Consider the following 72,089-nt stretch of genomic DNA (forward strand, 5'->3'; position numbering starts at 1 on the left):
TCACATCGGAAAAAAATTATCATGTATGCTCAAACACAGTGCTCTCATCTATTGTAACAAAGATGTGGTAGTTCTTTTCTCTAATGGTTCTCTATGATTTCTGCACAAGAGTGGTCTGATCGGTGCACCTCCCCCACTACAGCACCATTAAGTTCTTGGGAGTGTCATAAGGGACTGTTCGTTTTTTTATTTAAGGGGCTACCGGAGGAGTTTTGAGATCTATAGTCAAAATAGACTTGACCCTCCCTTCGCCAGCAATACATTTTTCTATGACCCTCCAAACTGACTGTGAAAATAGGCATGACCCTCCCCAATAATTTGATTACTTCTGTACTGATTTGCGCTTGGCAAAGATGTCAGATAGCCATTGTTTTTTTACAACTATGACAAACGACTAACGCCCGTTTCACACATACTCCGTTTGCAGTGCATATGCGGTGTGTCTTTTTTTCTGTACCCATGTTAGAGCTTTCACACTGCATGCGGATGCGGTCCGGCAATGCGTTCCAGGTGTATGCAGCAGTGCAACTTATGGATTTGAAATAAAAATACTGAGTATGTGTTTGTGGTACAGCAGTTGTTGCACACTGCAAACGCAGCATATGTGAAAGCACTATAGCGTGTGCTGCTCCTGCACATACGCACTCCACACGGAGTATGTGTGAAACAGGCGTTAAAGGTATAATCTGCAAGATTTTTTTGCCAATAGAGGGCGCTACATTCCAAACAACAACAACGGCGTAGCTTGATGACGATGTGAAGGAGCGTGGAATGATGGGAACTGTTGTTTTAAACTCCACCGTGGATGTAAATCAGTCAGACGGGAATTGAAATATCATGTTCATGGATGAGGCTAAGTTATATTTTTATAATGACATGCTTTTTGTGGTGAGGGGGGCATGGTTCAGCGCGGTCTGTAATGGGAGAGAGAAGAGACGAGCGGGACGCAAGTATGTCAAGTGCAAATGACGAACACTTATTGCTGTGATCCGCGTGGAGAGACCGCTTATGAGCCGCGCACTGGAACGAGAGAGAGACTGAAGAGAAAATTGGACGCAGAGAAAGAAAACCGGTGGATCCGAGCTCTCATTTTTGAACTGTTTTGTGCAGCCGCGGTTGCCACGGTGAATGTGCGTTGTGCACGACTTTGTTTTGCTTTGCTTTATTTTAATAAAGTACGAGTCCCAGTCACGCCGACCCCTGTCTTCTTCCTTCCTGACTCTTGAACCTCATCACACTTTTATTTCATTAAAATGAATTAACCGCAAGAAAAGTAAGGTTTAATACTAAATTGGTTATCATAGATGTTACTGTATGTCGAATTCATTGTTGTGATAACGCTGCGCAGTTTTACGTGTTCTAAACAATTGTTGTAAAAGTACATTCGAACATATCCACATCATTTGCCAAAATACTGATTAATCTTTATGTATAACAGCTATATTTATTTACATGGCCATAAACACCAGACGTGATAAACAATGTCAATAAACTAAACACAAACCTAAAGCAATAATACTTCCCTTACATAAACATAACTATTACCAAATGCTACATTTGGAAAATATAAAATTAAGCATGCTTTGTCGACATAACCAGCTGCAATCGGTAAAGAATAATTGTGTTCCATAACGACTGCAATAAACAAGCTAACGTTTGTTGCTTGATAGACGCTACAACTTCCACATTTGTCCAGGACTCCACGCAGTACGAGCGGAAACCGAGGGTAACGCGGATATGACGCAATTGACTGGTGACTCCCAGCTCCCCCCTGTTCTAACGCCCCGTTTCCTTGGTTAAAATCGCAATTTTCTCATGATTAAAAAATAGTTGGAAACATTTGGGATATTGTAAGTAATCAACTTAACAAAATATATAACACTGGCCTTGAGATTATGGGATATTTTAATGCAAAAATCTTACATATTGTACCTTTAACCTCTGCTTTCTCATCTTACACATCACACTCCACTGTTATGGTGGCCATTTCAGTAGATTTACTCACTAACATTGTTGTGGAAACATAATAAGCATGGAAACTAAAATATTGTAGCGCACATTCTATCAGCTGCAGTTCTGGCGCCTCAGTCCCAATACTGTTAAACTCGACGTACATTCACATCACATGTTAATGCAGCGGTAGAGTTACACTTACAGGACACTGCACTTATTCACAGTCACAAAAGTTCATTATTTGCTTGTGCTTTAAAGCTTTGCCAGGTTAACATTTCATTGGCGTTCTGTTCTAACATGATGCACTTTTCCCGAAGGGCGCGCGCACTGTCAAACAGCGCCAAACTGGATTTTTGTTTGGTCAGACCCATCTGCTAGCGATGGAAAAAAATGCACAAAACAAGCCACTTTGAAATTTTGCTGTTTTCATTCATTCAAAAGTTGGGTGACCCTCCCCCTAGACTAAAAAAAACTGGTTGACCCTCCCCTCAACAAAGAATAAAGAGACATGACCCTCCCCTATTTTCCTGCGGTGGTCCATTCCATAAATACAGAACGGTCCCTAAGGGATGGCATCTTTCTGAATGCCAATCTCTCTTTAGCAATTGCATAAGCTGTTCTGAAGGAGCTGGTGGTTTCACAAATTAAATTAGCACTAATTTCCAAAATGTGTCTGGGTAATACATATTTTTCCCTCTGATGTTCAATCTCTATAGCTATATAGTAGATTTTCTTTGCCAGAGTTCTCTTCGAACAGCTCCCAACTAGTCCATTTATCCATTGCTGTGAAAAGTGCATCCCAATATATTTGTCAGACAGGAGTAATGTCTTTGTGTCTCTGCGTTCCAATATAAACACGAATTTCTGTCTTTCCACCCCAGCCACTGTTCTTGTCTCCAGCAGAATGGCGTTATCCCTGTCTCCCTATGGTCAATCCCTATAATAAACTAAAGAAAAAAGGCTATTAGCATGTGGTTTGGTGGCATACTATGCAGATCTCTATGTCTAACAATCTCACCTCTTGGTCATGTTCTGCCTGCTCATTGCTTTGCTTCCTACTTCCTATGTTCACTACTTCCTGCTGCTTGTGTCTGTCCATTACTTCCTCCTGCCTGCTCATTGTCCTGCATCTGTCTGCTACTTCCTGCTCCTGTCTGTTAATTTCTGCTCCCTGCTCCTGTCTGCTCATTGTCCTGCTCCTGTCTGCTACTTCCTGCTCCTTGCTCCTGTCTGCTACTTCCTGTTCCTGTCTGTTAATTCTTGCTCCCTGTTACTGTCTGCTCATTGTCCTGCTCCTGTCTGCTACTTCCTGCTCCCTGCTCCTGTCTGCTCATTGTCCTGCTCCTGTCTGCTACTTCCTGCTCCCTGCTCCTGTCTGCTCATTGTCCTGCTTTTGTCTGCTACTTCCTGCTCCTTGCCCCTGTCTGCTCATTGTCCTGCTCAGAGGTGGACAAAGTACACAACTTCCTTACTTGAGTGAAAGTATAGATACTACTGGTCAAATATTACTCTGCTACAAGTAAAAGTTGTAAAGACCTATTTTTACTTAAGTAAAAGTACAGAAGTACTCGTTTTTAAAAATACTTAAGTATCAAAAGTAAATGTCAATGCATTGTTTTATTATTGTTGCATTGTTGTATGTAATACTTAACGTACCGTATGCCTCTGAATCTACGCCTGCCTACCTACCCTCATATCAATATCACATTTATTTCTAGAACACAGTTCCAGTAGTGGGATTGAATGTGAGATTGAATGTGAGATTAAATAAGTGCACTCAGTAACGTCCACAATGGTTTCGGACACCCAAATGGCTGTTCCCTCAAATATTGCCCTATTTATAGTTTTTTGGCTTTTAGTATGAATATGTTAGCCTTACCGTTATCTATAAGCTAGTGTGCTCCAAAAAAGTGACCAAAGTCACATTTAGAATTCCAAACCCAACGTTGAAAATTAAAATCAGGTTTATGTCAGAATCCAATGTCAGATTGACGTTGATCTCCAATGTTGGACAGACGTTGTATTGTGGTTGAAAATAAAAATCGGGTTGATGTCAGAAACCAACATCAATCGGGTTCTGACATCAACCGACTTTTATTTTCAATCAATATCCAACGTCAATCTGACGTCGGGTTCTGATGTCAATCAGATGCAGGGTTCTGACGTCAACCCGACTTTCATTTCCAACCAAAATGCAACCCCTGCAACCAAAATCATCCACTGATGTTACTTTCTACTCAAGGACCTTGACAGAACTGTAGTGGAGTACAAAGTACGATATTTGTCTTACAAATGTAGTGAAGTTAAAGTAAAAAGTTTCCAGAAAAAATAATACTCAAAGTACAGATACTCAAAAAGTGTACTTAAGTACAGTACTCAAGTAAATGTACTTTGTTACTGTCCACCTCTGCTGCTCCTGTCTGCTACTTCCTGCTCCTTGCTCCTGTCTGCTACTTCCTGCTCCCTGTTACTATATGCTCATTGTCCTGCTCCTGTCTGCTACTTCCTGCTCCCTGCTCCTGTCTGCTACTTCCTGCTCCTGTCTGCTCATTGTCCTGCTCCTGTCTGCTACTTCCTGCTCCTGTCTGCTCATTGTCCTGCTCCTGTCTGCTACGTCCTGCTCCCTGTTACTGTCTGCTTATTGTCCTGCTCCTCTTTGCTACTTCATGCTCCCTGTTACTGTCTGCTCATTGTCCTGCTCCTGTCTGCTTATCCCTGTTATCCCTGTCTCCCTATGGTCAATCCCTATAATAAACTAAAGAAATAAGGCTATTAGCATGTGGTTTGGTGGCATACTATGCAGATCTCTATGTCTAACAATCTCACCTCTTGATCATGTTCTGCCTGCTCATTGCTTTGCTTCTTACTTCCTACGTCCACTACTTCCTGCTGCTTGTGTCTGTCCATTACTTCCTCCTGCCTGCTCATTGTCCTGCATCTGTCTGCTACTTCCTGCTCCTGTCTGTTAATTTCTGCTCCCTGCTCCTGTCTGCTTATTATCCTGCTCATGTCTGCTACTTCCTTCTCCTTGCTCCTGTCTGCTACTTCCTGCTCCTGTCTGTTAATTCTTGCTCCCTGTTACTGTCTGCTCATTGTCCTGCTCCTGTCTGCTACTTCCTGCTCCTTGCTCCTGTCTGCTCATTGTCCTGCTCCTATCTGCTACTTCTTGCTCCCTGCTCCTTTCTGCTACTTCCTGCTCCCTGTTACTATATGCTCATTGTCCTGCTCCTGTCTGCTACTTCCTGCTCCCTGCTCCTGTCTGCTCATTGTCCTGCTCCTGTCTGCTACGTCCTGCTCCCTGTTACTGTCTGCTGTGTCTGTCCACTACTTCCTCCTGCCTGCTCATTGTCCTGCATCTGTCTGCTACTTCCTGCTCCTGTCTGTTAATTTCTGCTCTTGTCTGTTAATTTCTGCTCCCTGCTCCTGTCTGCTTATTATCCTGCTCATGTCTGCTACTTCCTGCTCCTTGCTCCTGTCTGCTACTTCCTGCTCCTGTCTGTTAATTCTTGCTCCCTGTTACTGGCTGCTCATTGTCCTGCTCCTGTCTGCTACTTCCTGCTCCCTGCTCCTGTCTGCTCATTGTCCTGCTCCTGTCTGCTACTTCCTGCTCCTTGCTCCTGTCTGCTACTTCCTGCTCCTGTCTGCTACTTCCTGCTCCCTACTCCTGTCTGCTCATTGTCCTGCTCCTGTCTGCTACTTCCTGCTCCCTGTTACTGTCTGCTCATTGTCCTGCTCCTGTCTGCTACTTCCTGCTCCCTGTTACTGTCTCCTCATTGTCCTACTCCTGTCTGCTACTTCCTGCTCCTGTCTGCTCATTGTCCTGCTCCTGTCTGCTACTTCCTGCTCCCTGTTACTGTCTGCTTATTGTCCTGCTCCTGTCTGCTACTTCCTGCTCCCTGTTACTGTCTGCTTATTGTCCTGCTCCTGTCTGCTACTTCCTGCTCCCTGTTACTGTCTGATCATTGTCCTGCTCCTGTCTGCTACTTCCTGCTCCTATCTGCTCATTGTCCTGCTCCTGTCTGCTACTTCCTGCTCCCTGCTCCTGTCTGCTCATTGTCCTGCTCCTGTCTGCTCCCTATTACTATCTGCTCATTGTCCTGCTCCTGTCTGCTACTTCCTGCTCCCTGGTCCTGTCTGCTCATTGTCCTGCTCCTGTCTGCTCCCTATTACTGTCTGCTCATTGTCCTGCTCCTGTCTGTTAATTCCTGCTCCCTGCTCCTGTCTGCTACTTCCTGCTCCCTGCTCCTGTCTGCTCATTGTCCTGCTCCTGTCTGCTACTTCCTGCTCCTGTCTGCTACTTCCTGCTCCTTGCTCGTCTGCTACTTTCTGCTCCTGTCTGCTACTTCCTTCTCCTTGCTCCTGTCTGCTACTTCCTGCTCCTTGCTCCTGTCTGCTACTTCCTGTTCTCTGCTCATTGTCCTGTTCCTGTCTGCTACTTCCTGCTCCTGTCTGCTACTTCCTGTTCTCTGCTCATTGTCCTGTTCCTGTCTGCTACTTCCTGCTCCTGTCTGCTACTTCCTGCTCCCTGCTCCTGTCTCCTCATTGTCCTATGTCTGCCACTTCCTGCTACCTGTTCATTGTCCTGCTCCTGCAGAGGATCTGTTTTCTTCATATTTTTGTTTTCTGATATATTTAACAAAATATTAATGTGTATGAAGAAAACAGAGGATCTGTTTTCTTCATACACATTAACATTTTGTTAAATATATCAGCACTCATACCTTAATTACCCGTCTCTTAATTGTTTTATGTCCTACTTATTGTTCTTTTACCACCAAAAAAATGCCTGATGTCTGCCACTGTCCCCTTTCTCTTACTCATAGTTGCTCTGTAAATGAAATTAATTTCAAGTTTAAGTAGGTTGTATGTAAGTGAATTGCGTTGATTCATGCGTTAACGTTAAACATTATAATTCATAACAATATTTTAATAATTGTTTCCCTTGCTGTAGGGGTGTATGTTTGAGATTGAAGAAATCCAGCACCACTGTATGTTGTTTGGGATGGAAGTGAAGACCTATCTTGCGCCTAAATACAGATAGACTAGCTTAGGCTAGCCTAGCTAGCTTCTGCAGCAGTACAAACAAACACATTTGAGCACGTTTCCATCCGACAACCTTGTCCATGACATAATAAACAACTGTTTGCATTAATGCAACCATTCTTGGCCAGGGGCGATTCTATGATTTTCATTTTAGGGGGGCTCAGCCCCCTAATGAGTGTATGATTTAAAAAAAATAACACTTAAGTTTAGGATCTAATTCTCACTATTAAGTTGCTTATTTACAAGCATATTACTGGGATATCGGCTGTTTATTAGTATAAACGCAGGGTTTTATAATTACTGAGGTCCCAAATGTGAGGCAGTTAGGGGGATTCGGGGGCTCCCCTGAGTAAATTTAGATTTTTCTGATCTACATACATGCATTTAAGATGTTTTGAAGGTCTCCTCATCAGCATCACACTCTTTTTCTCTTTGTTTTTATCTTGCCCTCCTAAAGCTGAGCTTTATCTGATATAGGCTTTTAATTTTTGTCTGTGTCAGAGAAGAAAGTAAACATAGGGTCTCAGACATGTTAATTTACTTAAGGCTATACAGGAAAGGTGGGTAACTAAATTTATTAAATTTATTCACAATTTATCTTTCAACCATTATAGTCCATGCAAATCACCTCATGAATGGCCTTGCATATTAATATAAATGAGCCAGAGGTTCTTTATGCGTAAAAATGGCAGCAATGGAAAATACGTTTTCACAGACACCGAAATAGAGGTTCTTGTGACGGAGGTGGAGGAAAGGAAAATGATTTTGTTTGGTAGCCATAGCATTGGCGTCACTAACAAAAAAAAAGTGTGGAATGGCAGCATGTGACTGCAGTTGGTTCAGCTAACTGGACGGTTCCCGAGATAAAAAAGATCTGATCTGTCCCCCTTGGAGACCCGACTGGCTTCTATCATTGGAGGAACCAGTGTGTGCCTCATTCTGCCTGACACGAAGGGAGACACAGACATGGTGGAAACAGGTAAATTATTTTATTGCATTAGCAAAATTAAATAAAATATAGCACAATAGGTTATTGTGATATTGTTTTTCCAGAGGATATGGGAGCACAGGGTGGTGAGGAGACTCCCAGCGCGGAGTCTGCAGCAACTGTGGAGTGTCCGGAGGTCCCCAGCAGGAGCGCGTCCAGACCCCAAGGCACGGTTGGAAGTGGCCGGGTGTTAAAGGGATAGTTCACTTTGAAATTAAATTTTGGTATGTTTTAGCTTACCTCAAGGGCATCCAAGATGTAGGTGCCTTTTTTTCTGCAGTAGTTTCAATTTTGATATTTTTAGGTCAAACCGTTCTTGTCTGTCAGTCATATAATGCAGGTCTATGGTCACTGTCGATGACAGTGATATATATACACTAGTCAAGTCAAGTCTATTTGTATAGCGCTTTTCACAATACAGATTGTATCAAAGCAGCTTCACAGTATTAAATTAAAATAATACAACAAGGTTTGTTTCTAGTGGAATTTATTGATTGATAAAATAAAATTAAATATCCCCAAAATATCCCCAACTGAGCAAGCCAAAGGCAACAGTGGCAAGGAACCGAGTACCGAAACTCCATCAAGTGACCTAACGGTGTCCTAAAACTCCATCAGGTGACCTAATGGAGAAAAAAAAAAACCTTGGGAGAACCCAGGCTCAGTCGGGGGCCAGTTCTCCTCTGGCGTTTATGAACTAGAGGCCGAATTGTAGTTTGAACTGTAAGATTAAAAATATTATATGAATTGTTTAATTTGGACGATGGGGAATTGTTTTAATTTGGACTCTGTGCATGCTCTTTGAGACAGTGACCACAGACCTGCATTATATGACTGACAGACAAGAACGGTTTGACCTAAAAATATCAAAATTGAAACTACTGCGGAAAAAAAGACACCTACATCTTGGATGCCCTTGAGGTAAGCTAAAACATACCAAAATTTAATTTCAAAGTGAACTATCCCTTTAACTGAGGCTGTCCTTCAGACACAAAGGGACACTACTGACGCAATTACAGTTATAAGGGTTATGTTGGGCGACATTGCATCTACATGAAAAGATCTTGTTAAAAAATGAACCTTTGTGTTGTTCCTTCAAAAATGCTGCATTACTTCCTCGCGGATCCTTGCTCCCTGATGATGCCGTTGATGTTGGGGAGGGGGGTGTGGGTCAGGCTCCTCATGCTGGAGGTAAGGGAGGTCAGGGGGGAGAACGACACCATTCCTCTGTCCCATGTTGTGTAGAATGGCGCATGCCATGATGATCTGGCAGACTTTTTTTGGTTGATATAAAAGTCTACCATCTTTTAGATCACCCTTAGATCACTTTTTATTTGATTGATATAAAAGTCTACCACCCGAAACATCAAGGCAGCGCCATCTACACTTGAGGAGGCCAATGGCTCTCTCAACTACCGAGCGCGCATGAGTGTGGGCATCATTTTAACGCATTTGCTAGTCTATTCCCTACACGGCTGTGCACTACAATAAACGAGTCATGTGTTGAACAGGCCATCGCGCCACAACGTTTGTAAAAATCATGTTGGCCTCACAAACAACTTGCACATTTATGGAATGCACATGTTTTCTATTCACATAAATTAACTCGTTCTCATGTGGAGCCCTTATAGCAATAAGTGCAGTCAATTGCGCCGATTACATTTGGGAATCCGGACATTGCTGCAAATTGCCTTTTGATATTGGCCTGTTCCCAAATAGTGTAAGGAAACTTTATGTATCGATTTGTCATTGTAATAATCCCTTTCAAAACAGCAGGCATTAAGGAGCTCAGGGATGGCTGTGAAATCCCAGACCTATGTCAAATTAACAGAATTATAAGTTTCCAGATCAAGCTTTGTGCAGAAAAAAAAATAGCATCATCATATTTGTAAACTTGCCTATCGGCTAACTCCCGCTGGTAACTCCTGGTTGCCAAAAATCCTAAAACTGACAGGACTTGGATGGCGCGGTTTCGTAGTTTGCCTTTGTAATGTTGGCCCCAATTCAGCATACAGATCCAAAAGCATGGCTCTAGGGAATCTAAATCGGCTTATTAGCCAGTCATCATCGTGGGCTAGGAAATCTTCGCGGTCTCTAAACACTCTTTCCCTTCTAAGTCTGCCATTGGCATAGTCCTCCAGCAATGCCAGCGCATCCATCATGCCGTACATGCAGAGGTGTCACCGTAGTAGCCTATTTATTTTTACAGCGAACACATTCAATCCTTTACACCTTGTCATACCAATCAGACAATGAGTGGTAAACCGATACGCCCACACTTAGATCATTAGCAAATGAAAGTAAAATAAATTAAATTGATGCACTTTTATTTGATAATTGATTACAACTTATTTATATAAATTGGTAGTGTGGACATGAATGTTTTTATGATTAGGACGCATAATGAGGATTGAAAGTGATTAGTATGTTTATGGTAATATGGATAGGTCTATATGCGCAACTTTTCAAGTTCAATGTGTGTAATTTCATTCATCTACCGTCAATCCCTCAGCTCACCATCGGATGTCGCCAAACTGCTCCGTCTCCAAAATGTTCGTACACATGGGTCAGAGTTTGCGTGCAGGTACGCAAATTTTCCTGTGAAGTTTGTTTTTATAAATCACTACTTATTCGTTGGAAGTGGCGTACGCCTGTTTCAGTGCCTTTTTTGTGCGTACGCAACGGTTATAAATGAGGCCTGTTGGATTACATTTTTATTAAATGTTTAATTTAGTTTTTCCACTGCAATAGTATATAAACTGATAAAGTTTAGTAGACTGATTTCAGATGATTATGAAGTCTCCAGCAAAGAGTCTCCGTTCCCGCCAGACCTGTTTTCTCTATTGTGTTTTAAATGAATCAGATCACTTGATTCTCACCTTTCGGAGCCCAGACGTTGAATCGTTAGGTTGATTGACTTTCACCTTTTGTCTTAAATGGCACTGGGATGGCTCTTGGAATTGGAGTTCCTGGCCAGTATCAGCATGTGAATAGTTATGCTGATTCAATTGGACTCAGAGTAGGGTGTGTTCCTACTTCATTTGCATGCTTTGTTCAGAGTCTCCACCTCTATGTAATCCCTCCCCCTTGGAATGTATATAACTACAATGCATACTGTATTAGACAGATCATGTTGGAAGTTTCTACAGCCGCGTACAGAGGAGTTCTCAATAAAGAATAACTTCCGTTGAACGCGATCCCGACTGTCTCCTGGTCTCTGCTTTGAAGGAAGGAAAACTTTACAACAGATGCCCAACGTCTCCTGGTCTCTTGCTTCGACAAAGAAAAAACTTTACAACAGATGGTGCCGTGACCCGGATGGAGAAAAAGGAAACTCAAAGAACTGCATCTTGAAACTTCAAGCTCAAAGATCTCAACGAAGCTGACTGAGTTCCAGACTGAATCTTCTGAATCCAGATTGAAAACTTCAAGCTCCAAAAAGATCTCAAAGACTGATTTTTTTCCAGACGGAATCTTTCTCTACAAATGAAAGACTCGGTGAGTTTCACTCCATTAAAAGAACCAATGCAGACCAGTACAAATGTTTTCCTCTGCGCCATTCAGAGAAGAAGTTAACAAACAGCTGTAGAGTTTGGTTAACTAAAGATAAGCCTCTAAAAAAGTTTTTCTTTTAGAGATGAAAATTTACCCCCTGTTGTTGGCAGGGAAGATTAACAGTTACATGTTAATATTGTGTGTATGCTCTTGCTAGAGAAGACCTATCTGTAAGCTAGAGAATTAGCTTTAGAATTAGATTTAGCTTCTTGTGCTAATAAGATTGTACCCTATGTTTGCAAGACAGTAGAGAGAAGTTTTTTAGTGTTTGTTTGTGGTAACAAAAAAATTCACAAAATGTTTAGGAAAAGTACTAGACAGATTACACCTTTTTGGACAGATAGTGAATTCAAGTCTTTGTTATCAGAGCACATGGACTCCATCGTGACTAAGCCAGTCAGATTGAATTTAACCAAGAAATTTGGCATTGATCCAGAGAAAGTGTGGTCAATTGAAGATTGCAAGAAAGTGTTGAGTGCATGTATCAGGAAGAAAAATCTGAAAGGCATCATCGGTTGTCACCGAGAATTTAGCTTATCCATTGCACAAGAACAAGCGCAGTGTATTGCTAAGTTGAAAGAACAGATCAAACAATTGCAGACTCAGGTGTCCTGTCTCAAGACAAACGTGGGCCATAACAAAGCCTCAACCAAATGTGATTTAGAAGACCAACAGTCAGAGGAAAGCTATCCTGATTTACAGTCTTTTGATAGTATAGAGGACAATGTCAATACAGATGTAAATGCAGTTGAAGTGTGCGTAGCTAGACAAAAGCCTCAGGGAAAAGGTGTTGATACAGTTCCATTTGCAACCCCCATATTGCAGCCACAAGCAATCAAAACATCTTTAGGTCCTAAAGAGATTGAGAGAATTGCTGAAAGTTTGCCATCAGTGCAAAGAAATTTTTCTGAGTTTAGAAGAGCATTGATCAGCAAAATGCGGCTCTATGATATGACTCTAGCTGAAGTCACCCAGCTAATATCACAGATCTTGACTGAGTCAGAATTCAATGATTTTGAAAGTGCTGTAAATAATTCTGAACTGCAACAGGCCAGTAAAGATGAATTGAGAGAGGAAGTTGTTAAAGTGTTAAAAAACATTGTTGGACCGAAGGTGGACTGGTCAAAGCTCACTAATTGTGTACAGAAGGAGGATGAAACTGTTTGTGAGTACACAGAAAGATTTTGCCAGACCGCTGCCGCTTACAGCGGAATTGCCGACACTTCAGAGAAAGTGTTAGGTCATAATGGTCCTCTAGTTCGTGCATGGTCCGATGGTCTTTTGTCAGAACATAGAAATGCATTGCCTTTCTTAGATCTTACATGGTCAAATAGAACCCTGCAAGACAACTTGGACAGTTTAGCTATTTGGGAAAGAGACTTTGATGTCAAGGCAAGAGTAAAAATTGCAGCAGCATCCTTTAAGGTTAACTCAGAGAAGCCAAAGAAACGCAAAAGTCCTAGAGAAGCCAGTTGTTCTTACTGTGGCAAGCACGGACATTTTGGAAAAGAATGTCGAAAAAATAAAAATAACTTAAGACAAGTTAACAATGTTATGCAGCTCTTGCTACATTTGTTTGCTACTTTGAAGCAACCCCTCCCCTCGTCACTGGACTCGTGGGTAAGCTTTTTGAGGTGTTAACCATTTGGGCTGTGATTGCTTAATCTCCCCAGTAACTTACAACAAAGATGAAAGAGTTATTGACTGTCACAGCCTTTGTTTGGGGGACATTCAGTAAACTCACAGCCATAAATGTTACACTGCAGAACACTACAATCAGACCTCCATGCTCTATATGATGTCTATTAAGACTGATGTTTAACTGGAGAATGAAAATGTGCCAATTTTCTCACACACTGTACAGTGTGTACACAACACAGGGACAGAAAAGGACACGGTTCAGTGAGGGCCCTGGAAAGAACTGACGCAACAGGCATCGGGGGCCAATCCAGGGTGAAGACAACCTCATAGGCCTTTCCCCATTTAGTCCATCCTTACCTCACTGGTCCATAGGTGTCAAATCAATTAAGAAATAGGGAAAGAATGAAACGACAACAGTAGACTCTGAGAACGATAGCACCATAGTGTTTAAACTGCTACAACCGTAGTGTTTTGAAGAAATACTGCTCTCTGTTTTTCTGTTTTCTGTCTTACAGTGTGATGATAAAACTTGATGTCTTTTCCGAGATCCATATGCAACGACCGTCTCATCTGCGTATGAAGCCCCAACCTCAAGAAGACAACCAGACCCACTGCTGAACGAACTATCACAAAAGAAAATGAAAAAAAATACACAACGCAGAGAAATTCACGGACCCTAAATTGCATGTTTGTTTCTGTGTCAGCATGCAATTACAGATGAACAACACAGAGCAAGTTATATGTGCCTGTAACTTACACCAGTTACAAGAATGAACTTTATGTGTCTAAATTTGTATTTTATGTGAGAGTTTTTAAGAACTCTCAAAGGGGGAAGTGTTGGATTACATTTTTATTAAATGTTTAATTTAGTTTTTCCACTGCAATAGTATATAAACTGATAAAGTTTAGTAGACTGATTTCAGATGATTATGAAGTCTCCAGCAAAGAGTCTCCGTTCCCGCCAGACCTGTTTTCTCTATTGTGTTTTAAATGAATCAGATCACTTGATTCTCACCTTTCGGAGCCCAGACGTTGAATCGTTAGGTTGATTGACTTTCACCTTTTGTCTTAAATGGCACTGGGATGGCTCTTGGAATTGGAGTTCCTGGCCAGTATCAGCATGTGAATAGTTATGCTGATTCAATTGGACTCAGAGTAGGGTGTGTTCCTACTTCATTTGCATGCTTTGTTCAGAGTCTCCACCTCTATGTAATCCCTCCCCCTTGGAATGTATATAACTACAATGCATACTGTATTAGACAGATCATGTTGGAAGTTTCTACAGCCACGTACAGAGGAGTTCTCAATAAAGAATAACTTCCGTTGAACGCGATCCCGACTGTCTCCTGGTCTCTGCTTTGAAGAAAGAAAAACTTTACAACAGGCCCCTGCTCTCTCCTTCATCACTCTTTCTTTTTCTCTCAGTATACTTATCTTGCCCTGTCTCTTCCCTTCCTAAAGCTGGTCTTTTATAATTTACTGAAGGCTACAAGTTATATTATGTAACAATTATAGGTAACAATCGTAATTAGGTCATATATGAAATATTAGCTCGAGCAATATTCAAATTTGGGGAAATATTAAAATCATAACTCATAGTCATAATTCATAAATTTCACATATGCTATTACATTACCTGCTAATTATCAAAAATATTTCGTTCTATAACTGGTCTCTCATCAGTCATTCGACCAGCGAATACTTTGATTATACCAGTTAAGAAGAAATATTTATATTATCAAACCTCAGACAAATTCTCTCCTGGCCGTGGATGCAAATTGCTGGGTTTATGAATCAAAATAAAGAGCTAGTAGCCAGATCTTATCGCAATTTCATTGACAATTACATTGGTGGGATTGTAACACAGAGTCAGTCAAAGTATAAAAGATTTATTTAATCAAAAATGACACACAAAGGATTATATGCATATAGGAAGTAATATAGGCTAATCTACGTACGTAAAATTACACAAGACACACGAACGTTTAAACAAACAAACATAAACATGACTTGATCAGAATGAAAAAAGGAAGAAGTGAGGGAGGAAGTATGGTAATTCACAAACAGAACCTTTTAAGAGACAACTGTGAAAGCAGCTTCGAGAGAGATCATTTTATACGTTACTTGCGATTCTGTTCCTTTGTCTGTGTGAAGCTGGGCTTCGGGACCACGTGCGTATCTCGGCTGGACCGTGTCTCATCGATTTGTAGGCTTGCGTTTCGCGTGAAGTTCTTAAAAACTCACTGAATGTAACATTACCGAGGTACGGAAGTCTCTTCCCGGTGCGGGAAGGGCGAGAAAACTTGGTTACAAGACGAGAATGGATTTTTACATTCGCTTTGTTTGGATGAAGGCCCTGTCCCCTCTCTCTCGCTCCGCTGCACGTGGAGCAGGGAGGGGTGAGAGTGCAGAGTTCAGAGTTCGGAGTCACGAGGGTGAGAGCGTGTGAGAGCAGAGAGAGAGAAGCGTCTGCTTGTGTTGTGGTTTTAAAGCAGCGCGGGGTAACGCCCCGTTTGATGACGGGGCCCAATGAAATCTTTCGGTTCTGAGGCGGGAGCGTTTCATTGTTTGTGAAGGAACGCCTCTTCTGAGCGTACACAGAAAAATGCATTAAAACTTTAATACCCCATTATGTCTAGGAATAAACATTTTGTGCGGAATATAGTTTCTATCTCTGTATAAAGAAGCTCAGTACGATCCGTTAGATATCACACCCGACATTAATATCAGTTAATGAAACAGATACATCTCAAATGTATCAACACACGTGTCCATTACATCTGCAGAGGTGCATAAATATCTCAATTTATCCCATCACATCCCATAGACAAGAAAACTACATTAAAACATTTTGATAATGATTCATGCGTGTGTGTAACTTAGGAGTTTTAGGAGTTTCAGAGTGGTTTGGTGTGTGTGTGTGTGTGATTCAGAGCGGGTTTTCTGTTGAGATCGGAATGTCAATAATGTCTTTGAAGCTCACACTGTGGAGAGGGGGAAGTGGGTCGTAAAAGGGATTCAGTTACCTCTTGCCAAGTCTGTGGGACTAAGAAAGTGCTTTCACTTTTAATTAGTATATAAATTAAAAGTCCATTTTTACCCATCGAGCCATAGTTGTTACAATTATAATATTAATTCTCAATCTCAATATGTACACATTCATATTAACATTGTGCCTGATATGATGAAAACGGCTTTGTTAATGTTTTTGTCCCCTCCCCTCACAATGACAGTAATCTAATTATTGCATTACATGAATCACATTACATAGGCCTATTTTCAGTTAAAAATGGCGAAATTAGACAAAAGTTTATTAGTTTGCCTGATTATTTCTGTCAGTCTAACATTTATAACCTAAAACAGCTGTCAAATATGAAATATTTAGTTTAGCTACTTCCCAGCAAACACATTTATGTTGTGGTAACTTCTGTGGCACGTTGCATTTCTGCTATGGCAGCGTCGCTGTCTACGTGCTCGCAACATTGTAACAACATAGAATTGTAAGACGCGACAGGGCTGTAACAACGTTGTTGCACGACATTCAGCAACTGAGAGACGATGTTCTGACATTTTTTTTTAAATGCTAGATAGGCCTACAGATATTCCCCATTTAGCATTTAATTTTTTTTAGGTTAATATTTAATTATTTAGTTGTTAGATAATTCTATACTTTTTAAATATTTTTTAGCATTATTAGTTAAATGGGGCTGTCAGTAAATTAGGTAATGTTAATTCAACTTTTTACGCCGTTAATTTCGCTCTGGATGTGCGAATGGATTCAAAATGTTCAAGCGTCCAACTAGACGCGAATTTGACGCGTAAGTATGTTACATAAGTGATGGAATGTGGACTTTCTCATCCTGAAGTTCAGTAGCCATTCTGTGTCTGTCCAATGGCCACTTATTTCCTCCCACCAAACAGATAGCCGTGGCATGGTTGAATCCACACACTCCTAAAAGTCCTAATTAAAAAAGGTAGAAAAGAGTACAATAAACAATACTTTCTCTCTGTCTGTATAATATATAATATACTGTATATCTACATGAACAATCGTGTTCGGACCGCAGCAAAGAGTGAAAGTCACCTAAGAGGACTCACTGTTATTAGTATTAATAACAAAGTTGGCCAAGCAATTACCGTACAATGATGTCATCAGTGACTTTGCCTCCAGAAAAGCTAGGAAGAACAGATTTTGAGGACAGTCACACTGTATTGAGACAGTTGAGAAATAATAATATTTTCAGTTTTCAACAATAATTGTCATTGTTGAACCCTTGCTGTTATAATGTTTCTGATTTCTCAGTTTTGTCATTATTTTAGCAAATAATTTATTTGATATGTTTTGAGACAGTTTGTTTTTTGGAATTTTCAAAGAGTTAATAAAAGAGTAAAGTAAAAGTTTACTTTAAAAGTTAATTATATTTTATTAAAACATAACCTCACTGTATAAATTTATAATGTAACATTATAGTGTGACATTTGTGTCAATATTCGTCAAGCACAGGTGACTCCGCGTGGTGGGAGGGGGCCCCAAAATCAAATTCTGCCAAGGGCCCCCAAAAGGCTCGGGCCGGCACTGCACTCTCACACACACACACACACACACACACACACACACACACACACACACACACACACACACACACACATATATAATATATATAACAAAAATATAACACATTATGCAAACCGATAAAGGTCACTTAATGTTTCTAAATGTTTTCCCCTATAAAGGCTTTTGTGATGGAACAAGAAAATGATGACATTTCCATTTAACGTGTTTCTTCTTTAACTGAGAAACTCTTTTACTTTTGAAAGAAAAAGATTTATTTAAATGTCAAATAAACTGAACTTAAGGTTGAATCTTACATTTAAGTTGGAATCTTTTTTTTTTTTTTTTGCTAGTTTGCTTAGAGATGGGAAGGTTTGTTGATGATTTCTACACCAAACTATTTTGTGTTATTGATTTAATCTTTTTGTTTAATTGTCAATGTGAACTGTATTATTAACTTACCATTGTGTCATTAAATGTATTTCACCAATACATTCAGCTCTGAGTTGTGTCATCTTTTATATATATTTTTATATTATATCTATTATTTCTATGCACTTTTGTGATTATAATCTGCAGCGTGAACAGGACTTTTAATTTGGTATCCGAGTGTGACGTCATAAGGCGGCGCCGCGCTCCCGCATCTGTTGTGATTCGGCTGAAGAAAGGTTTGTGTTTTAAGGTGTTTAACGCGATAGAAACCGTTTAATCGTCTTCAAGCGATGCCTACTGATTCAGGCATTATTAAGTTTGACAATGCATTGCTTTATCTAATATTTATTAACGCCGTGTGAGTAAAGTAACAATGAAAACTCGTGAATAACAAAAGGTGCGTTTCAATTCGGTCTCTGTGAGTGAATCAATGACTCAGTGATTCGAAGTGTTATATTTATATATCTATTTCTACAAATCATTAAATACTCAAACTACCTAATATATTAAATGTCTTTATAATTTGTAGTGCGAATTTCGAGTGCTATTTTTTGTGTAATCAGGTGATTTAAGTACATTAAATCTGACTGACTCCTTACTAGTTTTCTGAACTAACTTACTGAACTAGAGCAGATTGAGATGCACAGAGATTTAGTTTGCTTCTATTTTTCTTTCTGTTAATTATTCTCATTTTAAACAGGAAAAAACACAGAAAAATTCCTGGTGAAGAACAGAGATCCACATGACACTATAAAGATGGAGTTTATTAAAGAGGAGAGTGAAAACATGAAGACTGAAGAAACATTCAGTGTGAAACAAGAAGAAACCGAGGAACAAACAAAGATTGAGTTTATTAAAGAGGAGAGTGAAGACGTGAAGATTGAAGAAACATTCAGAGTGAAACAAGAAGAAACTGATGAACAAACAGGTTAGTTTCTCAAAGTTGAACTCAGTCATCTGATCCCTATTAAAATCTCCAGCTCTACAGAAATAAATTATATTTTTAGGGGTGCGCCCATTGCTGCTGGAGCCACTTTGGTGACCTAAGCATAATTCCTTTTTGATTCCTTTTTAACTTTTTATTACCAAAACATAAACTCAGATCAATACAAATAACACATTAGCAGCATCACGGCATGTGAACTGCTTGTAGATGGTTGCTCGTCGTCTGTATCTTCCTCTCAGCATTGCCCCTGCATTAATTTAGAAATGCGAAGAAAAATGATCAATATATAAAGAGACAAAATATTCAAACAAAGAATCTTATACCAGAAAAAATTATAAACTTACAAAGTTGACGTTTCTTGGATTGCCGTTTCTGTTTGAGCACTGCAAAAAACAAAAAAAAAAGAGAGCTTTCTAACGGTGTATGTGATGACAGGGTGCAGACAGTGATTGCGGAGCAGCATGTTGATTTAGAACGCCAACTTTTGTTGAATTTATGAGAAATCTACAGAAGCAAACAGACAAAGTGTAGTAAAATAAAGACCTAAATGTGTATTTTGTACTTTTTCTCCCTTGAAAGAGAGAATGAAGACATGTGTTTTGAAGACAGATCTCCCAAAATCTCAAAATTTACCAATGAAAAAAAAACAAAAAAACAATGTTTTTGCCTGCCGTGTCTCGCCTTAACTGTACTCAGGCATCTTTGGCTTCTCCGCGTCTGACTCGATCTCCTCCGCGCTCTCTATATCCGCCTTCACAAACCGCAAGTTATCGATAGGTAATTTTGTTTTCTCGCGTGACAGAAACTACTATTCCCTTTTTTGTGCTAACCTAGCAAAGACAATTTAGGAGGGAAGAAATACGGGACAAAACATGAATTTTTCCTAATAAGTCAGGAAGATAAATATAGAGCTGAAAGACTGTTCTGGGAAATACAGGACTCTCCTTAGTTTATTCCAACGTGACTTTCAAATGAGGCTTAAGGCAACCATTTGTATTTTTTTTAACCCATTAAATCGAGGAATTAAGGCTGTTTCGCAATTTCAGTCTATATATTGTTTAGTCTTGTTTAAATGGATATCATTTGGATGACTCAGAATTCCATTTTACGGTTTCACCACATTTTGAAACTTATAATGAAACAACAATTCCCCACTGAAGAGAAAATGACTGAAATTTCACCATCTTTTTATTAGTAAAAATTATCTTTGTTTGGTGTTTATTTTTCATGGACAAAAAAAAAGATAGCTTGCCTAAATTAAGTCCTGAATGAAACAACCGTTCAGCATGCAGTTGATGTCTAGTTTGCCGTGTTGGATTAGTTGATGACCCACGCATCAGTTTCACGGTCGACGAAAGATTTACGCAATTTTCACGGTTCACAGGAAATTCATATTTCGTAAAGTGGAATTCAAATTTTATCTTCCTGGGGGGTCGCATTTACCAGGGCGGGCAGCCCAGGTAAACCTTATGTGTTATTGTTGTTATACCAGACAAAAGGCACAAAAACATGTTTTCGTACACTTTATATCAAGTTGTCTGAAGCCATTCCATAGTTTAATGTGAGGTACTGATTAATATTTAAGTCATTTCAAGTTCACTTAAAACGCTTATCACCGATACTGGTGTCAGTCATTCTCTATTCAGCGTTCAAACCGCATGTCGCATTCGGTTATCATGATAGTCAACACGATGAAACTCTCTCCAAGAAGATTTCCTATCATTATGCTTTAGATTTGGTTTTGCATAAAAGGACTTCATCTGGCTGTAGTTTCACATGTTACTTTCTCAAAGGGTAACTACCGTTGTGGATTCGGTCTTCCATTAACAAGGCTGATACATGGGAAAATAAAGCGCAAAGAACTTACAACATTCTGTGCCCACAGATAATGTGCGAGTCCCAATTTTCGCCTCGTCTTCCACATTTAAAATTGTTTGACTGTAAATTGACAAGACAAACCACGTCCAAATGATAAATGTTCACTCTGTGATGGTTAAATTAGCAGTTAGTCCGTGAATCACATGCGTGATGAACCGTGGGGCCTGGTCCGTATGGATCAACTGCGACCTGTTACACCCCTAGCAGAGGTTGAACCAACACCAGGGAAAGGCTAAAAGTAGGCTAATGTTAGCGTAATCTATAGATGGTATGTGTGTGACGTCATCGTCGGCTGGTGAGTGTCAAAAAGACTGAGCCTATGATTTTCAGTGTGAATCCTGTGAAAAACACGAAACACATCTAAAACGGGACAGAGCTTTGCAATTGACTACTGTTCAAGGACAGTTTAGGACCCAAAGGCCAGATGTTTGAAAGAAGACCCGGAGTCAGAATTATAATAAATTGAAGAAAAGTTTTACTGAAGATAGTTTGCAGTTTCATCAGAAGAAGTCAGCTTCAAGACTCACACAGGAGTTCGTAGGGCCGCCCCTCTAACAGTTACAAAGATCACAGCAGTTATACCATTTTTCATTGGCCAAGAAATTGATAAACATAGTACAGGGCTTAAAGTATTCCGGCGGGGGGCCGGATTTCCGGCTTGAGCGCAGGTCCGGGCTCCGGCGCAGGCAAAATTTATTTATCAGTCTGCAAATTACAGTCGGAGGCACTTTAATCTGACTTGAATAACACACCGGTCCCCTTCAACCTACCTGTCACCACTATTGCCACCCGCTGGAGAACTCGACTGTTATTTGTCCCCATTTTCCGTGCATTTGTGAAAAAAAAAACTTGCCTTTCCCGCACTTCTTACGGTCCCTGAATGCATCTCACACGCAGCCTCGCTCTAACGTGCTTCTCTCGGAAACCAAAACAGTCCTATAGACTGTGAAAAACTTGCTCTTCTACAGTATATGAGCTCTTCGTATATATGCTCTTTGTGTAACCCGATTTGGCAAACCTCGTCAATAGAGGATGATGTAGCTGCAATTTGCTGTCCAGTACAGCTACAATATGCTAATGAAACTACATGAGAAGTAGGACATATTTATTATTGTATCAATATGTTTAGATGCCCTTCAGACTTGCAGTGTAGAGATGTAGGCCAGGACTATATAAGATTTTATAGAGCTGTGCTTCCAAAACAGTGGACCAAGCCCAAAACATGTAGTTGACATTTATTTAAAAATTTGGTTTGGCTTATTAAAAGTGGTCAAGAACCAACCTCACCCCCTGCCGCCTCAAGTTGCCACCCCACTCTGGGTAGTGCCACCCCTTTAAAAAATGTCTGGCTCCGCCACTGTGCTGCGGACCACTGTATTGTGTGTTTTAGATCATCTTTGCCAATAAAATGTATTCAAATCTGAATTACATAACATTGTATTGGCTGTCAATCACGATGGGAGAGTAGACGAGTTACAGCATGTCCTCCATATCTTGTGGGGGTTTTGCATTAAGCCATTTGTGATGCCCTTACCACATTGTGCCTCATATACTGTAAATGTTAGAGATGCAATTTACAATTTTCGATTTTCCGATACCGATTTTAGCCGATTCCGATTTTTTTTTTTTTTTTATAACCACTATACAGCACACATAAATATTTATTTTCTATCTTTTCTTTAACCCTTTCACACGTAAGTTTAAAATATTCTTACTGACATAACACCCACCCACCCCCCACCCCCAGAGTGAGTTTTTTCAAGGCGAACGTTCCCTTTAATGTTTCCATGGCGACGCGTCACGCGATACACCGCAGCCACAATAATACTATATGACAGATGTGTCGCTTTTATTCCGCTTTTCATTTTTTATTCAAAATATTCACAAACTTGCTTGCCATGTCATCAACTAGCCTATCTGATATTACGATTCTCAAATACGTGTAAGTGAGTGTGTTTGGTCGTTTAAAAACCTTTATAAATAATCTTGATCTGTAACATGAGATGGGCGCCGCAATGTTGTCCTGTCAGTCGGATTTACAGCACGTGAATTCATCAGTTTCTCCCGAAATAAATGCACGAAAGTGGCCGGTGAACTGAGAAGAATAGAGTAAACTTTATAGTTACTTCCACTATATTTGTCTGATATGAATAACATATGCCGGCAAATTATATTTGAATAGATTGTTATTGCTGCTTCCACAGACATCAGTGTGTATTTTACAAACTCCAAATGTACTGTTTTACTCGTGCTTATGTGTATTTAAATATCTGAAACCTAAAATAAACATTATGAGGTTGAAAACACTGCTTAGTTGTGATGTGACAGCGCTGAACGCGTCCGACTCTGGCTCAGCGCCAGCCAACGCGCGAGAGCACAGTTTGAATCTGGCAGTTATGCGACGTCACGTCACTGAACATTCTAAATGTGGCACCGTACTCTCAGGGGCACAGAAATAAAAATCCCAAATGAGACCGTACCGCTCAAAAGGTTAATCATGCGGCGCCCGAGTGCATTTGACTGGCATAAAATCGGCATATGTTAGACTGACCGGCCTGTCACCGGTCATGGCCGATCACGTGAAAATCGGTCACCAGACGATCAAACGGTGCATCTCTAGTAAATGTTATACCCAGTGATAGGCTGACATGAAATTGCTTGCATAATACTAAGTAAGGAGGCCATAATATTTTTGACTCATGGCTGAAGTTAAGTTTCTCCAGCTCTCCCAAGGTTGGCAAAAAAATGCATCTCAAAATGCATCAGATTGGAATTCCAAATATGGAATTTTCAAATTTTTCTTCCCAGGGGATCATGCCCTCGGACCCCCCTAAAGGGGTAATATCCTTCTCACCTTTTTCACCCCTGACCCGTTTTGGTGAACACAACACGATAAGTCCGTTTTAGCGACTCAGCGCGCAGTATTCAGGTCAGATGTCACTTTGAAGAGACGCGCTGGTTAAGAGGAGTTTCGTCAAAGCTGACTAAAAGTGATCGAGGATGGATAATTTCAATGAACTTGATAAACCCGTGATATCTCCTTCGGGGCGTAAAAGGAAAATAAAAGCTGAAACATTTTCACGGAACCTTACTAAAGCAGCTCGTTTAGTGGTGAGGGAAAAGCTCACTGTATTGCGTGTATGTTAATCACAACAACAAAGTTTGTCAGGCGTCTATGTCAGCTGAGGAGATTAACGTTACAAAGGTTAACCAAGTGTTTTATTATTTACCAAGCAATTACTTGGTTTTGTTTGACTCAGAAAGATGAAATGTGAATGTATCTGCTCTTCTAAAAAAAAAGAAAACTTTTAACATATTAAAGCATACTTTCAATTAACTTTCATTTTGTAATTTACCTGTTTTTTTTTAAGTTATTATTATTAATCAAAACAACCCAGCTGCAGCAGTTTGATTTATATTACTTGGAATGCACAATAATAATAAAAAAACATGATTTATGAAAATGAACAAGAACGGAGTACTTGCAAATGACCTCTTCTGTTGTAAATGTCCCAATTGGGAGAGGGTGTGCAATTTTCAAAGAGTTTAATTAAACGTTCATGTTATATATTTTGGTTGCATTTGTGAGTTCATAAAAACGTAACTGGTTGTGTGAACATAATATCTAAATATCGATTTATCGATCGATATAGCCCTGAATCGAATCGTAATCGTATCGCAGAATATTTTGAGGTATCGGCAAATATCGTATCACTGGCTGAGAGAATCGATATCGTATTGTATCGTGATGAACTGTCCGATTTACACCCCTAGTACACACACAGTCCTCCTCCCCTGCTCTTACCGGAGTCGCACGTCCTGTCAGCCCATTGTGTAGCATGGCCTGCTAGCTGGATGGCCTCCTCTGGAATTGTTGCGTTGAGCCACGTCTCCGTGATCACCAGGACACAACAGTCCTGTATATTTTTCTATGCGGACATGGTGAGTTAAAGCTCTTCCATCTTGTTTGGTAGTGATTGTACGTTTTCCACGAAGAGACTCGGCAGTGGTGATCTGTGTGGGTCTCGTGCTAGCCTAGCACATACACTGGCTCTACGGTCTCGCTTCTGCCTTCTGTCTCTACACCGCCTCCATTGTCGCCCAGCGGGAACAGTAATCCACGGAGACCCTGGTGGCCTCGCTATCTCCGTCAGGAAGTCATGGTGGTCAAAGACACCGCTGATGTACATCAAATCAATGTCTATCAGTTCGTGTTGGCTGTATCTTATGTTTACATTAGCATACATAACACTCACTAACGAGTAAACTTACAGAAAACCTATTAACGAGAGCACTGAGCTGCAGCATGTACACGCACCGCCATCGTTACGTTTAATTTTGCATGACGCTGCACGGATGCACACTAGTAGATTTACATTTTTACATTTAGTCATTTAGCAGACGCTTTTATCCAAAGCGACTTACAAATTAGGACTAAATTAAGCGAGTCATCGTGAAGAGGCAAAAACAACGCAAGAAGTGCTCAAAATCCGAAGTTCAGGCATTATTCAGAGTAGCATAAGCCTGATAAGTGAGGTTTTAAAGGGAAAGGGAAGTTTTTTTTTTTTTTTTTTTTGCTCACGGAAGAGATGGGTTTTCAGCTGTCTTTTGAATGTTGTCAGGGATTCTGCGTCCCGGATGAGGGTGGGGAGAGCGTTCCACCAGCATGGAACTGTGAATGAGAATGTTCTGGAAAGTGATTTTGTGGCTCTCTGTGATGGAACCATGAGCCGTCGCTCGTTGACCGATTGTAGGCTTCTGGTAGGGATGTAGACTCGTAGGAGTGAGTGAAAGTAGGAGGGAGCTGAGGCTGTGATAGATCTGTAAGCAAGCGTCAATGCCTTGAACTTGATGCGAGCAGCGAGAGGTAGCCAGTGCAGAGAGATGAACAGAGGAGTGACGTGGGCCCTCTTGGGCTCGTTGAAGACAAGACGAGCTGAAGCATTCTGAATCATTTGTAGAGGTTTAGTTGCACATGATGGAAGTCCAGCCAGAAGAGCATTGTAGTAATCAAGCCTAGATATGACCAGGGCCTGGACGAGAAGTTGTGTTGCATGCTCAGTAAGGAAAGGCCTGATCTTCCTGATGTTGTGCAGTGCAAACCTGCATGATCGAGCTGTCTTTGAAATGTGGTCTGTGAAGGTCAGCTGGTCATCAAACGTTACTCCAAGATTTCTGACCGACCTTGATGGGGTGATTGATGATGAATCTAGCTGGATAGTGAAGTCGTGCTGTAGAGACGGATTGGCAGGGAGGACGAGAAGCTCAGTCTTTGCCAGGTTGAGCTGCAGGTGATGTTCCTTCATCCATGTGGAGATGTCCGCCAGACAGCTTGAGACCCGTGCAGCTACTGTGGGATCATCTGATTGAAATGAGAGGAAGAGCTGTGTGTCATCAGCATAGCAGTGGTAGGAGAAACCATGTGCTTGTATGATGTGTCCCAGTGTTGTGGTGTAGATGGAGAAGAGGAGGCGACCAAGAACTGAACCCTGGGGAACCACTGTGGTCAGTTGATGTGCTCTGGATACCTCGCCTCTCCATGCGACCCTGAAGGACCTACCTGTGAGATAGGACTCAAACCAGTGGAGGGAAGTTCCTTTGATGCCCAGTGAGAAGAGGCTGGACACAAGGATCTGATGATTCACAGTGTCGAAGGCAGCAGACAGATCCAGGAGAATGAGAACTGAGGATTTGGAAGCAGCTTTTGCGTTCCGTAGGGCTTCTGTGACCAACAGTAGTGCAGTCTCAGTTGAATGCCCTTTCTTGAAGCCAGATTGGTTGACATCCAGCTGGTTGTTTAGAGACAAGAAGGATGTTACTTGGTTGAAAACAGCTCTTTCAAGTGTTTTCGCAATGAATGGTAGGAGAGAGATAGGTCTGTAATTTTCTACAAATTATGTGTTTAGTGTAGGTTTTTTTAAGCAGTGGAGTAACCCAAGCCTGCTTGAATGCTGTAGGGAAAGTGCCAGTATGTAGGGATGAGTTGATGATGTTTGTGAGTGCTGGTAGAAGTGTGGGAGAGATGGCTTGTAGAGGTGTGAGGGGATGGGGTCTAGAGGGCAGGTGGTAGGATGACTGGAGAGGAGAAGTGTAGATACTTCTTCCTCGGTTAGCGGAGAAAAGGAGGACAGAGGGATATTGGCTGTGGAAGGGGTCAGACTGGGTTCCTGTGTTTGTGGAGCTGAGAACTGACTGCTGATAGCTGTTGTTTTGTTGAAGAAGTTCGCAAAATCGTCAGCAGTTAAAGAGGAGGCGGGTGGTGGTGGAGGTGGACAGAGGAGAGTAGAGTGGTCTCTTCACGCCAATTACTGAAACAAGACCAAAGGTGTTTGTCATTTGCACTTGACCCACTTAGGCCACGCTTGTCTCCCTATTCGCTTTCCCAGTCACAGACCACCACGCCCCCCTTGCCACACTGAGACTTTAAATATCAAAATACATAAAATCATCCCAAAACAGTTCTTGACAGACTTCTAATCGAACATCGTTCAACTAAATACTTTTATATCATGTCTACAAACTATATGTGACTATTATGCTTAGATCACATAAAAGTCATGCAATTGTTGTAACTATTGAATGGTTCATTTAATTTAATATGCCTTGCTTGGTACCATTGTGTGTGGCTGTTCATATTTCAGAAAATGGCTTGATTGAAATCAGCGTAAAATGTATCATATTCGTATGATAGGAATCATGTCTAGACTATACTCTCTGATAGAGCTGAGACCACAGATAACGCATGATTTACGACTAGAGGGGAAGAAGATGGCACAGCTCAAAAATCCTGCCTAAGAAACGACAGAAGGGTTAAATTAATGATTGATGGTTCGTTCAAGTCATGTCTTATAAGTGCATATATTGCTAGAAATTTCATCATCTCACTATTAAAACTCATTCTTTCCTCACTTTCTTTCCTTCTGCTACTCGTATGAATGTGTGTGTTTGTGTTAGTTTTATGTGTTAGAATAATCAAAAGTCTTGCTTGTATTAAGAGAAGTGTTTTTGTGTTATGTGCTTACAAATTTAACGTTTTAAATTGCTAAGTTCTAAGTTACCTTGCTAATAAATAGTGTTTCCAATTCCACTAAATTGACCTGTTTGACCCTTACACATTATTTTACCTTTATGTTGTCACTTTCCTTTGTCCCTCCTTTGCATATGGATATAAAATGTCTGTCTAGCATTGCAGGTGTTACCAAGGAGTGTCAATGATCTCTTAATGACAATAAGAACTAGATGTACCGCAGGGCGGTACAAAATATGACCGCCGCTCAGGCCTGCACTGGCTTTCCACAAAAATAAATGACGTGGAGCAATTTGGCTGTATTGCGTGTTTATGTATATACCTAAAAAAAGTAGTAGTATGTGCATGTCTGTTTGTGTATGTGTGTGTCTGTGTGTGTGTCTGTGCGTGTATGTGTGCGTGCGTACATGTGTGTGCGCGTGTGTGTTTGTGTGTGTGTGTGTGTCTGTGCATGTGGATTTGTATGTGTGTGTATGGGTGTGTGTCTGTGCGTGTGGATGTCAGTGTGTGTGACAGTATCATCCTAAACCAGCAACCCTTCGCTCAACACCACCATCTACAGGCCGATGAGTGTACAGTCACTAAATGTGCACATAAATTAATTTATTTTATACCCCCCCATGGATGAAATTCTACGAAACTTAGCAGAGGATACCCCCAGAGGATGTCAAGTTAATCATACACATGAAATATGGTGCAGTTCTGAACATCTCAACTAAAGATAGGGGCGATTAAAGTAGAATAATATTGCATTTTCATTTTTTATGGGAGGGGCGTAAATCACAAATGAGTGATTAGGCCTATGGGCTAGGTTGATGTGGGCCCTTAAGACCAACATACCATAAAAATGTCTTCATCCTCGGTGCCACTGTTCAGGTAGTTATGTAGGAAAAACTGCATTTTTGGGGTTTGGGGGGGCCCAGCTCGGGGGGGGAGTGGCCCCCGGGGACCAAACGAAATTTTTCCGTAAAAGTCTAGTGGGGCTACATGCTCACAAAATTTCATGTTCCCCCGTGTTTCGGTGTCCCTGGTATCGTTGACGAAAAATTCAGTAGATGACGAAAAAAAAAAAAAAAAAAACTTTGACAATCCCTATATGACCGCTTTCGCTAGCTACGCTAGCGGCGGTCATAATTACTGAGAGTAAATCCTCACACGTGCGCCCACACCATTCTCTTAAAATGCACGTAAATGCAGATTTTTCCAGTGAACTCCATTATCGTTTCTGCTATCCCAAGTTATCAACCACGTGCATTATGACGTATTAAGATAGGACTGTAAAACAGATTGTAAACTAAGGAAGATGGACAGTAGTGGTGAGTGCTCAGGCTCTTGCATTCTCAGTTCTGTCAATATATAAGTCTGCCACCCCGTCAAAAATTAAAGTCTCACAACAACCAGAGAGGCAGGACTTTTGTAAAGGCATAGGCCTACGTCACTTCTGAGTTCGTTTTGGTGGTGCAAATGCATCCTGGAAACCTTTCAAGAACTGAGTTTGGCACCTTTGGTGTATAGGATCTAATATGCATGTTATTAGTTTATGAATCTAAATGTTTGTGCTTTGTGGCATTAAAATGGGATTAACTTTTCTGTCTTTTTTCGCCTCAGACCTGATGCCGTTGAGAAAGGAGTGTCAAGATCTGAATGAAATGGAAGAGAAAGATCAGTACAAGACACATCATGATATCACAACTGAAGAAAAGTCTTTGAATTGCTCACAGGCTGAAACAACTTCCTCACAAAAAACAGTTCAAAATACACCAAAGACAGGGACTATAGGTAATTTCACCTGCCACCTGTGTGGACTAAGTTTCAAAAAGCAAGGACACCTTGAAGTTCACATGAGAGTTCACACTGGAAGGAAGCTTTACCCCTGCCAAGAGTGTGGAGTAATTTTCAATCAACAAGGAAACCTTAAAGTTCACATGAGAATTCACACTGGAGAAAAGCCTTTCACCTGCTCTCAGTGTGGAAAGACTTTCAGGCAAAAAGGAAACCTTAAAATGCACATGACAGTTCACACTAGAAGGAGGAAGCTTTACCCCTGCCAAGAGTGTGGAGTAATTTTCAATCAACAAGGAAACCTTAAAAAACATATGAGAATTCACAGTGGAGAGAAGCGTTTCACCTGCTCTCAGTGTGGAAAGACTTTCAGGCACAAAGGAAACCTTAAAATGCACATGAGAGTTCACACTGAAGAGGGCCCTTACATCTGCCAACTGTGTGGAGTGAGTTTCAGGCAAAAACAAAAACTAACTTGCCACTTAATAGTTCATAATGCAGAGGAGCCTTACACCTGCCAACAGTGTGGAACAAGTTTCACTAAGAAAGGAAACCTTACAAAACACATGAGAGTTCACAAAGAAAAGAATCCTTTGATATGCCAATGGTGTGGAAATACTTTTAATCAACTTGGAAACCTTAAAGTCCACATGAAAATTCATGCTGGGGAGAAGTAGTAAAGAAAAGTAAAGTTAACATTTGTACGTTAGTGTTTATACAAATGCAAGTATGCCAGACCGACACTTTACGTACTGATACACTCATGAGATCGCGTTACACACTTAATTTGTAACAGCAAGATTTATAAATGATATGAAACATGTTTATGTGTGATGAATAGTTTAGGCTTTAGATTAGGGGATGCAGAAAGCTTTGTATAGTAATGATTTATTCATGCGTTTACTGCAGTGTAAGTGCTGACTGGTGAGGGTACAGACAGTTGTCTTCTCTGATACACATGGACTCTTTAATTGCTGTGAACCTGTTGTGAACTTCAGTGGAATGTAAAACTGGTTCACATTATCACTCATTAACACAAGTCTGCGCTAAAGAGTGAAAGGACTTAACATAACCCACTGCAATCCCCTGACTGTAAATGTTTATTTGCTTGAAAACTAATAAATTACTCTTCTTTAAAACATTGCTTTAACACTTACATGTTTGTGCTTTTGAACACAGACCTGCTTACAACTTCACTTATTGCATCAATAAACTATATTCTGATGATTTACCATTGGTTTGATCATTGTTTTTTCATTATTAACCATTGATTGAGATAATGATGCTAAAACAAGGTTGACATAAATATCAAGTGATTAATAATATATCAATTAGGCCTAGTAACTTAACCATCTACTAATGATCTTATTTTATTTAATTCATGATTTACTTATTTTTTTAAAGATCATTTAAAACATATTTGTAAATCATTAGCATATCACTTAGTAATCATTTTTGAATGTACAGTCATGTTTTGACAGCCCACCGGGCCGATGGAGGACGCTGCTGAGTCGTCATTAAATCAGTATTCTGTTATTTCATAACCACTTGCTTAACCCTCTGGGGTCTGAGGTGTTTTTGGGGTCCTTGAGATGTTCTGACATGCCCTGACATTTGTGCTTTTTTCAGTTGCTTATAAACATATTTATGGAATGATTTTCCGGACATTTTTCAAAAGGAATTGCAAATTGTATTTGCAATTGCGTTTTCAAATTGTGCACGCATAAAATGTGACATAATCCAAACGCAAATCGCGCATTACCATTTGCATTTTCGTTTAAGCGAACGCACAGTGACTGCCAAATTTAAAATGGAAATGCAAAGTCCGTTTGCAACTGTGTTTCCCATATCTTATGAGTCTTGACCCTGTCATATTTAAATAGCAATTTCAATTACCACGTCTGCTTTTTCACTTTCTCAGCGTCGCGTATGTAGCCAGCCAAAACTCAAATGAAATCGCAATTCCCTTAGTATTTCCATTTCCGATGCCTTACACGGAAACCTGTCAATCAGCGTCAAGGGTGGGATTATGCTATGGGGCGTGTTCGTGTTGGGACGTGACGTCACTCACAGTCGACGGTTAAGAGGTGATGCCCTGAACAGACAGACGCCGATTTATTTTAAACAATGGAGGTAGTTGGTGAAATTGTGGAGGACCTTATGATGCTCGCAGCAAGTTGATGACAGTACATCCTCTACAGATGTCCTCTTACTCAGAAGCCATTTCATTTTGGATAAGTTAAATGTTTTCGTGGCCTTGACCAACAGCAACATAAGTAATGTTGTCTTCGCCAACCTCAGTGAAGTAGCTAATAATAGGCTTTTTGTGAAGGACAGGACAACTAAAGAACCTGGACGTCCTTTACTGGACATACCACAAGAGATGAGTGTCGGTGCTAGGTCTCACCCCTTCAAATAAGTGTTCTCAATTTGCGAAATTCAATAAAAATGCTGTCTGTTGCAGTTAAACCTGTGTGTGTGTGTGTGTGTGTGTGTGTGTGTGTGTGTGTCACTAGCGGCGCAGGATTTTGATTGTAGGTGGGCCTCCAGAAAACTGGATGGGCCAGTTAAAATAAGCCAAAAACAAAAAACGGGTTCCCCTTCATCTCCGTTTCAGTGCTTTTCTGCGGCACCGAGGACAGCGACTAACTATACCTGAATTTAATGCGTAGTTAGCATAGGTTTAAAAAAAAAAAAAAAATGATTTTTTTTGCTGCTTTTTTAAGACAATTACAGTTTAATTTAATGTTTAATAAAATTATAGGCCTATTATTTTTTTAGTTTATTAACAGCAACAACAGCTGTAAAGATTAAGTTGACGATCGTCATCTCCATATAGTGAACGCGCCTATAGAGAGAAATGCACATCATGGATTACATAATCAGAGAGTAGCCTTTTTCTTTTCGTTTTAAATTGTTAAAAATACATTTTGGGCTTTCTTAAGATATATTTCATGTCTGTGAGGCATACGTTGAGTTTCGTTAAGTTAGGATGAGATGCGCTCCTGTTCACGAGCAATGCAATGACCGCGCGGGCGCCTCAATGATTTTATTGTCTGCTATATTTCCTTTTTAATTTATTAAATCCAGGCAATAAAAAAATTATTGGTTGATAAAAAAAAATATTAAAATTAAGATACAATTTATACAAAACGAAATTCACTTAAAAAGGCTTTCTACAATACAAAAAGTGGTCAAAATCATGTCTGACCCACATCTCTCGATATATTGCGCATCCTATCTTACTCGTGCGGTTCACTTTTCATAATCAACATAGATGAAAAAATAACATTATAATATTTTAACAAATATGAAACTAAATGAGCTTATTTAATGGCTACAACATGTATAGTATACAGACTCTCTATTTGTACAAATTGCTGCACATTCATTTTATTCTGAATTTTGCATGCATAAGTTGAAAGGCATTTGTTTGCATGCATAGTAAAACATATCTGCAACATTTATCAAGTTCACTGATAATTATGTCACTAATTATTATTATCACTAATTATTATTATCACTTAATGAATAATGTAACAAGGACAAAGCATGTAAACTGCGTTGTTTAGAATTGAATGGATCGCAAATAGATCCGAATGAAGAAACGTACAAAACCATAGTAGAAATGGATGGGCTCGGACCTAAAATGTAGCGCCGCGGCTGGTGTGTGTGTGTGAGAGAGAGAGAATGTTTGTTCCACTTTACATTTATGGTGTAGTCTATTTGTTTAGATTTATGTGGGATTTAATCATTTTAAATTAATCTCAACTGTGAAATGGACAAAAACAAAATTATACATAGGCTACTTTCAGACCAATTAAATCAAACCCAGGTTTTTTTGTGTGTTTAGACAAATAATGTAACAAAAGTCACAAAATTCCATGACACTGAGATAAGGGAGATATGTTTTTTTGAATGGGGGGAAAATATCAAATGAGATCCAAACAGAACCCAAAGACAACATGAGGGTTTAAGAAATATTAATTTTAAACTAAACCAAAACCAAATCTTTATCTCAGTGTCATGGAATTTTGTGACTTTTGTTACATTACCTACATCTGTAGAGGATGTACTGTCATCAACTTGCTGCGCGAGCATCATAAGGTCCTCCACAATTTCACCAACTACCTCCATTGTTTAAAATAAATCGGCGTCTGTCTGTTCAGGGCATCACCTCTTAACCGTCGACTGTGAGTGACGTCACGTCCCAACACGAACACGCCCCATATTAATCCCACCCTTGACGCTGATTGACAGGTTTCTGTGTAAGGCATCGGAAATGGAAATACTAAGGGAATTGCGATTTCATTTGAGTTTTGGCTGGCTACATACACGACGCTGAGAAAGTGAAAAAGCAGACTTGGTAATTGAAATTGCTATTTAAATATGACAGGGTCAAGACTCGTAAGATATGGGAAACACAGTTGCAAATGGACTTTGCATTTCCATTTTAAATTTGGCAGTCACTGTGCGTTCGCTTAAACGAAAATGCAAACGGTAATGCGCGATTTGCATTTGCGTTTGGATTATGTCACATTTTATGCGTCCACAATTTGAAAACGCAATTGCAAATACAATTTGCAATTCCTTTTGAATAATGTCTGGAATATCATTCCATACATATTAATGGCAAAGGTGTAATTACACTCTATTTAGCACAAACAGGGCTACCATAATATGTGAGTAACATGTATGTACATGTTTTCATATTTGAGAGAATAATGTTTATGCGTGGTTATTGAAAAAACTAAAAATGAAAGTTTCTGAAATAAGGCCACAAAACACATACTAAATATGTCAATAAGACTTTGGATGTTGTCGCCTAGAGTTTTTTCTTCAAAATGATGTGAAAATCATCCTGCCTAATCATTCACATAAAACAATACATTGATTTAAATTTTGTGAAACAATTTTAGTTTGGAAAGGCAATATGCGGATGGGCGTAAACGATCCAAAACCATCATGCATATTTAGTGGTTCACACCTGAGAAGTTCACACCCAAAATGAGCCTTTCATTCAGGTGTGTCACTGAGCCACAGAAAAGAATGCAAGGACTATATATATATATACACACTCACCTAAAGGATTATTAGGAACACCATACTAATACTGTGTTTGACCCCCTTTCGCCTTCAGAACTGCCTTAATTCTACGTGGCATTGATTCAACAAGGTGCTGAAAGCATTCTTTAGAAATGTTGGCCCATATTGATAGGATAGCATCTTGCAGTTGATGGAGATTTGTGGGATGCACATCCAGGGCACGAAGCTCCCGTTCCACCACATCCCAAAGATGCTCTATTGGGTTGAGATCTGGTGACTGGGGGGGCCATTTTAGTACAGTGAACTCATTGTCATGTTCAAGAAACCAATTTGAAATGATTCAAGCTTTTTTGACATTTGTGACAGTGCATTATCCTGCTGGAAGTAGACATCAAAGGATGGGTACATGGTGGTCATAAAGGGATGGACATGGTCAGAAACAATGCTAGGCCGTGGCATTTAAACAATGCCCAATTGGCACTAAGGGGCCTAAAGTGTGCCAAGAAAACATCCCCCACACCATTACACCACCACCACCAGCCTGCACAGTGGTAACAAGGCATGATGGATCCATGTTCTCATTCTGTTTACGCCAAATTCTGACTCTACCATCTGAATGTCTCAACAGAAATCGAGACTCATCAGACCAGGCAACATTTTTCCAGTCTTCAACTGTCCAGTTTTGGTGAGCTCATGCAAATTGTAGCCTCTTTTTCCTATTTGTAGTGGAGATGAGTGGTACCCGGTGGGGTCTTCCGCTGTTGTAGCCCATCCGCCTCAAGGTTGTGCGTGTTGTGGCTTCACAAATGCTTTGCTGCATACCTCGGTTGGTTCACAGTTGGAAACACTTTTTTTTTTTTCACAAATTGTGCTTGCAAATTGTATAATATCCAAGGTAAACATTTCTAGTAATTGTGCAGTTAATTCTCATGCTGTATTTTCAGAAAGTTTTGGAATATATTCTCTACCCAAATGTGTCACTAATAAAACACAATAAAAATTTATTTAAAGAGAAGGCTTATATTGACCTTTTAAGTTTTTGTTTACATCTATCCTTGTATATATTTTAGCTATTTTATTAAAAAGGTTATACAATTACAACAATTAAAATTTTAACAATATTTCCAGTGTAATCTTTCTTTGTAAAAATACATTTTATCATACGTATTTCAAAGTTAAGGATTCATTAGTTTGAATATTGCCTACATTGGAACAAACACAACATCTTAGTTGATTATTTTTGACAAAACATATATATATATATATATATATATATATATATATATATATATATATATATATATATATACAGTATATTTAACACATGAGCAGAAATTGGCAACATTATAAGCTTATTTGATGTGGCAGTATTTTACAGTAAAAACTTTATAATCTATCCGATTTTTGTAGTCGATTTTTACTCATCTTAGTATAGCAATAGAGTTTGCTAAAAGCTTTTCATTCATTCACACACAGAAACGCGATTCATTTTGAAACAGTATTTGTGCCAGCTGTTGTAGCTACACAACAGCGCGCATCTGTGCATTCATTCATTCACGCACAGAAACGCGATTCATATTTAAACAGTCTTTTTGCGTGTACAGACACTTGCGATTAGAACAAAGCATACTGACCTATTCCTCAGCCGGATCCGTTGCTCCTCGAAATGAAACTTCCAGAACTTCTGAGGTAAATTTTTCAGGATTATTATCAAGATTCCTTTGATAATGATTATTATCATTATTCCTCACAGCGTCGTAAAGTACATGAGTCTGAAAGTGAACTCGCAGTGTGTGTGTTATCCAGCTGATGTGGGCGTTTCACAGGATTGCCGCACATATGCGTTTGAATAGCGCGTGCTCTCCGGGGGCGGAGTCAAATTAAAACATAATGAGCTGAGATGAGAACGACTGACATCTCTCTTTTCATAAAAATTACATAAACTGAGAATATTTGTTTTTTATAAAAATTACTTCATTAAAAAGAAGAGAATTCAAGCTTCATGCCTGTGTGCTTGTTTGACTGAGTATTCGCGGAGTTACAGTTCATTTTCGGACGCGTTTCAGAATGGACTTCACTGACAGAGAGAAGGCAGAACTAGCTTCATGTCTATTTTTCTTTATTTGGCAAAAAGCACAACACTTTGTTTTTATTGTGACTATACACAGAAAAAATACACACTTAAAAGGATCGATTGATGTATAAGTATGTCAAAATCAAAATAGTATTTTGACTCTCTCTTGCACTGATAAGGAAAAAAGCGAGCAGATTGCCGACCTCAGGGGGTTAACCAACACTATAACTTGGCATTGTAGTAGTGTGGAAAAATGACTGCTTTAAGGCCCTTTTACACCAGACGCATAACGAAAAAGTGAATAGTTCGCGTGCGAATAGTTTGCGTCAAAACCATTCACATCTATCCGCGACACGAATTTGCGACGTCTGTGACACCTGGTCTTTTCACGATCGGATAGATATCCGATCTGAGAAAACGCATGAAGTGGCCAGGTGTAAACAGCCCCATAAGGAGTCTTTTTTTCACACACTGTTGAAAAGGTCTCAACTGGCAGAATACAAAAAGCATATTTGTTTCAGTTTGAGACTGAACGTTAAGCTGTCCAAGAGGAGGATTTACGTTGTTTATTTACAAGTCCAGTCTGGCAGTTTCTGTTCAACATTTTCTTTATCTGAAGATTTCTGTTCATTACTGATTTACCTGTGGACAGCTTCCTGATTTCATTAAAGACTGTATATTGCTGCATATCGCTTTTTATTTGTGGTTGTCACCTGAGTGATGGGTGTGACAGCCGGAGTTCAGGCGGACAGGCGGAGTTCAGGCCACCTGGGTATGCGTCGTTGTCACGTTCGTTTCTGTGTGGGTGCGCGCGCAGCTCTGAGAGGAGGTACAGTATGTACCTAGCTGTTTGGCTAATGTTACTGCTAGTACACATGCTCAATTAAAGTGGGGATGTATATGTTTTAGCCAGGTTAGGGTGCGAATTGGTGCTACGTTGCTTTCGGGTGCAGGCTGTCCTTATCACAGGTCTGTTTATTCCAACGGACTAATGTTTGTTCTGGTGTGATCCCCGGATCTAACTACTTGAACATTATGAGGTAGGTGTTTTTAAATTAATTTATTAATTTAGTCTATTTTTAGTGCGTCAATCCACTCATGAGCGGTTCGTCTCTGTGGACTGCAGGGCAAATGCTCTGTTTGTTCTGCTGCCATTAATACTACAATGTGACCGTTTTGTTATTGTTTTGATACGTTCCCTTTTGGATTTGTTGTTCTGTGATTTAATCTGCTTGTCTAATTAATCGTTTTCATTTTGTATTTGTTGACTTTATTTTGTGGTGTTTTCTATTTTTGTTTATAGCAGTCGGCTGCTCCAATGTTTGGACCTCAATGGCAATTTGATGTAAACTCTTTGGGTCACACCAGCCTGTTCAACTTCTGTGGCCAGTAATTTGCCAAGTGTTGACCTCCTTTATAGTTTGAACTTGTTCTATTATAACTTGTTGATACATGTGTTTGTGGCAAATTGTGAAATTCTGTCTTTTTTTGTTTCTTTCAGGAGCTGAAGGCCCCTGGTGTAGGGAAGCTAGCTGTCCTTGCCCTTTTGGTGGTGGTGTTTCCTTCACTTAGCGAGTGTGAGAAAGAGTGTTTGTGTGGAGTGTGAGAGTGAGTGTTTGTGTGGAATGTTTGTGTGGAGTAGAGTTTGAGTGGTGTGGTCTTAGAATTCTCACTGCTAGGGGTGGGAATCTTTAGTCACCTCATGATCCGATCTGATTCCGATTCTGGGAGTCACGATCCGATTCCAGAACGATCCCGATTCTTTATGACATCATAGACTGCGGGAGATCTATTAAGCTGCATTCACGCATGGATCTCTTTTGAAATACAAGTAGTAATGTGGTTTGTCCTGTCTGTTTAATCCCTTAAGACATAACTGGCTGTGTTTACGTTAATTTTGCACACTTACACGGAGTCGCACAGCCGCATACGCGAGCAGTTTACACAAACAAAGCGCGCGTCAGCATTTGAAATTGAAAGCAGCCTTCTGTTAGTGAGGTTCATATTTTAAATATACAAGTCCACTGCATTCCAAACCACATAAATGATGACTTCGTAGAGCATTTGTAAGGAAAATACCGAAAGGCGAGACAGCACGCCTCAAGTGTAACGTAACATAAAACAAAGCGCGCGTCTCTCACAGCGCATTCTGTGCAATGAAGCCTGTGAATGTCCTTGTAATTCGCTTCAACCTTTCCGAACTTTATGAAAGATCATTTTACGGAAAGTTTGATTGGTGTATGTGTTGTGTTTAGGTACTTGTCAGGAGATGGCGCTGTAGTCCACATGTTGTTACCTATAAAAGGTGTAGAGTAAGAATGGAAGTTGTTGCACCTGCTGCCTAATCATGTAAATGCCTGGCACTGTTGTATTGCTTGTGGGTTTGAATAAACCTTGAAGAAGTGAGAAACTTTCTTGTCTTCATGATTACCAGGACTTAGACATAACAGTATGTGTGTGAGGAATTGGAAGAAAGCAGATAACGGGTGTTTCTTAAGCAAACTCAGCGTCATCGCACATCTGGTTAAAAACTAAGCCCAGAATCGATTCTGAATTCTCGATTCTCGATCCAGAATCGTTGGAGAGAGAAATGCGAGTTTTTTTTTTTTTTCTTCTCCCACCCCTACTCACTGCCCAGCTAGCTGCCCTACTGGTAAGCCTCAGCCTGAAAGTGTTTGTTTGTTTGTTTTCTTTATTTTTGATCTGGTGCACACCCAAGTGGTGTAAACTCTTTCCCCCTGAGTCAACAGTTTTTATATATTTAAACTAATTAGTGTTGTGAAAATAAAGTATTTTGTATTCCGATCCACGTCTCTTGTCCTATGTGGTAGCAAACCTGTGTGTCTTATGAAATGTCCCCGTTCACGTAACGGGGTGGCGTAGTCTGCTCTTTATTTTGCTCTATTTTGTCCATAAGTGTAACTTGTGTGACTTTTGCCCTTCCACTACCCCGCCAAATCTGACTTCTGTTTTTTTCTTCTTTATATTAAAGTATTGACATGGATAACAGAAAATGCAGCTGAAAACAATATTGCAACAATATTGCATCTTTAATCCACTTTGGAAGCATATGGGTGGAAATAATACCTGTGACTTCATGTGTGATTTCACAAACAGTAGATACACCAATTCCAAACAAATGTGAAATGGAACGGTACTCAAGGTTTGTAGCAAGCCGCCACGGACAAATTGCTACACGATGTTCCACAGGGATTGGTGCTCTGAGTCTTGTGACTTGTCGAGTGAGAAAAGGCCTAAGTATGTTACATAAATGATGGAATGTAGACTTTCTCATCCTGAAGTTCAATAGGCATTCTGTGTCTGTCCAGTGGCCACTTATTTCCTCCCACCAAACAGATAGCCGTGGCGTGGTTGAATCCACACACTCCTAAAAGTCCCAATTAAAAAAGGTAGAAAAGAGTACAATAAACAATACTTTCTCTCTGTCTGTATAATGTATAATATATATCCACTTGAACAATCGCGCTCGGGCTCGGGCCGCAGCAAAGAGTGAAAGTCACCTAAGAGGACTTGCTGTTATTAGTATTAATAACAAAGTTGGCCAAGCAATACCGTACAATGATGTCGTCAGTGACTTTGCCTCCAGAAAAGCTAGGAAGAACAGATTTTGAGGACAGTCACACTGTATTGAGACAGTTGAGAAATAATGATATGTTTTGAGACAGTTTGTTTTTTGGAATTTTCAAAGAGTTAGTAAAAGAGTAAAGTAAAAGTTAAAACTTTATTATTTAAATATCTCATTTTATTAAGTATTTATTTTTTATTAAAACATAACCTCACTGTATTAATTTATAATATAACATTATAGCGTGACATTTGTGTCAATATTCGTCAAGCACAGGTGACTCCGCGTGGTGGGAGGGGACCCCAAAATCAAATTCTGCCTAGGGCCCCCAAAAGGCTCGGGCCGGCACTCACACACACACACACACACACACACACACACACACACACACACACACACATATATAGTGTATATAACAAAAATATAACGCATCACGCAAACCATTTTCGATAAAGGTCACATAATGTTTCTAAATGTTTTCCCCTATAAAGGCTTTTGTGATGTAACAAGAGAATGATGACATTTACCATTTAACGTGTTTCTTCTTTAACTAAGAAAATCTTTTACTTTTGAAAGATAAAGATTTATTTTAATGTCAAATAAGCTGAACTTAAGGTTGAATCTTAGATTTAAGTTGGAATCTTAATTTGTGCATGTATTAATACACAGCCAGTCTGTGTAAATCATAAAACCAATACAGATTTATAAAAGATTTATATGTTTTTGTGAAGGAATAAGAGAATGCTGAGGAGAATGATGCAGTGATCCCAAGAATTATTATTATTTTCTCTATTTTTTTGCTAGTTTGCTTAGAGATGGGAAGGTTTGTTCATGATTTCTCCACCAAACTAATTGTGTAATTGCTTTAATCTTTTTTTTTTTTATTGTCAATGTGAACTGTATTATTAACTTACCATTGTGTTATTAAATGTATTTCACCAATACATTCAGCTCTGAGTTGTGTCATCTTTTATATATATTTTTATATTATATCTATTATTTCTATGCACTTTTGTGATTATAATCTGCAGCGTGAACAGGACTTTTAATTTGGTATCCGAGTGTGACGTCATAAGGCGGCGCCGCGCTCCCGCATCTGTTGTGATTCGGCTGAAGAAAGGTTTGTGTTTTAAGGTGTTTAACGCGATAGAAACCGTTTAATCGTCTTCAAGCGATGCCTACTGATTCAGGCATTATTAAGTTTGACAATGCATTGCTTTATCTAATATTTATTAACGCCGTGTGAGTAAAGTAACAATGAAAACTCGTGAATAACAAAAGGTGCGTTTCAATTCGGTCTCTGTGAGTGAATCAATGACTCAGTGATTCGAAGTGTTATATTTATATATCTATTTCTACAAATCATTAAATACTCAAACTACCTAATATATTAAATGTCTTTATAATTTGTAGTGCGAATTTCGAGTGCTATTTTTTGTGTAATCAGGTGATTTAAGTACATTAAATCTGACTGAGAAGAAAGAAGAAGAAACTGAGGAACAATCAAAGATTGAGTTTATTAAAGAGGAGAGTGAAAACATGAAGACTGAAGAAACATCCAGAGTGAAACAAGAAGAAACTGAGGAACAAACAAAGATGGAGTTTATTAAAGAGGAGAGTGAAGACGTGAAGATTGAAGAAACATTCAGTGTGAAACATGAAGAAACTGAGGAACAAACAGGTTAGTTTCTCAAAGTTGAACTCAGTTATCTGATCCCTATTAAAATGTCCAGCTCTACAGAAATAAATAATATTTTTTAGGGGTGCGCCCATTGCTGCTGGAGCCACTTTGGCTATAATATAAGAATATAATATAATATTGTCGTATAGCCTAAGCATAATTCCCCTATGATGCCCCACCCCAAGAAAAGAAAAAACGTTTGTTTTTGCCAGTTTAACTTTTTATTACCAAACATAACAATATATAATGATGATAATAATAATAATAATATTGAAAGAGACAAAATATTCAAACTAAGAATCTTATACTGGAAAAAATTATAAACATTTAAAAATGAACGCATGCAGCCAAGGAGCTCTCCCCCTTTATTCCTTATCAACTATTTGATAAATCTAATCTAATATAAAAGCATAATAGAATGAGTTGCAATATTGCAGACAATTCAACAAATGGTGGGGGCACCATCGTCCCTTTCTAGAGCAATTAAATACTCTTGTTCTGGCTGTTTTGTTATACAAATGCCTAAAAAGTGCCTAATAATATCGGCATTATAATTATTATGACCATGATGATTGATTTTTCATTAGGCTATTTTTGGTGCCCTATGCACAGCACGTGGTGGGAGCGGCGATACTCAGTATAATTTTTTGCTGGATCGGGTATTGGTCAGACGAGATCTGAGATCCAAATCCTATATTGTGCCAGTGTTTCCCACTGGAGGAGAATGTACTTGTGGTGGCAGGGCGAAGTGGTGCAGCGCTGTGTTTGTTGAGTGGGTTCAGAATAAACTAGTCAAACAAAAGTTTATTACAGAAAATACTCAACATTATTAAATTCATATTATGCATAAATTCATATTCATAAAATTATATTAGAAGCATGAACAAATATTAGCAGAATGAAATCTTCAGATTTAAAAAAAAAAAAAAACCTTTCTAAGAGAGCTTTCTAACGGTGTATGTGATGACAGGGTGCAGACAGTGATTGCGGAGCAGCATGTTGATTTAGAACGCCAACTTTTGTTGAATTTATGAGAAATCTACAGACGCAAACAGACAAAGTGTGTAAAATAAAGACCTAAATGTGTATTTTGTACTTTTTCCACCTGAAAGAGTGAAAGAAGACATGTTATTGAAGACAGATATCCCAAAATCTCAAAATTGACCAGTGAAAAAAAAAAAAAAAACGATGTTTTTTGCCTGCCGTGTCTCGCCTTAACTGTACTCAGGCATCTTTGGCTTCTCCGCGTCTGACTCGATCTCCTCCGCGCTCTCTATATCCCGCCTTCACAAACCGCAAGTTATCGATAGGTAATTTTGTTTTCTCGCGTGACAGAAACTACTATTCGCTTTTGTATGATAACCTAGCAAAGACAATTTAGGAGGGAAGAAATACGGGACAAAACATGAATTTTTCCTAATAAGTCAGGAAGATAAATATAGAGCTGAAAGACTGTTCTGGGAAATACAGGACTCTCCTTAGTTTATTCCAACGTGACTTTCAGATGAGGCTTAAGGCAACCATTTGTATTTTTTTTTTAACCCGTTAAATCGAGGAATTAAGGCTGTTTCGCAATTTCAGTCTATATATTGTTTAGTCTTGTTTAAATGGATATCATTTGGATGACTCAGAATTCCATTTTACGGTTTCACCACATTTTGAAACTTATAATGAAACAGCAATTCCCCACTGAAGAGAAAATGGCTGAAATTTCACCATCTTTTTATTAGTAAAAATTATCTTTGTTTGGTGTTTATTTTTCATGGACAAATAAAAAAAAAAGAAAAAAGATAACTTGCCTAAATTGGGTCCTAAATGAAACAACAGTTCAGCATGCAGTTGATGTCTAGTTTGCCGTGTTGGATTAGTTGATGACCCACGCATCAGTTTCACGGTCGACGAAAGATTTACGCAATTTTCACGGTTCACAGGAAATTCATATTTCGTAAAGTGGAATTCAAATTTTATCTTCCTGGGGGGGTCGCATTTACCAGGGCGGGCAGCCCAGGTAAACCTTATGTGTTATTGTTGTTATACCAGACAAAAGGCACAAAAGCAAAGAACTTACAACATTCTGTGCCCACAGATAATGTGCGAGTCCCAATTTTCGCCTCGTCTTCCACATTTAAAATTGTTTGACTGTAAATTGACAAGACAAACCACGTCCAAATGATAAATGTTCACTCTGTGATGGTTAAATTAGCAGTTAGTCCGTGAATCACATGCGTGATGAACCGTGGGGCCTGGTCCGTATGGATCAACTGCGACCTGTTACACCCCTAGCAGAGGTTGAACCAACACCAGGGAAAGGCTAAAAGTAGGCTAATGTTAGCGTAATCTATAGATGGTATGTGTGTGACGTCATCGTCGGCTGGTGAGTGTCAAAAAGACTGAGCCTATGATTTTCAGTGTGAATCCTGTGAAAAACACGAAACACATCTAAAACGGGACAGAGCTTTGCAATTGACTACTGTTCAAGGACAGTTTAGGACCCAAGGACCAGATGTTTGAAAGAAGACCCGGAGTCAGAATTATAATAAATTGAAGAAAAGTTTTACTGAAGATAGGCCTAGTTTGCAGTTTCATCAGAAGAAGTCAGCTTCAAGACTCACACAGGAGTTCGTAGGGCCGCCCCTCTAACAGTTACAAAGATCACAGCAGTTATACCATTTCCAAGGTCTAAGCTACGTCATTGCTTACAGGTTGAATGATTCTCATTGGCCAAGAAATTGATAAACATAGTAATGTTTAAGGGTGTCAGGGGAGGGGAGGGCATTTAATGCTCAATCTCGATTATCGAATCAAAAAATGGAATCGTCGATGCTGCCACGCCCCCATGTCACGTCAGCTCGGCTCGCCAAGCGAAAAACAAGTCGCAGATTTGGGTTGCTGGGTGCAGCATGTCCAGAACAACTCAATCAATCTGCAACAATACAAGTGGTTTCTTATCCTGTAACCAAGAAGACTAACACACACACTGACACACAGCTTTTCCAAGGTTGGATTTGGCCAGGCTGTAACTATAAATAGCAGAGTCCTCTCAAAACATCAAGATAATGCGTTTTTTCTCAAGGAGAGCTGCACTTTAGTCTAACTGGAAAGTAAGGCTTTAACAAAGAAATGGTCCCTTAAAGGTCCCGTTCTATGTGATCCCATGTTTCAAACTTTAGTTAGTGTAATGTTGTTGTTAGAGTATAAATAATATCTGTAAAATTATAAAGCTCAAAGTTCAATGCCAAGCGAGATATTTTATTTAACAGAAGTTGACTACATAAAACGGCTCGTTTGGACTACATCCCTCTACTTCCTTCTTTAGTGACATCACCAGAACCGTGTTTAGACTAACCTCCGCCCACAGGAATGCTCCCTCAACTCTACTGGCTACTTGCACACTTCTTATAACTTAGGCTACTGTGTTTACTCAGCTCTTACGGTGATTTTCTGAAGTAAAACTGACGCTTCATCTTTTGTGTGATGTACAATAAACTTTATTAAACTCATCAGTACATGTTTGATCATCATTCAGACAGCAGACTTGTAGGCTGTTAATAAATAATGGATACATACAAGCAGATGACAAATACGTTATAATAACCGTAATTAAACCGCTAAACCATACCTGTTTCATCTCTATACAGCACTCTGACTCTGTAGGCATTATTGTCCGACTCGAAATGAACGCCGTTACTGAGAGTTTCTGATATTATCATCATTCCGTGAGATGAATTTGTCCTGACAGACTGAGCGCGAGCTCATGAAGCTCCGCCCCCTGTGTCGTCCAGCAGCAGCTTATTTGCATTTAAAGGGCACACACTAAAACAGCTCGTTTTTCTGAGCCCCAAAAAATGTCAATTTAAACATGCTGTAAAAAATGATCTGTTGGGTATTTTGAGCTCAAACTTCACATACACACTCTGGGGACATCAGAGACTTATTTTACATCTTATGAAAAGGGGCATATAACGGGACCTTTAAACTATTGGCTTCAGTGACCCCTATATGTTTTAATGTGTTTTTGGGCGGCCAGGGCTCCAGACTAACTTTTTGCCTTGGTTGCACACTGGTGTGCCTAACTTTTTTATTTAGGTGCACCAGCACAAAATTTGGGTGCACCCACATTTTTCCTCGGCTCGTGTCACCTTTAATGCCACAATTTCAAGGTCACCTTTTTATCACGTTCTATATACATTCATATTTATTATGTAAATGAGTTAAAACAAGAATAAGGTGTAGGTAAATACTTTTTTTTAAGCACAATTATACTGTATATAAAAATAAAAATCAAAAAAAAAAAAAAAATGTTTAAAGTGCTTCACTGAGCTGCCAAACTAACTATTTTGAGTCTCTAGCTCAGGAGTGGTCGGATGCCATCTCCGACGAAGGACAATGGCTTGGCATCTTACCAGGGAGAGACTGGTGGCTGAAGTAGCTCCATGTCTGGGCTGTTGTCGGAGCATTGTTGTAGGGCTTTAACGGTATTCCTGCTCTTACCGATACTGCTTATCGATCCGGTACTTTAACTGTATTCTTATCGGTTCTTTTTGTTTTTTATATATTTTATATATATATAAAAATAACAAAAATTTAACAAAAATAAACAATAGATAAACAATTATGTCAATTATATCAATGTGTTAGAATAATCAAAAGTCATGCTTGTATTAATAGAAGTGTTTTTGTGTTATGTGCTTATGAATTTTTTGTTTTAAATTGCTAAGTTCTAAGTTACCTTGCTAATAAATAGTGTATCCACTAGGGATGCACTGACATTTTTGCCGGATAGGGTATCGCTCAGACGAGGCCGATCCAAATCCGATATTGTGCGTATACTATTCAGTGTTATTGTTAAGCCCCACAAAAGGCACACAAACATTATAAAGCACCATAAAGTTTTCGTGCACAATATTATAAGTGTTCTGAAGCCATTATATTGTATAATGTGAGATAGAAATTAATATGTAAGTCGTTAAATTCAAGATCACGTAAACGTTTCCCTCTGCTGCGGCTCTCAATCATTCAGCATTCAAACAGCGCGTCGCGTTCGGTTACGACAGTCGACACGATGAAACTCTCTCCAAGATGATTCATTGTTACTATTATTATACTTGATCTGTAGAGGTCTATGGTTTTGCATAAAACATTTTTATCTTGCTGGACTTTATTGCTGTACCTTAATCATGTTACTTCTAAAATCTAAATTTTATAGGCTATATATAAAATAATTGATATTTTGGTTTTACCAGATTTAGTGTTACAATTATTGTCTCTTATTTGTTCCCCACTAAACGTTTTTTTTTTTTTCACAAAATGTTCAGATTTTATACAATTATTGTGCACTCGTGATTTTTCTAGACTAAACTTTACTGCTGAATTATCCACTAATCTAATTTAAAATAGCATTTATGTCAGATTATGATCATATATATATATATATATATGTATGTATATAAATAATATATATTAGGGCTGACTTCTAATAGTCGAGGATTCGGAGAGGTCTGATTCGACTATGAACCTCAGTCGAATAGTAGGGAAGTGTTATGTAACCAATGAGCAGCAGCCAGGGCCTGCGAGTGCACTTGGTGCAATATAGATGGACTCGCGAGACGCGACACGTTCAGAATTAATAAACTTTTAGTAAACTACAGAACAACGCGAGCAGGAAGCGGCGCGCCTCACGCGGGCAGGGCTTATTAACGCACGCTGCACTAGTGATATAAAACGCACACACACAGGTCTGTTAAATTAAGCAATACTTTAAGGTAGTCTATATTTTTCTGACTAACAAATTACTGACACAGTAAAGGGTAGATTTAAATTAAGAAAAACAAAATTAAATAAAGAAAAACAAAATTTAAATACAGAAAAAAAAAAAAATTTAAAATTTAAATAAAGAAAAAACGAAATTTAAAATTTAAAGAAAGGAAAGACGAAATTTAAATAAAGAAAAAAAAAAATTAATGAAAAAACTAAATAGGCCTATGTCACACTTCCTGCTTCCGGAACGCGGAGTAGGGATTCAGAACTTCCGGTCAACAGTATTTCTCGATAAGGATTTATATTATCAGCCATAATGTCTAAACCATCCAAGGTAGACTGACCAGGAGCTATGAGGTTGTGAAACGAAGGTTTTTGCTCCTGTAGAAGCTATAAGTTCGTATGAAATCAACCTTGTTTTAAGAAAAACATGTTTTATACGCGATCTTATGAAAAAAAAACTACACTACCCACAATCCTAAGCGTAGCCAAAGAGTATAGAAGTAACAAGAGGCGAAACTCAATAGAACGTTCCATTGCAACAAACTCACCCATGCGCAGAGCTGCAGCTCCGCCATCTTGGACTGAACGCAACACCGCTGTCATAGGATTGAACTATACCGGTTCAAATTCAAAAGCGGTTAAATGAACTAAAAAGTAGTTTCTAGTTTTTAATATCTCTAGAGCAGACATCCCATGTCTCCCGGAAGATCCGGGAGTCTCCCGCATATTTATAGCGGCTCCCTGATGCCCGCAAATTAGCTAAAATCACCCGGAATCTGGAGCGAGCGAGCAAGAGCGCGCAGCTCCAAACCGTGTAACGTTAGAGCACACGGCAGAAAGGGTGAGGGAGCGAGATATCAACATATCAACCTAAAATGTGGAACACAACTTGTTCAGATTTTTTGCTTTCATTTTCTTGCAGTTCTAGAGTAAAATATATTTTGTAATATATATATATATATTATATAAAATATAAATAATTATATTTTAAAATTTGTACATTTTAATAAACTCAAACTTATATAACTTTTTTCTGTTTCACTTTCATAATTTATTTCACTTCAACAATAATCTGACAAATTAAAACAAGACCAACCATAGTATTAACGTTACAACCATACTAACGTTACAACCATTTAAGTTTGGATAGTGATTTTCATGTTTAAGTGAAAAAAAGGTGACAGTTAAAGGGTTAATTTAGTGATAACAATGAATTAATAAAGCGGTCATTTGCCAGGTTAGGTGTTCATATATCTCTGAAAGTATGCGATTTAAAAAGCCCATTTCGAGTCTTGACAATTTCGACCAAATACATAACGTTAGCAAACTGTTACTGCGGTTATGGGATAGCTTACATTAACGTTAACGTTACAGCACCTGTTATCGTTGACGTTAGCTCACTTTAAAGTTAATAAAACCTTTTCTACTTTACCTCTCTGGATCTTTGGGGAATCTATGAAATGCTAGTTGATTGGTTGTACACTGGTAGTTGTTGCAGTTGATGGCAGAACACTGTTTTCTTTGTTTGCAATTATTTTCAGACATAATGTTAATGCTGTACAGTAGTTGTGCTACCAGTAAAGCCGTTGGTTCAGTCCAAAATGGCGGCCGCGCTACCGAAGCGCCACCTAGTGGCTGTTGTCAAAACTGCAACGGAGTTTCGCCTCTTGTTACTTCTATACTCTTTGGCGTAGCAGCAACATCTGCTGATTGGTCCAACTCGCTGTTACTATAGAAACGTTTTTGTAGTGTACCGGGTTGCTCTGCGTCAGGACGTAGACAGCCATAACTCCGCTTTCACGCTTTTCCACTTGAGAGTTTTCATTTACCATCCGAACCACATCGTCATATGTGACTTCAGGCAGGTTGCGGAGAGATTTGGTCCAGCGGTATCTATCGGACTCCGCCATTGTAAAGAGCTAACCGAAAGAGCTGTATCCCTACTAAAAGACGTACTTCCGGTCTTCAATTTTTTCGTGATATGGGCGTCTCAGCAACCAAGACATCTTTTCCTTTTTTCTTTTTTTTGCTGCATGTGCACTTTCTGAAGCCCATTCGATTATGACTTATATTAGGCCTATGTTTATTTTCGTTGTTGTGTAATTGTTTTTATTTATTCAGGCAGGCTTATTGTATTTTGAAAAATATTTATGACATTTTGGACTAGTGCCAGGCTGTTGCCTGAGTAAAATCAAAGTCAAAATCTAATAAAAAATTCACAGACAACATATGTTCACATTCATGGCACAATTCAAACGGGATCAAAAAATAATTATTTTCTCCCATTCACTTGCATTGACGATTTTTCAACCTAGAGGTCCAGTGGGGTTTTACGGAAGGGGCGGGACTTACCAGCTCTATAGGATCTAATGTGCATGTTATTAGTTTATAAGTCTAAATGTTTGTGCTTTGTGGCATTAAACTGGGATTAACTTTTCTGTCTTTTTTCACCTCAGACCTGATGCCGTTGAGAAAGGAGAGTCAAGATCTGAATAAAATGGAAGAGAAAGATCAATACAAGACACATCATATCATAACTGAAGAAAAGTCTTTGAATTGCTCACAGGCTGAAACTTCCTCACGAAAAACGGTTCAAAATACACCAAAGACAGGGACTATAGGTAATTTCACCTGCCATCTGTGTTTACTAAGTTTCAAAAAGCAAGGACACCTTAAGGTTCACATGAGAGTTCACACTAGAAAGAGGAAGCTTCACCCCTGCCAAGAGTGTGGAATGATTTTCAATGAAAAAGTAAACCTTAAAATGCATATGAGAGTTCACACTGGAGAGAAGCCTTTCACCTGCTCTCAGTGTGGAAAGACTTTCAGGCACAAAGGAAGCCTTAAAATGCACATGAGAGTTCACACTGGAGAGAGACCTTACACCTGCAAACACTGTGGAATGAGTTTCAGGCAAAAACAAAGCCTAACTTACCATTTGATAGTTCACACTAGAGACAAGCTTTTCACCTGCCAACAGTGTGGAACAAGTTTCACTAAGAAAGGAAACCTTACAAAACACATGATCATTCACAAAGAAAAGAAACCTTTGATATGCCAACGGTGTGGAAATACTTTTAATCAACTTGGAAACCTTAAAGTCCACATGAAAATTCATGCTGGGGAGAAGTAGAGTAAAGAAAAGTTAACATTTGTTTGTTAGTGTTTATACGTAAGTATGCCAGACCGACACTTTACGTACTGATACACTCATGACATTGCGTTACAAACATTATTTGTAACAACAAGATCTATAAATGATAGGAAACATGTTTATGTGTGATGAATAGTTTAGGCTTAGATTAGGGGATGCAGAAAGCTTTGTATAGTAATGATTTATTCATGTGTTTACTGCAGTGTAAGTGCTGACTGGTGAGGGTACAGACAGATGTCTTCTCTGATACACATGGACTCTTTAATTGCTGTGAACCTGTTGTGAACTTCAGTGGAATGTAAAACTGGTTCATATTATCACTCATTAATACAAGTCTGTGCTAAAGAGTGAAAGGACTTAACACAACCCACTGCAATCCCCTGACTGTAAATGTTTATTTGCTTAAACTAATAAATGACTCTTCTTTAAAACATTGCTTTAACACTTGCATGTTTGTGCTTTTGGACACAGACCTGCTTACAACTTCACTTATTGCATCAATAAACTATATACTGATGATTTACCATTGGTTTGATCATTGTTTTTTCATTATTAACCATTGATTGAGATAATGATGCTAAAACAAGTTTGACATAAATATCAAGTAATTAATTATATATCAGTTAGGCCTAGTAACTTAACCATCTACTAATGATCTGATTTTATACCCAATCTTAAAGGGCATATTGCAGGTTAGAAGACCCTGTAGCGGCAATGCCTGACATGCGGTCACATGCTGTTCCAATTAGTAAATCCTTGTCTCCAAACACATCCTTCGTTGTCTCCTTAAACCACGGTCTGTGCATGGTGCCGCTAAGTCTACCATGAACAGTCAAAATTGCAATCTGTTGTTCCCCAGAGGGACATTTTAGTCACATTTTAGTCTGGACAATCCCCTCTAAAACCCCCATTTCAGCACGGACTCCCTGTGACTTTACAACCTCATGACCCACACACACACACACACACACACACACACACACACACAACCTCCTTTGAGTACAATTTCATGTAGAAATATGGCTCTTGAGTGTATACCTTCCGATATGTATGTGTGTGATTAGCTTTGCTTTATAATAGAAGTGTGGTTTGCTAGAGTATAGGTTTGAATTCTAAATGTTCACTGAAAGAAGTTCCTCAATAGTGTCTTGTGGTAACCCTACCTCAGACCATAAAACTTTACGACCCAGGAAAGCAGACATTCCAGAACACACACACTCTGGACTTTGAAACAGATATTCCCCCACATAACAAGCCACTAAATGTTGATATGTATTCCTATGTTTCTCAAAGTGTCGTCACTTGCCATAACGGAAACACTGACAACTTTATTGTGTGTTTAATCAAACTTTATATGTGTGTAATTCTGCATATCTCCTGTAACTTCACATTTCTACAACCTTCATGTGATGTGTTTGATATCTCTGTAATTCTATCAATCTAACAGAGTCGAATTCCAATAGCAGAATGCAGAAATATACATTGTTTACACAATTCATATTTCTGGAACCGAAAGGCTTAAGTCAATCGTCACTGTAACTCGAGCCAGGAGATCGTTCTAAACGAACAAAGGATCTTCCCGCTAGAAAAATCTCGACAGCTGATTCGTCCTCCACGAAGAAGGGGGCGGTACATGGGACACTGATAAATTGATCTTGCACAGTTTTTTGAGTGTGCGGCTGCTGTATTTGTACTATTTTACATGGGACACTGATAAAAGTCCAAACCTTCTCCGGCCTCTCTCTTCTTCTCTCATCGATCCCGCTGATCCCACTTCCTCGCTTCTCCGGTCCCTGACCTCCTCCTCCTTCTCCACGTGCAGCGCTGCTCCAGCTGGACAGGCCTTGCCCTGGCCTCTGGGACACATGGCCCGCGCCATGTAAAAGCCTGCCGTCTCTGCAACCAAGATTTGAAACCTCTCCCGTCCCGGGAGACGCACCTGACTTAATATCGGTAATATTACATTCAGTGAGCCTTTTTAAACTTCGCGGCACTGGAAGACCCAGCAGAAACAGGACACCGTCCGCGCTGTCCGCTTCCTGCCTCAACCGCAGCCTCACCAGAAAAGAGCACAGAATTCTGCAAGTATATTGAGTTGATAAAAGCTGTTTCCAGGGGTCTCGTGAACAAAGGCTTTTGTATGTAATAATTACCAATTTTCCCTTCTCTCTATTTCTTTCTTTCATTTCATTTCATTCTGACCACTTATGTTATTGTTTGGTTATATGTTTGTTTGTTTATTGTTTGCATTTTTACGTACGTTTATATTCGTAGCTCATATAATCTCTAGTTTTGCATTTATTAAAATTCATAAATACTTTTCACTGTCTCTGTGTTTGAAAATCCACCTTGTAAGTCAATGAAACTAAAAAAGATCCAATTATAAGCTACAAAGCTCGATATATAGACTACTTGAGTAGTTTTAATTAATAAACTCATAAAGTTTGATGTCCGTGGCCAGAACATAAAACTTTCCTGTAGTTTGTGAATACCCCTTCTTAACTGTAAAGATCTTACATTTATTCGCTGGGCGAATTAAATGTTGGTCAGACCAGTTATAGAACAAGGTAATCTCGATAATTGATAAAATAAATGTACATGCGACTTATGAATTATGACCATGAGTCATAATTATTAATATTTCCAAAATTCCCCATATTCGTGAGCTAATTCATACTTACCCAGAGTCGTATATGCTACATTGTTTGGTGGAGAATGCGGGCATGATTAAACAAAGGTTATGAGCTTAAACCACTGTCAACCTAAAAGTGTGTATTTGATAATTCTAGTCAGAATAGGACACAACATGCGATACCGCATTAAGGTCGCTAGTTGCTGGCTTATTTAAATGCAGATAAATGATGATTTGAATTGACATCTCTACTGTAATTGAAAAAGTCTTAACACATTTAAGCATATTTTCAAATGGTATCAGTGTAAGGTTAATATGATTTTAGCGAAGAAACCCTAATTTCAGTATTAAAGCGTAAGTCTGTTTTGACGAAGGAATCTCAGCTCAGCGGCATATAAACTGTACCAGAATTCCAAATGCAGTATTGCTTAACCTGTTTCTGATGAAGAAATCTCAGTACAGTGTTATATAAATGTAAATATGGGCGATGCTCCCCTTTTTACAGTGTAGAAGCCTTACAAATTATAGTTAGATTGATGTCATTCATCTAAACTTTATCCGTGCATTTAAAAAGCATAGCTACCTGGTGATCAAAACTGTGTCTCACTCACTGAAACTCTGAAGTGCATTGGTTCCCATGACAACGACTTGTCACAGGAAGTGCTAACTCTAGATAGCACATGTGTTACCTTCCGACGCCATTTTGTAAACAAACAACCGAAGAGGCTAAGCTAACCCAACCTAGCAGCCCTTCAGCTTAGGCTAAGCTAACTAATAACTTCAACAGTTAGTTGTTAGCATCATTTACATGAAGCCTTTAACTACAGCTTGTGTGTATGCAGTGTGAATTATCTAAACCATTTTCCTTTAATCCCATTTCTGGTTTCTGAATTCTCACTTTCTCTTTCCTTAATTTTTATTCTTCTCATCTAATTTCACCTGCACTTCAGGTGCATTCCTTACTGAACGCTGTTCAGCTAAATTTGCAGTTACTTTGTTAATTAAATCTAAACTTAATTACATTCAATTACAATCAATCAATTACATATTAATTTTTTCATTTAACCCACTTGTTCTAGTGTGGTTTTATTTCCCCATAAAACCGCAAAAGTAACTAGACAACTTTCCTTCTTGATTTGTTTATTTTCAACAGTTGCTTCAATTTTATGAGCCAGCTACACAAGTAATCTAGACGATTGCTATGGCATAATTTTGAGTACCACTAATAAACACAATCTAACCGGAAAGCTTTCCTCTTCCTCTTTCTTTCTCTTCTTCATTTGTTCAGAGATCAAGCCTGTTGTATGCTATCAGTAAGTTCTGAGAAATAATTTGACCATAAGAACCATCTTAAGTCATTTATTAAATCTAGGCTTACGCTCTTCTAGCAAAGCCACTCAGATCCAAACAAATCTGAGCATCCTGCTATTTGCAGCTAAGATAGTAATAATCAGGCACACATTTCACTTGCTAACCACACCTGGCAAAACCTACCTGTACATTATACACCTAGCTGTCTCACTTTGCCTTTAGCTCCAAATTCTGTTTGATCTTGCATTAGTCTCTTGCCCTTACTCTCACCACAAGTGTGCCAGAATGTTGCAGATGCTCGGCCTAACTGCCCAGATGGCTGACCAAAAGGACTGGCTAGGTGTTTTGAAGAACACCCTTTTACCCACGGCTGCTGATGACCTTCAGCACAAGAGCCAAATTCAACTGGAAAACAAGGGAAGACAACTAATGAAAGATGAATCAAACCAGATGTATGACCACAAATATCTGACTGAGGTTATCTTCCTGGCCCACAACCTCACAGGTTTGAAACAGGAGGTAAACAACCTCGAACTCCAGATCATAGAGTCCAAAAGGAGCTGACGCATGCTAAAAGCCGCACAGACCAGCTAGAGATGGAGGCTCAGGACAGACACAAGGACCCTGGCAGAAGAGAGACACAGGAGTAAATCCACAGTCTTCAAACTGCACTGACAACTGCTAAACAACAAGAGCAGTTGGAAAAGACAGCCAGAGATGACCTGGAAAAGGAACTCTTTCACACAGAGTCACTGTTAAAAGCAGCAAATTCTGAAATCTTGGAAAAAGATGCCAGAATCATGGCCTGTGAAGGTCAACTGAAGGTGTCCAGAGCTGAAATTTAGGCACTGACCCAGCAGCTGGACAACACCAAAGATGAACTTGACATGGTCCAACGAGAACTGAGACACTCTTACCTGCTGCAAAAAGAACCACAGCAGGAGAGACATCTCACTTCCCCACTTGCAATCAGCAGAGAAACCTCCCCCAGCCAAGCACAGAGTTACCAAGGGGGGAGACAAACCCCTCTGCTTAACATGTCATCAGACAATTTCCTTAAAGCTTCTGCAGCCGCAGAAGAAAAAGGACTGATTCAAACGAATCCTGAAATGACACATGTAGTGACACTCAAAGACCTCAACCGAATGGCCAGACAGATCCCTGCATTTACACCAGAAGGCACCCAGCATTTCCACAATGTAAGAGCCTTTAACAAAAAGCTAGCCAGCAGAGGGCAAAACCATCACCATGGCCATAGATCTAGACTCAAGACCAACCGCTGGGAGGAGCCATGGAAAAGAACATCCTCACCCAGCAAGCACCACAGGACGTCCCACAGCAGTCTTCAATAACAACATCCTCCTCCACACCTTTCACACAGGTGCCAAACAGAGGCTGCACAAAGACAGCTGGTCACGCCTGCTTCTGAGTTACAAGAGCTGCTAGCACTAGCAAAAGAGCTGCTTGATCAGAACTCCCCTGAGGAGTACTGGGAAGAACGAACCTCTGACTCTTGCCCAACACAGCTCGGCCAAGCTTAAGTCAGCATTGCAGCCAGAGCAGAGTAACACTGCAGACTTCAGACTCCTGGTCCCTGGGTGCAGAACAAAGGGCTAATGACCACCTGCTGCCCTTTTGCTACCAACACTAGGTCAGTCTGAAACTCTTCACACTACACAATACCCATAACCTCTCCCTGCAGTCACAAGCAACCACCTGCCTCAAAGGACAGGTGACACACCTTCAAGGCAACTGCTGCCTCGGCACCTGCTGCAGAGACCTGGACTTGGCTACTGTCTACATCACCCGATGGAACGACACCGCTCCAGGAAACACAAACAACCAGAGGCCAACATGGCCCTCCAACCTTGTATGACAGAGGTGTGTCTGATCTTTCTGCACTTCCAACGTCGTTCGTGGTTGTCCTTGAGAGGGACAACAACGATTGAAAAGGGGGTATGTAGCGTCTGGACCAATCAGACACACACAAATTATTCATTTATTTAATGAATAATCCAGCAAACTCACTCTCCCAAATAAGGCCTGTGAAACGTTCCCCAAATGAAGCTAACACAATGGCAGGACGCAGTGTCTTGTTACAGGACACACACTGAGACTGGGTTTACGACCGAAAAGAATGTCCTGAGAGCTGTGACTCTCATTTAAATTCTTGCAGAGGAAGAGAAATAAAAACCCTGTTAATCCTATATATATATTCTATATATAACCACTTGATAAATGTGTAAACATGTATCTAATTTTCCCATCTCATGATCTTCCCTTTTATGTGGCGTTTGTATTCTTGTAAACTCAATTGGGTTAATGTTTCAGACTTTGCATATTATGGTTAACCAACATTATATGTGCGTCATGTTTGGTCTCTAAAAAATCCAATCTTCGTCTCCGATTTGTTAATTTACATTACATGTTGCTAACTTTGTGATGCATTAGTATTATAAGAATCTTAAAGATTCTTTTCTTAAACACCCAATGAAAGTACATATTCAAATGCCCTGCTAGAACACAAAGGGTCGTAAAATTTCCCTCCAAAGGGAAATCTTCTCATTGGCTCTTGGACCTCCAGAGGTTGTGCCATCTTCACGCTTTAAAGTCACTGATCAGCTTTTAGCTCTCTCTTAGTCCCTTTCTGAAATGCTGACGTGAAGAAGAAGCCTCTAAGGACCCACCAAGCTTGTGCCAGGCTGCGGCCTTGTCTTTCCATTCACCAAAGATACTCTGAAAACCACTGGTTCTCTCTCATCAAGACCACATCAGCAAAGATCAACTGGAGCCTCAACAAATTGCATCAGGACAGTTTAATTCAAATGGGAGAGACATGCAAGTATCAAACTTAGTCTCATTATTTGATACATTAAGTATCCTTACCCCTTTAAAGAAGGGCGTTTTAGAACTAAACTGATGGTTTGCTCAAGGCTGTTGATCTGCTGACAAACAATGATTTCAAACAATGCTATAACTTCTTGCTTTCCTGTATTCTGCTTCAGCTCTCTTTCCCTTGGTAAACTATATGCATGTATGTGTGTGTATGTTAGAGTAGTTTAAGTGTTTAGACTAGTTAATAAAATCTTGTTCATGTCACACGTAAAGTTGTCCTTGTCTCAAGCTCATAACTGGAGTCACTAATCATTTAGATTTTTGCTACTGCTCTTAGTAGTACTGTAAATTAAGAAAGACATTTCCCATGCCCCGGAAATGTACATTTCTTAGAGTTAATAAACAATTAATCCTGAGTGTTCACAGGATAAACAGGCTAATTGGTTGTAATATTAATTTTACGACAGTAAGTTAATTATATTAACTGATCCAAATATTCATAATCAGTTATAACCAGTTATTATTGATTATTAATATTTCATAGAGCTAATTTGCTACAACCCAACAAGTCAATGTATAGAAAAATAATGTAGGAACTAGATTTTCTTTAAAAAAGAAAACGTATAAATACGCTACAGTGGCTTCTGGAGTCGTTTTTGTGAGAAAATTTTACTTCCGCGTCTGAAAATGCGCGTGACGTAGCATGAGGGAGAGCAGTCGATTCAAACAACAGGGAAAAAATGGTCCGCAATGACGTTTCGGACGCTGAGGAAATTGTTCATACTTACTCGTATGACGGACCACAGCCATACAATTATGACAGACTCCCAAGAGAGCAGGGACAGGCAAGGATTAATGTTAGTCAGAACAACGGTCAGAAGAGACAAATTTGAGTTGTGGTGTGAGGAGAACCAGTGGAGAACAGGGCAGGTGTCTTGGTGAGAGACCAGTGTTAGCTTATAGATACACGTTTGCTAACGATATACACTGTGCTCACAATATTGTACAGATTATTACCATTGTATATCAGTTAATAGCAAAACTATTATTGGTCATCTAGGAGTATTGGAACTTACAATAACAGAAACTAAGCTTTGATCGGGCGTTTGTCATGCTCATTAATATCCGTCCAGACTAACGTTACGTGATATAACTTAGCAGTTTCTCATCGAGAGACAGAGAGATATTTTTATTCCTGATACAATTTTTTGTTCCATAGGTGCTTGTGTGGGAAATGCGAGGCAATGTTTACAGCTGAGGAAAGTCAGTGTTGTAGGGAGGTGGATGCATACTGGGCCTTAGTGGAAAATGTCACCCCCAGACTTGATGTGCAGTGCCTGACTCTGCACCCAGGCTTTGAGGCTTGCTGTCTGAACCCATATGTGCTACAGATAGCCTATATGCACTTCAGACAGGAGCATGGACCTCTCCAGGCCAGCAGACATGAGTATGTTTAGGGGTAGAGATAATGTATTACTCTTGAGCTAAAAAGACATGTTCTAAGCGACCTCACTCTTTTTTTAGGCCAAAACATTTTTTTTTTCACATACCGCAAACATCTCCTCACCATCCGCTAGCTGCCTGTCCCCTGAACACACTGTAAAGAAACGCGGTCTCTGCAGACAGCCTAGTCTCCACAAACGCAGCTAGAACAAACAGCAACATACAGAGCTAACTCGCAGCACAAAACCAGGCATGAAAACTCCTCACCTTTCGGCGAAATTCGCCGTTTTAAAACCAAAATGGGTCACCTATGTGATTTGTGCCGATCCGATGAGAAAATATTTGGGGTGGGGGGGTCGTGGTCGTGGCCAGCATTTACCTGCTTTGTCTCTATAGTTACCATAAACTTTGCAGCTTTAAAAAAACAATCATAATGCTGAAACCTGACAGTCAGAGTAGGGCAGAATTTTTTTCAAAGTCTTTTACACCGCGAGTCTGACAACTGGACAGACTGCCGAACAAAGAACCGCACATCAGAAAGCAAGCCTGAGGTAAGTTAGCTTACAATGTTAACTGTCCTGTCAGATACAGACAGCGATGTTGCCAATGTCATTATTTTTAATTTTGACATAGAAGAGGGCGGGAATCGGCATAATATCGCGCGCGGACATTGTGAGCGCTGAGCGAGCAGGAACGAGTAGTGAGTTGTCGTCGAAAAAGATGGATAATGCAAAAAAGCTGTCAGGGGCTAAACATAGAAAAAGAAAGAGGGGAAAGGAGATGGCATGTCAATTGATGCGACAGCGGCTAAATAAGTGGATGGTGAAAGGCTACAGGTAGGATTTTGTTTTGTGTGACGTCCAGGCATGTAAGTTAGGCTAATGCCATAGGGACTATCGGGAGATTCCCGGTGGGCCGACGTGCTTTTTGGGCCGATACATCTCATACTTTTTTGTTTTGTTTTTTGTCTTAACGGCCCATAAATCTCGTACATCGTCGGCCCATTTGTTTTGTTTTGCTTAATTGGCGGCGCTGTGTTAGTGCGTAATTAGTGTGTAATGCATTTGTCACAAACACACACAGGAATCAGGAAGATCCAAGAGCAGTATGAAAGTGGTGTTTATTAAAGGGTAATCCAACTCATAGTCGTCCAGGCAAGGTCAAAATCCAAGTTAGCAATCCAATACAAATAAACAAAACAAGAAACAAGAAAAAACTCAGAAGTGTGGTGACCATATACAACGACTCCGTGACAAACACTAAAACAGACAGGGTATATATACACAAGTGCTGACAAGGTGACGAGAAACAGCTAAAAGACAATGAACAATCAGTGACAGACAGGAATTGTGGGAAATGCAGTTCAGAATAGTGACAGACACCGTGGGGAAGGAGGACATCTAGTGGTGACCCAGGGAACATAAACCAGACACTGTGACATAACCCCCCCTCTACGGAGCGGCTACCAGACGCTCCAAGACCCACAAAAAACAAACAAAACAAGAGCTCAGGAGGGAGGTGGAACGGTGGAGGATCAGGGGGAGGGATGGGGGGCCAGGTCCATGAAGGGGAACAGGAACAGAGGGTGACGGTTTAGCCAGCAGCCAGGGCGAAACAGACAGTCCATCGGACGGCCAGGATGAAGCAGGCGGCCCATCGGGCGGCCAGGGCGGAGACTTTCCTTCAGGCGGCCAAGGCAGAGCAGACCATTCATCGGGCGGCCAGGGCGGAGCAGATAGTCCATCGGGCGGCCAGGGAGGAGACGACCCCTCGGGCGGCCAGGGAGGAGACGACCCCTCGGGCGGCCACGGCGGAGACGACCCCTCGGGCGGCCACGGCGGAGCAGATAGTCCATCGGGAGGCCAGGGAGGAGACTCCACCGGCTCAGGAACTGGAACAGACTCCACCGGCTCAGGAACTGGAACAGACTCCACCGGCTCAGGCACTGGAACTGGCTCTGGAACTGGCACCACCGGCTCAGGCACTGGAACTGGCACCAACGGCTCAGGCACTGGAACTGGCACCAACGGCTCAGGCACTGGAACTGGCACTGGAACTGGCACCACCGACTCAGGCACTGGAACTGGCACCACCAACTCAGGCACTGGAACTGGCACCACCGACTCAGGCACTGGAACTGGCACCACCGGCTCAGGCACTGGAACTGGCACCAACGGCTCAGGCACTGGAACTGGCACTGGAACTGGCACCACCGACTCAGGCACTGGAACTGGCACCACCGACTCAGGCACTGGAACTGGCACCACCGACTCAGGCACTGGAACTGGCACCACCAACTCAGGCACTGGAACTGGCACCACCGACTCAGGCACTGGAACTGGCACCACCGGCTCAGGCACTGGAACTGGCACCAACGGCTCAGGCACTGGAACTGGCACTGGAACTGGCACCACCGACTCAGGCACTGGAACTGGCACCACCGACTCAGGCACTGGAACTGGCACCACCGGCTCAGGCACTGGAACTGGCACCACCGGCTCAGGCACTGGAACTGGCACCACCGGCTCAGACACTGGAACTGGCACCACCGGCTCAGGCACTGGAACTGGCACCACCGGCTCAGGCACTGGAACTGGCACTGGAACTGGCACCACCGGCTCAGGCACTGGAAGGGGCACCACCGGCTCAGGCACTGGAGCTGGCACCACCGGCTCAGGCACTGGAGCTGGCACCACCAGCTTAGGCACTGGAGCTGGCTCCGGCTCAGGAACAGACACTGGCTCCGGCTCAGGATCAGACACTGACATCACCGGCTCAGGAACAGACACTGACATCACCGGCTCAGGAACAGACACTGACATCACCGGCTCAGGAACAGACACCACCGACTCAGGAACAGGAACAGACATCACCGGCTCAGGAACAGACACCACTGGCCCAGGAACAGGAACAGACACCACCGGCTCAGGAACAGACACCACCAGCTCAGACACAGGCTCGACGGCGGCCATCTTGTCCGGGGACAAAGGCTCGGCAGGCGTGACGTGAACAGGCTCGGCGGCGGCCATCTTGTCCGAAGACACAGGCTCGGTGGTGGCCATTTTGTCCGAAGACACAGGCTCAGCAGACATGACGTGAACAGTCTCGGCGGCAGCCATCTTGTCCGAAGACACAGGCTCGGCAGGCCTGACGTGAACAGTCTCGGCGGCAGCCATCTTGTCCGAAGACACAGGCTCGGCTGCAGCCATCTTGTCCGAAGACACAGGCTCGGCAGACGTGACGTGAACATTCCTAGGAATTTTTAGGATCTTGAATAGCGTCGAAAAATAATCCAACAACGTTTCAGCAGGCATCTTGTCAGGGGACACAGGCTCTGTGGCGGCCATCTTGCCTGGTGACACAGGCTCGGCAGACGTGACGTGAACAGTCTCTGGATCGGCAGACGTGACGTGAATAGTTTCTGGCTGGGCAGACGTGACGTGAACAGTCTCTGGCTGGACGTGAACAGTCTCTGGCTGGGCAGACGTGACGTGAACAGTCACGGAGGGAGCCTTTCTCCTCCTCCTGCGTTTTGGAGCCACCGGACTCTGGACCACCGGCACTGGGACCACCGGCACTGGGACCACCGGCACTGGGACCACCGGCACTGGGACCCCCGGCACTGGCATGGAGGAAGTCTTCCTCTTTCTCCTTCGTGTCCGCGAGTGACTGGGTGCTGTTCTCTCCCCGGCATTAACCGGGATCGCAGCACTCTCCTCCCTGATACGAGCAACCAACGCAAAACATTCATATAAAGTCATGCGCGGCTCCTCCTCTTCAGCTCAAGAATTCCCATTCAGCTGCCTCCTCTCCCTCTTAGTGTTTGTGGAACAGTCATGAAAACTCATACCGCTGGATCTAAGTGTGACGGAGTCGTTCTGTCACGAACACACACAGGAATCAGGAAGATTCTAGAGCAGTATGAAAGTGGTGTTTATTAAAGGGTAATCCAACTCATAGTCGTCCAGGCAAGGTCAAAATCCAAGTTAGCAATCCAATACAAATAAACAAAATAGTGATGTTACATATGACACTGAAGCTTCGATGCGCGTATCACATAAGCGACACAATTTGTAGTGAAGCCCCGTATCGAGGCGTGTATTGGTTTGCTAGAGTCACGTGATCGATGACAAACGAAGCCTCACTTTCTGTCCAGTCACGTGCGCGTTTCGCTTTGGGTGTCAGAAGGCTCGAACTTCAGATCGTATTTAACGAGTCATTAATGTTGCCTCAGTCGGTCTGGTTGATATTTACAATTATTGACATTTAATAACAGATGATCCTATCAGACAATGTCCTTATTCATTGTGTGTGTGTGTGTAGAAAGAGAGAGAGAGAGAGAGAGAGAGAGAGAGAGAGTAGGCCTACATTAAATCTTATTGAATCATATAAGCTACTATATTTTATTGTCACACTTTAATGGGAAAATTAATTTATTTAATGAACAAATCAAACACAAACATGTAAGGCTTTTATTTGTACACATAACATTGAAACTATGGAGTGTGTTGTGGTTGCTTCATCTGCCAGAGCTTCTAACACAGGCTTCTGGCTGCTTTATTCTAAATAAGCACCAGATGGCGCTGTTCTCGGCGCTGTTCTCGACACTCTCGAAGCTTTGAATCTTTTCCCGGAACAGTCAGGGGAAAGCCTCAGTGATTCATGAGGCTTCATTTCCCCATCCCTAAAACAAAACAAGAAACAAGCAAGAAAGACAGACCTCAGAAGTGTGGTGACCATATACAACGACTCCGTGACAAACACTAAAACAGACAGGGTATATATACACAAGTGCTGACAAGGTGACGAGAAACAGCTGAAAGACAATGAACAATCAGTGACAGACAGGAATTGTGGGAAATGCAGTTCAGAATAGTGACAGACACCGTGGGGAAGGAGGACATCTAGTGGTGACCCAGGGAACATAAACCAGACACTGTGACAGCATTGGTCAAAAAAAGTCAGCATTAGATTTTTTCTGACACCCCATGAAACGCGTAGATCAGCGGCCCATTGGTTCTTTTCTTGATTGACTCTGGGCTAGCCCAATCACATCTTTAATGTAAAGTATAGAAATGTACTCTTTCAAGTATAGAAATTAGTACAAAACTAATTATGAAAGTTTCCTTTATTTTTCAGTTACTATCATAGGATTAATATTATAACTATTATTATGTAGTAGTAATGTAGACAGACACTGTAACTAAAAGAGTTTTGAATTTTTCTTTGTTTAATTTGCACCAGATTGATGAATTTAACATTAAAAGCACAAAGTTTTCTTTGTTGAGAATTTTGATTGTACTTTTTTTTTTAAAGTTGATTGGATTGGATTTTTTGCTGCCGCATTCTTCTCACCTTTTTTACCCCTGACCTGTTTTCATGCCTGCAAAAAAAACTATTCCAGCCAATAACCGACAAGAATGATGTGGGGTGGGGTTTGGGGGGTTATTGCGCGGATGAGGAGGGAGGGTTTAGCTAATAATTCTTTATAATAAAGATATACTTTAAAGGGTCTTTATAATAATTCAAACATCAACAAGAGGTTACGCCAACCGGGATCGCTTAGAGCACCTTTAAATGTATAAAAACTTTACTTGAGTATATTTGTATTGTACTAAAAACATACTCAAGTCAATTTTATTACATATTTTGCACCTGGGTTATAACATAAACAGAAAATTAAAGAATTAAAATTAAAGATTTTAATATTTAAACAATCTGAGTAATTTTGTTTTTTAATTACAAGTTGCCTCTATATAGGGCATGACTACCTATATCACACTATTTGATGCCATTGGTATAAGACTATCAATTTTGATATTTCTTCCATGTCTCAAAGCAATACCGCTACACCGCATACAGACAGGTTGTCCGCTGGGCCTATGGCATTCTGGGCAGGCACATCAGGAAGCCCTTACCTGCATGTGTTGTGTCAGCCATTAGAAGACAGTTTCCAGAGGAAGGAGGACTCTATAAAGGTTTTGAATGGCCCAATTTTGTTGACAATCAATAGAAAATAAACAAACAATCACAAATTGTCGTATAAAACTTTTTATGATCATATATACAATTTAACAATCTTTCGGGTATCACACTAAGATGTTATTAACGTGTTAAATCATGAATGCTGTGATAGATACACGCCAACAGCCTCATCCTTGTTGATCCTCTGGAGGGACCTGGAAAGGGGAGCAGGTGTAGTGGAAGACAAAACTGTGCTGCGTTCTCGTAGAGCCTGTGGTGACCTGGAGTATTCCTCTCTCAGAGACTCCATGAGGGCTGATGCATATGCTGGGAGAAGGAAGCAAAAGTGTAGATCACATTCATTGCTAACTTGTTGTCTGACTTGCTTAATATTTAAGAACTGACTGAAACTCCCCACCATATGATGGCTTTTCCTTAACAGGACGGACTACCCAGCCACCTTTGCGGAACCTTGGGTAGTGAACCGCATAACACGCCTCACCATCACTGGTTCGAGCAACTTCTCTGCTGCCATTGTGGTTGAAATGCTGGGCTGCCAAGAGAAGTCTGTAGAAAAAGTGTCATTTTTACCCATTACAAGTTGTGCAGATGTAAATAAACCCAGAAGTAAAAACAACACATAGAAAAAAACAAAAGCATCGCTTACTGCACATTTACACTCAGTCTGAAATTTGGGCTGCTGTGTTTGACTGCATTAGTTTCAGAAAGTACTCATTCTTTCACATCACACACTTACCTGCTGTACATCCCAAGAAAGGAGAACCCAGTGTGCTTTGGTGCAAAGTGCAGGATCAGGGAGTGAAATGCCTCCAGTGAAAAAGTCTGATGCTGTGGGGACAACTGCCGAACATCCTTTGCCAGCGTATTTTGTACCTGGTTCCAGCCATTCCTTGTTCCTTGCTTCGCCCTCCAGAGGTGGATGTGCACAGCAGGGAAATGTAGGAGTGTCATGTTCGTGGATGTCCTGAACATGGTTGACCATGCTTTTCCACTTGGCCTCCATCACATCTGCATGTCCATTAGGAGTGGAAGCTGCAGTCCAGTAGAGGTGGTTAATAACAGCTGGCCTCCACAGCTTCAGTTCTTCACACTCCCTCTCCTTTGCAGCAGCATCCAATGCTTTCCCTAGACCTGTTTCAGAACAGAAACACAAAATATTAAAAAGGAAAATGTAATTATAGACAATATAAACAAAACTACCTTCATCAAGATATATACTTTTTCCAATATGCCAGATGTCAAAGAAATGGCTTGTTCCTTTGGGACACAACTCCTCCCGCACCCACTTGGCAAGCTGAAATGTTTGAAAAAACACATTGATTATAAGAACATTTGATTTTAGCTGTAAATATGTCAGCGGCAAGATTCATGTGCGTTTCTTTACCTGCCGATTTCTGTCTGTGATGAGGGCTGACACTTGCATATGTTGCTGAGTCAGAAAACTTATGCTGCGCTTTAGGCCCTCTAACTCACACCAGGTGCTACTTGGGACCTCGGAGCTCTGTAAAAAACATTTTGTCTTCTCACTGTGTAACATTAGACAGGTGATATGTGTGTTTGATAATATTAACTTACCTGGACAAGTTGAAGATCTAAAACCTTGTTGATTCTGTCCTCAATCAAAGAGTATGTGCCATATTTTGCACAATGGCCAGGAGAATCTGACCTATGAATGTCAAAAACAGTTTAATTCCTATGGTTAAGCACAAAAACTAATACTTTAAACTATATTATCCAGTTTAGACTTGTTTTCTATTTTAATGATATAAGCTGAAGTGTGCTACCTGCAGTCACCAGACAGGATCAGTCCACCCCTCATCTCTTTCAGATCTCTGATGATCCCTGCCTGCTCATTCTGCCACGCCTGCACGATGGTTGGAATCGTGTACAAGCGCTGATGGCGAAAGAAGGTGCTGGCACTGATGCTCTGAAGCCCAAACGGCTTCAAGATCCTGATGGTCTGGGTAGCCATGCAACCTGAAAAGCGGATGGCCCCACTCAGCAATAGGTTGCAGGCTGGCATATTTTTTGGCTGGCCAAAAACGCTGATACCCACATGCTGCACAGACCTAAGAGATGTATGTGAAAGGCAGAAAATGACTATAACATACAAACAACAAAGTATAATAATTAAAACTAACTATACAAGTTATGTTACAACTTTTCTTACAACATTTTCTACCAGAAAACACAAATAGCTTCTTACTTGCTTTATTTTTTACAAAAGTTCCCTCCTGCTTCTCAACATTGCCTTGGGTTTCCCCACAACAGGCTAGTCAAATGGTAAAGAGAGACATCAACTGGCTTTGGCACACAATGAACTTATCAGGACAGCATATATGAAAAAAAAAACACAATTTTATAAATATAAAAACTTAAAAAAATTAAAAATAAGTCTTACTTGAGGTCAGGGTGAGATTCCTGCTGTGGTTCCTCAGATGAATCAATTTCCCCCTCTGGGATCCATGACATATCACCAGGTTTGTCCATGAAAACAGAGGATGACTCATCATCGGTATGCACAGGACTGGGCAGTGGAGTTGACGTTGATTTCTCAAACCTCTCACTGACCATCTTGGGCTGTGCCTGGACAGCTAGAATAAAAATAGGTCCAGTTATACATTACTATACGATACGATACACTTGTGTCACGGTTCGGTACGGTTCGGTTCAGTCCGTTTTTGATACAGCAAAAAAGAAAGAAATGCCAGAGAACTTTCCTTGAATTTTTTTTATTTTATTTTTTATTAAAACTAACATCATAAATATGATACTTTTTTACTTTGAGCAATGATGGAGCTATACTTGACTCTTCTTAGAAGCAAATAAAAGAAAACAGCTCCTTGGACAAAATGAAATGTAATATTGTAGTAGGCTAGTTATATACAAAGGTTTATTTTAGTTCAGATTAACATTTGAGGGCAGCAATTGTATTCATAATGTCAAAATAAAACCGACATAATGTAAATTGAAAGCATTTTAGCTTGGTGCCCAAACTCTCTCAGTAGAAGATCTTGTACTTTCCGAAAAATCTCTTGTTCGTCATGTTCAACAACAGAACTTTCCAGATGAAATTACTTCATTGAAAAGTAATCATAAATTGCTTCTTCTGTAGAGGTTATCATGGATCTGCAATTGAACAAAAGATGGAAGACTTACCCCTGAATCTAATCACACCTGCCTTACCACTTTTCAGTCAATTAATCGATTAATTTGGTCTCATTGAGGTGAAGAGGGGTAGAACTTATGTCAGAAGATAAAGTGTGTTATTACATGGCTTGGTTGAATTCCAAAGTAGAATGCGGTCTGTTATTACTTGATCTGCAAAGGATAACACACCGTTGCCATGAAAAACAGCGCGTTGCTATGGACGCAGGATTCTAACCGTAGAGACGGAACAGACTATTTTCTTTAGCGGAAGCAAACCAATCGTATTTAAATCAATAAACTACTTTTTAAATCAATGTTTTGTGTCAAATTATTGATTTATTTGGTAGGTAGCCATGTAATAAGCAGGATAATGTAGAACGAGGCAGTTGTTATAGCGAATACAACCCCTTCAGGCTGATTCAAGACCTCTTCAGGCTGCCTCCGCTTCGCGTCGGGGTCCTGATCAGCCTGTCGGCGATGTATTCGCTATAACAATTGTATTCGCCTCACTCTCACCCTTACATATTTACCTGATTTAAGTAGAGCTGTTTATCTCGAAATGGCCTGTTCTCTGAACACATATTCCTGTATTTGTGCCCTTTTAAAAGTTTTATATGTGGAAGGGGTCAAGGTAAAGAGATAATTTCGGATAATGGAACCAACTTCATCTGGGCAGAGTGAGAGTAGAAGGAGGCTCTTGCTAACATCAACCAAGACAAAATACAGAAGGCACTGCTGAAAGAGAGTGTGAAGTGGACTTTTAATCCTCCTTTAGGTTCTCATCATGGAGATGAACGGGAACGAATCATTTGAATCCTCAAAGAGATCCTATGTTCCGTACTGAGACAGCAGACGCTGATGATGAAGGCCTACAGACTGATCTATGTGAAGTGGAAGGCATACTCTACAATTGTCCAATTACCACAGTTTCTGAGGATGCTCAAGATCCAGAAGCCTTAACCCCTAAACATTTGCTTCAGATGAAAGTAGTTCCTATTTTGTCACTCTGGCTTTTTCAAAAGATTGACATCTATTCCAAAAGAAGATGGAAACAAGTACAGTACATCTGTCATCTTTTCTGGAAACAATGGATTAGAGTACCTCCCGTTAATGCAGAAGTGGAACAAAATCAAACAAAACCTCAAAACTGGCAGTATTTTTTTCTCCTTATCGATGATTCTCACCAAAATCATTATCGACTTTACCACGGAATTCTTGGCCTTTAGGTTGAATTTTGGAGACATTCCTGGATAACAAAGGGTATGTACCACGATCTGAAGTGAGGAAAAAGAAGAGTATTCTGGAGAGACTTATTAGCAAATTATGCTTCCTTAGTCATGAGAATACGAAGATAATGGTGTGATAGAAATATTTTATGTAATGGGTATTTTCAACATTAAATGTACAGAGAAATGCAGATTAAGGATGCTCAGGTCAAAGACCAAATATACTTACCCAAAAAGTGCTTAACACAGTAGAACTAACTAAGTCATGTGATTAGCTTAGATCATGATTGATTGATTTTTACTCAATTGTAAGATTTAAATGTACATGTATCTTTTGTTCTGGAGACTCAATTGGTTGTTGTGGCCAGTGATCTTTCGGCCATGAAAAAAACTTTATTTCTACAAAGAGCAACTTGGGTATAGTAATAGAATTAGTAATAGAAGTACTAAAGATTCTATGCTCAAAAGACAACAAAGGAAACCCGGTGTGATTGAGGCAGTGATAGCAACTTCAAGGAAGTATTGTATTGTATTGTATTGTAAGTATTCAGGGAACTACCTCCAGATACTGTAGTTATTATTTTTAACAACTGGAAGTTGTTTAAATTGTCTGTGGTGAAGAAGTCAGATTAAGTAGGTTGTATTTGTATTAAGAATTTCCACGACAATGGCCATAAGAACAGAGGACTTTGACAATGAAAGAATTATGGCTCTTTTTTAACTAAATATAGCGTTCAGCGTCAATTCAGGCAGGCCACGTAGTCAAGCTCAGCTATCAGCTGATACCCAGACCTAACAGCTGATCCGATTCCTAAGCACTCAATTGGTCCCTTTCAAACGGCGCGTTATTTAAATCCATTCTCAGTCTGCCTGCTTGGCTGCTTCCACTGCATTGCTTGCAACCCACCTCCTCCCCTAGCTCCTCCTTTAACTTCAGTTTATCTTAATCAATGTCATTCTGTTTTCATTGAAGCATGCTCTGTTCTCAATAGGGGATTTGTTTTTGCTGCTTTCCCAGTTTAAAATGGGAGATTCACTTCTTCATAGAACCCGGAAATCATCAGACCGTTTTTATAAGGAGGGACCAGGGAGGGACAGAGCAGTGTAGAATAATGGTTAAATATGTTAAAAATAATGCAAATTTTAAAAACTAAGCATGAACACATGTTACAGTGCACCCCACAAACACAATCAAGCCTTCGAAAAAAGGTGTTTTACCATCCCTTTAAATATTGTGTTACTCAATGAGGTTACATTTAACTATGTAGTAGTAATACTGTTGATAGCTGATGTAGATGAAGATGATCTGTCAAGCAGTGCAAGGGACAGAGACGTTTCTACCTCAGAGTCCAGAATAGAGAAAGAAACAGATGAGGGCTTTGAAAGCGTAGAGACTGAAACAGCTGAGATGGACACAGAAAGCATAGAGACTGAAACAGGAGAGAAGAATATGGAAGGAAACAGAAAGATCATGAAGTGAATGAGGAAAGTTTTGATTACTTTCCCCGGCCCCAGTCCAAAGACCTCAGTTTATTTTTGCAGTTCCACCCCCAACAAACCCCAAAAAGAGCCCTACCAAATATTTTTTACTCAAAAGATGGGCTTAATCGTAAGTGGCTGACATATTGTGAAGCAAGTCATGCACTTTATTGCACTGTTTGCCTCGCTTTTTCAAAGCCTACTGTATCAGACAGTCCTTTTGTCAGAGGAGGCATGCAAGCCTGGAAGCATGTTCATCAGAGGATTGAGGAGCATGAAAAAAGTAAACTGCATAGGGGCTGTTTCCTGATGGCAAGTAAAGGAGACATTGTGAGCAGAATAAGTGGAAACCAGCTTTCATTACATCGACAACAAGTGAAAATTAAACAGCAGGTGATGGAGCCGTGAAAGTGTACGGAAAGCGTGGTCTCAGCTACAAGGGATCAAAATCAGAATCTGCCTACACCCTTGAAGATAACACTATTGACCATGGCAACTTCTTAGAATTGATACTTTTCCTGAGTAGATATGTCTCCCGCATGCAACAGCATGTCACAGAGTGCATTGAAAAAAGTAAGAAACAACATGAGGCTGGGGGGAAAGGCAGAGGGTCACTTGTCACTCTGCTCTCAAAAGACACAGTGAACAAAGTCAATTACAATTATCAGCCAGTTAATTAAAGAAACAGTTGCTGATGAAGTCAGAGCAGCAGGGATGTTTTCTGTCCAAATTGACACCACACAGGACATAACATCCAATGATCAGTGCTCTGTCATCCTCAGATATGTGACAGATGCAATTCATGAGAGATTGGTTGCTGTGGTTGACTGCGAGGCCTCTACTGGGCAGTATTTTGTGGAACTGCTGAGAAAAATTCTGCAAAAACTCAATCTAGATATAACGTTATGTATGCAGTGCAACGGATGGTGC

At 40.3% G+C, this 72,089-nt stretch overlaps 1 protein-coding gene and 1 long non-coding RNA gene across 2 annotated transcripts; both read left to right on the plus strand.

Moving 5' to 3' along the window:
* Positions 1–18,313: 18,313 nt before the first annotated feature.
* On the plus strand, positions 18,314–31,029 carry LOC308689452 (uncharacterized protein). Its single transcript, XM_081363163.1, has 3 exons — positions 18,314–18,400; positions 18,865–19,092; positions 29,624–31,029. Exons 2-3 carry the CDS (start codon positions 18,921–18,923, stop codon positions 30,472–30,474), a joined length of 1,023 nt encoding a protein of 340 aa, XP_081219289.1. The 5' UTR covers positions 18,314–18,400; positions 18,865–18,920; the 3' UTR covers positions 30,475–31,029.
* A 10,526-nt stretch (positions 31,030–41,555) lies between these two features.
* Positions 41,556–53,417, plus strand: LOC308689161. The gene is made up of 3 exons (XR_014029962.1): positions 41,556–41,623; positions 41,951–42,184; positions 50,401–53,417. It is a non-coding gene; the product is annotated as an uncharacterized lncRNA (long non-coding RNA).
* Positions 53,418–72,089: the final 18,672 nt, after the last annotated feature.

The sequence above is a fragment of the Scardinius erythrophthalmus genome (genome assembly GCF_964197995.2).
Source record: "Scardinius erythrophthalmus genome assembly, chromosome: 4".
In the NCBI taxonomy this organism is placed as follows: domain Eukaryota; kingdom Metazoa; phylum Chordata; class Actinopteri; order Cypriniformes; family Leuciscidae; genus Scardinius; species Scardinius erythrophthalmus.

Coding starts and splice junctions, on each gene's coding strand:
- LOC308689452 (XM_081363163.1), top strand. CDS start 18,921: ATGGAGTTTATTAAAGAGGAGAGTGAAAACATGAAGACTGAAGAAACA. Junction 19,093..29,623: donor AGAAACTGATGAACAAACAG/GTTAGTTTCTCA, acceptor TTTTCGCCTCAG/ACCTGATGCCGTTGAGAAAG.